This window comes from Ipomoea nil, unplaced genomic scaffold (genome assembly GCF_001879475.1).
Source record: "Ipomoea nil cultivar Tokyo-kokei standard unplaced genomic scaffold, Asagao_1.1 scaffold2159, whole genome shotgun sequence".
NCBI lineage: Eukaryota > Viridiplantae > Streptophyta > Magnoliopsida > Solanales > Convolvulaceae > Ipomoea > Ipomoea nil.
This window is the reverse complement of record NW_017618587.1, coordinates 3,805,936-3,877,084: the sequence shown is the minus strand read 5'-3', so window position 1 is coordinate 3,877,084 and position 71,149 is coordinate 3,805,936. Positions and strand designations below refer to the sequence as shown.

The following is a 71,149-nucleotide window of genomic DNA, read 5'->3' as shown; positions in this document are numbered from 1 at the left end:
AAAGCCTTCGACGATAGTATTAAGGATGGCGTGGACGTCTTGTCGGTGTCGTTGGGCGGACCTGAAGGAGAAAAACCCGATTTCTCTACCGACGTTATCGCCATCGGCGCCTTCCACGCCGTCGAGAGAGGCATTGTCGTTGTCTGCGCCGCCGGAAACGGCGGACCACGCCGCAGTACTGTCATCAACGAAGCTCCCTGGATTTTCACCGTCGCCGCCTCCACCATCGACCGCGAGTTCCAGTCACAAATCGTCTTGGGCGACAACACAGTCATCAAGGTACTCATACTCAACACAACAACCTTAAACCAAATCATACACATCAACACATGTCGTATCATAATTGCCTAGCTTTTCTGTGTGGAGTACAGGGCATGGGAATTTATATCGGAAAACTGAAGAAAAGGCCAGTGCATCCACTGGCGACCGGGGCATTGGTTAAATCGGAGAGTGCTACTGAAAGCGATGCCAGGTAATATATACTTCAATTGAAATTGGTAGTACTATATATATTACTGACAGATGAAGGTTGGTTTTAGGGATTGTTTACCTCAATCATTAGATCATGAGAAGGTGAAGGGGAAGATTATTCTGTGTGAAACCGGCAACCCGACTTCTTACATTGACGATAAGATAAATGAGGTGAAAGATGCCGGCGGGGTTGCAGTAATACTTGTCAGCAGCCCTGAGGACATGATCATGGCGGTAAAATTTGGTGGTTTTCCGGGATCCATAATTCTAGAAAAGGAAGCCAACCAGGTTTTCAGCTACATCAGCTCAACCAAGTAAAACATGCTATCATTTAACACATAACATTAATTTTTTTGTATTTTCGATCAATATTTAATTTAATTTTTGTGAATTAAGGAATCCATTGGCAACCATCCTCCCAACCGTGACAGTGACAGAAAGTAAACCAGCACCTGCAGTAGCATTTTTCTCATCAAGAGGACCATCGCTTGCAAGCGTCAATCTCCTCAAGGTATGTTACTTAGTTTCCTTTGGTACGGTGCCAACAGGCAAATTAAACAACCAACATATAATGCATATATGATGTTTTTTTGTTGAGTTGCAGCCGGATATTTGTGCCCCTGGGGTTGACATTCTGGCAACTTGGCCCGACAATCTTGATGGGGGAGAGATAATCCCTATCAAGAGTCATCTAGGTTACAACCTAATCTCCGGAACTTCCATGGCCACACCACATACCTCAGGGATTGTTGCTACAGTGAAGGCACAAAACCCAAATTTCAGTGTTTCTGCAATCAGATCAGCAGTTATGACCACAGGTAACAATTAACCACAATGTACTATATTTGCCTTTTCTTTTAATTTGTCTGTATATATATAACACCCTGTATGTGTCTCCACTTCCAGCCATGCAGACAAACAACTTGAATGCGCCAATAACAACAACAGATGGAGCAATTGCCACACCGTATGACATTGGCGCCGGAGAATTAAACCCCACAGCAGCATTAAATCCAGGGCTGGTTTACGAAACTGAGATTGCAGATTACCTGCACTTCCTCTGTGCAACAGGCTACAACACATCTCAAATTCGGCTCATCTCCTCAACTGTCCCCAAGGGCTTCAAGTGCCCCAAGAAGTTGACACAAGACGTGATCTCCGGCATCAACTACCCATCCATTGCAGTCTCCAATCTAAAGGAAGGTGAGCCTAAGGCAATCACAAGAACGGTAAGCAATGTTGGCTCCGAGGAATCAGTGTACACTGCAACAATTGAAGCATTGGCAGACATTGAGGTCAGTTTAACACCAAATAAGTTGGTGTTTACAAATCAAGTGAAGAAGCTAAGCTATACTGTGACCTTTACGGCTTCATCATCCCTTGAGACAAACATATTTGGGTCAATTACATGGACTAGCGGAAAATATAAAGTTAGAAGTCCAATCGTTGTAAATGTTGAGTAAGGGAGTCAATCAGTTAAAGCGACAAATTGTTAGACATGTGACTAACTTGAGGCAGACCAGTATGAAAATCAAACATGTTTTGATGTTGAATAAAGTTTTTTTTTATGGTTGCATTTACTTCATTTTTCACTTATTATATTCACAACAATCAATTTAAATAATTAGCTGTCACTTTTTTTTTAGGTATTAAGATGTTTTTATATAAATTTGAAGGAGATCATTTATATGACTTTTATTAAAATTATATTAACGCAACAAAACATACTAATTTTGAATTAAAAATAAATAGTAATTAATAAAGTTACATTGTCAAAGATTTGACATGTAAGAATATAAATGTTACCTTAATTCAATCTAATTGAAGTAAATCGCGCTAGAAATGTCACATACAATACATTCGATCAAAAGAGTGTTGGTAGAATAGAACTCATGATCTTTAAGTACAAGAATCATGTTTTACCTATTTAACTATTTTTTTTTTTTACATTAGATTAGAATGTCAAAAGTTTGACTTATAATTCCCTTAGTTGTATCAAAAAAAAAAAAAAAAGAAAAAAAAAAGTGATCATTGATTTTGGCAGAATAATTGTTCTGAATTTATTATATAGACATAGTGGAATTATTATTAAGACAAACATCTCAGTACCCCCCCCCCCCCCCCCCCCCCCCCAAAAAAAAAACAGCAAAATATCAACAAATTTAGCATCTGGTCAATCAATATTAAATATCAATGCTGAAAATTATGAAATTTCCGACCACCTGAAAATGATCTTAAATTAAGTCGAAAGCCTTGTTCCGACCACTTTTGGTATCCGCAAAAACTTTTGTTGCTATTTCCGACCACTTTTTACTTTCGACTTGATTTAAGATCACTTTCAGGTGGTCGGAAATTCCATAATTTCCAGCAGTGTATCTACAAACTTCATTGTTTTACTAACATTAATTTATTGAAATAAAGTATGAAACCAAAAGGTAAATGACACAAGAATTTTTCTTAGAAATTGGCTTGAAAGGGAAATACACCAAAATTTCAATTATTTGTGCAAGGTAGGAATTGAAGCCAAAATCTTCATATGTTAAGGGTTCGCTTAGAAAGCAAGAAAAAGACTTTTAGAAAATGTTTTTTAAAAAATGACTCATTTTCCAGAAAATATTTTCTTTTCCGGTGTTTGACTGCACAACAGAAAACTGTATTTGTATGTTTGGTTCATTTTCTAAAAAATGAGCAAAATTGTATATTTCACCATTTTAATTGTTATAATGCCAATGCGAAGAGAAATTTAGCTTGTCCTATAATCTTCAAATCTATTTAAAGAACCCAAAAAATAAATTTTTAATTTTTTTTAAAAGGAACTCTGGTTTGGTTTCCGGCAAGGAAATCAATCGCCGAAAACCAAACCAGAGCACTGGTTTTTTCCAAGGAAACCAATTTGGGTTTCTTTAAAACCAATCTGGTTTCTTTCTTAGAAAACTAGAGATTCTGGTTTTCCAAGTCGGAAAACCAAACTGGTTTTCGACTTGGAAAACCAGATCTGTGGGTTTCCAAGTTAGAAACCAATATGATTCCGGCTGTGGGTTTTCGTACCCATAGCCGGAAACCGTTTCCGGGTCAAGAAGGAAGCGGCGCGAAGAAGGTCTCCGTGGTCGTACGAAGAAGAAGACGGAAGCGGCGCCTTTGTGGTCGTGCGAAGAAGGAGGAAGGCGGAAAATGACTTCCCCTTTTATTTAGGGGAAGTCATTTTCCAAAAAAGTGCATCAATTTTCCATTGACCAAACTTCATTTTTCTTTTACTTTAGTATTTTCCTCCATACCAAACACTGGAAACCCGAAAAATGATTATCAGGATTTCCAAACACACCCTAAGAATCCATATATCCAAACACACCCTAAGAATCCATATAATCGTATCACTTGATTGAACCCTTTCCCTCTTCTTCTCCCAATGGTTGAATCCCCAACTCCAAAGGCCCCATACACTTTGAATCAATAGACGATGATCCTATTGCTGTAATTGTTGATAGCACATTCCCTTTGTTTCGGCGCTGTATATGTGATATGTCCTATCTTAAGAATAGTGCTATTTTGGTTCCAACATTGGATGTGGTAGATAGCATTAATCAATACATGAATGATCATAATCAGGGTGAAGGAAGGACTTATTTGAGTTGTGATCCTGTTTGTAAGTCCGATTCAAATATAGGTATGTTAGCGGATTTGCACACCCCAGAATTCTAGAATGGTTTGCGATGCTCTAGAGTACCGAATGATGCTTTGACTTTGAAGTGGGTTCACATGTTATGCTTTTGAGAAATATTGATCACACTCTAGGACTGTGTAATGGTACGACGTTGATTGTTACAAGTTGGCTGATCACATGTTGAAGTCCAGATCATGTGTGGTACAAATGCAGGAACTAAGGTATTAATTCCCAGAATGTCACTAACACTGTCAAATCCAATACTGCTTTTCAAATTTCAACGGAAGCAATTTCCTTTGATGCTATATTATGTCATGACAATAAACAAAAGCCAAGGACAAACACTCTCAAAAGTGGGATTGATTTTGAAAAGGTCTATCTTTAATCATGGCCAAATGTACGTAGCTGTTTCAAGACTTAGTAATCTAAGGGGTTTAAAAATTTTAATTTGTGGCGAAAATGTACCATGTCTAAATGCGATTAAAAATGTTTTGTACAAAGAAGTCTTCAACAATATATAATATAATAAAATTATAAAGTTTGTCATTTCAAATTTATTAGGTTTTCAAACAGTATATTTTTCATCTGATTATACTATACTGTATATTCTGTTGGAAAAAATAGATTAAAATGACATAAAATGGCATTATAAATGGCTATTTTGTGGTACAATTATTAGTGGGATCCACTTTGAATTTGGGTCGAGGCAAGGTGGATTCGAATGCTTCGTAGTGAGACGAAAAGATTGATATATTGTACGCTCAAAACGGGTAATGGGCGAATGAGATATTGATTCTCAAAGTAAACCCATTTGAGTTGAAAAAATAAAGGGAAAAAAGGTAACTTTTGTTTCACATTGGTTTGAGAAACAGATTTGCACCACTACTTTATACAAGAGTTCTTCTAAGATTTATTGAATTGTATAGCATAGAGGCTTTCTCCTGCAAGGGATGCAAATCAAATCCCAAAATGAGACTGAAAAGGCGGGGGTGCATCTCAAATATAAAATGAGACAAATATCTTTGTTGAAAGAAGTATGGATCATAATATGCCAAAATACATGAATAAACAATAAGAAAACATATCGCACTTAACCACGTTTCTTTATTTTGTAACCTTGAGTATTAAAAGGAAAGGAAGCACACATGAAACAATTGAGCCACGTTTCTTTATTTTGTAACCTTGAGTATTAAAAGGAAAGGAAGCACACATGAAACAATTGAGCACGGGACACTTATATATATACTATAAAATGGAATAGCACATAAGTGAATTAATGAATTACATACAAATCACGCAGATAGAGATGGCAATATTGGGTAGACCCATGTGTCATCGTTCGTGCATCTCAAATATAAAATGAGACAAATATCTTTGTTGAAAGAAGTATGGATCATAATATGCCAAAATACATGAATAAACAATAAGAAAACATATCGCACTTAACCACGTTTCGTTATTTTGTAACCTTGAGTATTAAAAGGAAAGGAAGCACACATGAAACAATTGAGCAAGGGACACTTATATATATACTATAGAATGGAATAGCACATAAGTGAATTAATGAATTACATACAAATCACGCAGATAGAGATGACAATATTGGGTAGACCCATGTGTCATCGTTCGTGCATCTCAAATATAAAATGAGACAAATATCTTTGTTGAAAGAAGTATGGATCATAATATGCCAAAATACATGAATAAACAATAAGAAAACATATCGCACTTAACCACGTTTCTTTATTTTGTAACCTTGAGTATTAAAAGGAAAGGAAGCACACATGAAACAATTGAGCAAGGGACACTTATATATATACTATAGAATGGAATAACACATAAGTGAATTAATGAATTACATACAAATCACGCAGATAGAGATGGCAATATTGGGTAGACCCATGTGTCATCGTTCGTGCATCTCAAATATAAAATGAGACAATATTGGGTAGACCCATGTGTCATCGTTCGTGCATCTCAAATATAAAATGAGACAAATATCTTTGTTGAAAGAAGTATGGATCATAATATGCCAAAATACATGAATAAACAATAAGAAAACATATCGCACTTAACCACGTTTCTTTATTTTGTAACCTTGAGTATTAAAAGGAAAGGAAGCACACATGAAACAATTGAGCAAGGGACACTTATATATATACTATAAAATGGAATAGCACATAAGTGAATTAATGAATTACATACAAATCACGCAGATAGAGATGGCAATATTGGGTAGACCCATGTGTCATCGTTCGTGCTTTAGCTGACATGCACAATCTTATTTAAGGAAAGAAGGATAAGCCCTTTCCCATTTTGGGTATTGATTATTGAATAAAAATTATATGCAGAGAGCACTTGCCAGAATGCACCAAAACAGTATCTTGAATTCACTATATATAGAAAGGGTGGTTTGGTCTTAGCCTCTCAGTAACATCAAGAGCATTAATCATTCTTCTGGATTATCGGTCTTTGGGTGTTAAGCATGAAGAGATTCTTGGTGTTTTTCTGTTAAGATGTCTTCTCTGTCTCCCTTCTCAGTATGTAAGGGCGTAAGGCTGCAGGCTGCTCCTTAAAAAACAAAAATGGAGAGTCTATATGGTCTCATCAAATGATGGTGCCATGAGAAAGTTCAATCATTATATATACATACAGGAAAATTCATTTGGTTGAAAACTCCGGTATAGCCATTGGCAACAGCGGCCTCAGTTAAATCGGAAAATGAAACTGTATTCACTGCAAGGTACTTCAATGGTTGAAAAGTTGTGTATTTTGCTATTGTTCTGATTCTGACAGATGGAGGTGGTGTTTCAGGAATTGCCTCACACAATCACCGGATGCTGCCAAGGTGAAAGGGGAGATTATTCTGTGTACACACACTAACAAATAATATGGAATACAAGACAGGATGGCTGAGGTGAAAAGACAGGGAGGGGTTGAAATAATAATAGTCACCGATGGCAATAGGTTCAAAGAGCCAAAGTTAGAATTCAAGTAGGTGATTAATCACTTTGACAAAAGACAGACATTAAGGCTATGGTTACTTATGTAGGAACCCAGTGGCAACAATCTTTCCAACTGTGACAATAATAGGAAAAAAACCAGCTCCTGTACTAATAATAGGATTAGGACTGCTACCACAGATCTTGTCAAGGTATGTTACCACTGCTTTAACTATAAAATGCAACAAAATATAGGATAACAGATTTTGTTTTGAGAATAACAGTCAGACATTAGTGCACCTGGGGTTCATTGTAGCAGCATGGCCTGAGAAGGATATTGAAGCGGCTATCCCAGGCAGCCTCCCAGTTACAACTTACAACATAATGTTAGGGAGACTTCTATGTCCTGCCCACATGCATCAGTCATTGTTGCTGCAGTCAAGGCACAAAACCCTGCATTCAGTGAATCAAACCCTGCATCAGTGAATCAGCAATCAGATTAGCTATAATGACCACCGGTAATGACAGCTATGAAACTATGGGGCAGGAGAAGCAAGTCCCACAGTGTTGTTGGTAACAGGTTTAGTTTACGAGACTAAGACTTCAGAGTATGTGCTATTCTCATCTGTGCTCTTGGCTATAACACATCCAAATTAGAGTCATCTCATCAACAATTCCCAAGAACTTTGAATGCCCCCACAATCTGACCCAAGATTCAGTATCTAATATCAGCTACCCATCAATAGCCATCTCCACACCAATAATAGATAAATCCAATACAGTTACCAGAACTGCAAATTGATGATGAAGAATCAGTACATACTGCAAGTATAGAAGCACCACAGGTGTAGAGATCGCTGTGACCTCAAATAAATTACCGGAGTAGTATTTACCAAAGAAATTAAGAAGGTGGCCTCCAAAATGACTTTCACAGCCACTCCATCAATCTCACAGATAGACCTTTTTGGCTCAATTATATGGACAAGTGGTAAATACATTGTTCAAAGTCCAATTGTTGTAAGCACCTAGTAAGTAGTAACAGTGTAACACACAGGGGAGTGAATCAAGGGGCAAATTTCTAGACATGTAAACTGATCCCTAAAGTCCAGAAGACATATAAATACATCAATAAGCAAATCTTTGTTCCAACTTCCAAGATGTACAGATCATTGTAAGTATGTGAACAGTTAATGGGAAGAGATCCTGCAACCCACTTTTTGTTTTGTAACCTTTTAAGTATCAAAAAGAAGCAAAGAACACATATATAGTTATATACTGGTTGGCAATAGTATAAAATAGAAGAGAACTACTTGCTAAGTTTTTCTAGTTCCCAATTCACCAAAAAGGAAATTGAAACAGTAGGCAAAAAAAGATAAGCCACTAAACCAGTACCATATTTCATTGAAATAGAGTAAAAGCATGTAAAATGACATAACACTTTGGGTGAATCAGTAATTAAAAAGCTATCCAGCTTTAACATTGAATGGAAATTATCCTATTAGAATAAACAGTTCATCTAGACAAGACATCTCATTCGAAAGCCCACTGGTTCTCTCTGCGGATCTCTTCTTCCTCTTCAGGTGTGAAGTCGTTCTTAATGTTGAAGGTCTTGCGAATCTCCTCTGGAGTTTTTCCTTTAATCATATCAGCCACAGTCTGGCAAGTCAGATCCAGAAGGCCCTTGATATTCAGGTAGTTTGCGGCCTGAAATATTAAACACCAGCACATAGGTCACAGTGTCCTAGTAAAAAGATAAGAAAACAGAACTAGGGCAGGATGGAAGCCATTAAAGCTAAAGATTCTATATGTGGCTCATAATTGCAGAAGCAGTAAAGGCAGAACTGCTCAAACTCATAGAGTCATAGCTATTCTAATCTGTGAAAACCAAAACATCTAAAACCAATTCCAGCATCAAGATTAACAACAGTTAGATCATATAGTCAAGCTAGCATACATTTTATCATATTAGCTATAGAAAAGGAACACAGCACTAACTAGTCCAATGATAGCATATTAGCATTCAGCATAAAATAAATCCATAGTTGCCGACAGGAGCCATAGCATATGCAAGACAGACAGCATAAAATTTCCAGCACATATACATAATAGTCACCCCTTAATTGATCATTAAAGCGATATACATAGAAAATAAATGACCTATTACACAATAGCATGCGTATATTGATGAGAGAAAACCCTAGAATTAAAACTTTACCAAAATGAGATCGAAGAGAGTTGCTTGATCGACTTTGACGAAGTCGATATCGAACGCCTTGAGGTCATCTTCGGTTGAAGAGGAAGCCTCGACGTGCTTCCTGCAGTATTCGATCACCTTCGATAGGATCCTTCCGGTGACGTTGGGCAAGGGAATGCAGTTGTCAGCGCAATCATCCTCGATCATGTGTTTTATCGTCTGCGACTCACGCGCCACCGTCTCCGTCACCTCGAAGACCTCTCCGTCGGAGCTTTTCAGAGTTATCTTCTTAGTTTCCCCTGCCTCGGAGGACGACATCGTTTCACACGCCGGACCGAGCTGAAAATCAGGAATTTTGGGGGAAAAGAGATTCTAATGCGAAATGAAAACGGAAGGGTACTTTATACTCATCCATATCTATCCTAATCGGATGCGACTGCTGAAATTACCGTTTCTACTTGATTTTTTGTCAAAATTGCCCTTTTGCCCTTAATTTTATTTTGCTTTCTTTATTTATTATTTTATTCATACTATTTCTCTTTTTGTCTTATACAAATTAATACTCAATTCCTAATTTAAACATTATACATTTACACCAAGAACCTTGTGGTCCACGGGTACCAAGTGTTACTCCCCTATATGTGAGAGGTGCCCCATCTCTTATAATACCAAAAAAAAAAAAAAAAAAAAAAAAAAAAAAAAACATTATACGTTTGTTTAACTTTTCAACTTGTTTTAATTATTTTAACATTTTTTATGTTGGTCTCAATTTATTGTTATTTACTTATTTAACATAAAAATGTCTCATATTTGAATCTTATCCTAATCAAGGTTGACAATTTCTTAAACATACAGTATGTTTAAATGCAACTATTTTACAAAATAAGGAAGGAAGTATTCATCTTGATATCCATTTTAACCATTGTGTTATCTTCTAAACATGTCATTTAAGCTTTATCTTTAACGTTTATAATCTTAATTTTGAAGTTTATTGAAATAGATGAAAATATAATTTAGGATATTAAAGTAAAATAACTACTATAACATAAAAAATAATTCCTCAACCAAACAAATTTATATTACATGTTTAAAATTTAACCAAACACATTAATCTAATATTTTCCTCAATTTAAATTTTCCTAAGTAATATGACATTTCGTTAACCAAATGCTCTCTACTAAGGGTGTGTTTGGTTGGTGGGTTTTGCCCATAGGAATAGGTATGAAAGTGATTGTTGTTGTTTGGTTAATAGGTTCTTAGAACACTACTATGGGTTTCGAATACCCCATCAATTGAAAAATCCATACCCAAATACAATAAGGGTTTCATTCCCTTATTCATTCTTAACCACTACTATTAGTAATCATTCCCATTCCACCCTACTACCAAACATGTTAAATACTTTCACCAAAACCCATTACCCATTACCAAGTATTTGATACCTATTCCAATTCTGATTCCTATGTACGAACCAAACACACCCTAAGTATTTATAAATATCAATAGAATGGTGTGCTACCAAGCCCATTAAGGTGGGCCCAATTAGATTAACCAATAGTGCCAAAAATAACAAATTATTCTGTGGACTCGGGTCCAAATACACCCAACTTATATATTGTATTATGTTTACAATTTACATATTGAATGTTCACAATTTTTATATACTAAATGTTCACAAATTACATACTGAATATTCACAATTTTATATGCTAAATGTTCACAATTACCATACTGAATGTTCATAATTTGAATTGTGAACATTTAGTATATAAACAAAAAATACTTGATGTACTCCCAAAAACACACTCCCAACTTGTACTCCCACTTGTGTTCAAATTTGATTGGATGAAGAAAAAAAGAAATGGATAAACATCATGACCCCTTATAAAGTTAAGCAATCAAAGCATGTCAAATCATAGGGAATATAAAATGAGAGTAGAAATTGAGAGTACATTGACGTCTAACTTAAAAAAAAAACAAAAAAAAAAAACAAAACAGAATTGCATAACTAAACATCCATAATTTCATAATTATACATTCAGAATTACATAACTACACATCCATAATTTCATAACTATACATCCAGAATTACATAACTACACATCCATAATATCATAACTATAAATCTAGAATTGCATAGTTGCACATCCATAACTTCATAACTATACATCCAGAATTGCATAACTATACATAATACATCCATAACTTCATAACTATAAAATTCAAAATTGCATAACTACACTATGCATAATTACACATCCATAATCCATAATTTCATAACTATAAATCCAGAATTGCATACCTACACATCCATAATTTCATAACTAAAAATTCAGAATGAATAAACTAAAAATGAATAACATAATGTTATTGCTGAGAATCGAAACTGATTTTTTTTAAGTATGACGCATGTTTTGATACAAAACAACATCGTTTTTGCATCCATATGCACCATGCATGGTGCATACGGATGCACAGCATAATTTACCCATGGCATAAATATTGGCCAAAAATATCTCACCATGACTCTATCCAAATTATAGTGTTATTTTGGGCTTTGATTGTTTGTTTACCATTACGGCTCTACGATGCTCATCCACTTTAAAAATAGGTTATATTATTACATGATCATATTTATGATTTACTCAATATTTTTAATATTCATTCTTCCAAAAGGTTGAACCCTAACCCCAAGGGCCCGACAGAGCGGTGGGAGGATGTAAATCACAGAGGCTAGACCGGTGCTCACTGCGCACAAGGAACCCCCTCACTTTGGTGAGACTCGATCCTTGGTCATTCTTCCAAAGTTTCACCTCTATGACCAGTTGAGCTACCCATGCGGACTAATATTTTTAATATTCATACAATTATAGTCAGTTACAAGGTATAATAATAATAATAATAATAATAATAATAAAATCATAAATATGATCATGTAAAAAAATAGCATTTTTTTAATATTACTGACTATGTTACAATGTAGTATCGTTAATAGCTACTTTCTCAGCCTTAAAGATGAATGATAAATTAATTTTGTGCTCCTTACACGCGAGAAAATCTCTAAGTTATAAAATTTAAAATCTCTTAAAATGAATTTATATATATACTAGTGCAAACTCAGTTATCATTTAAACGTGAGAGTGTGAAACGACAAAGACTACTCCTAAATCTTATCAACTCTATTTTCCAAATTGTCTACTTTGAAAATTAATTTATTTGTCTTACTTGGTAGAACTCGAATCAATGTTGACCTGACTAAAATTGACAATAAACACGAAGAATAACACACATATTAGTAAACTTTTACACTATATTTTCATCTGAGGCTTCATAATAACACGAAGAATAATTAATTATTTAATTAATATGCAATGAGGATAAATGAAAATATATATGAAATTTAGAAATATTTCATCAAGTTCATCATCATGATATAGTAGCATACATTCTTGATGAAGCAAGAAGAATCCACAGAATTCGATCTTCTCGACAATGTTTTCTTTCATTACTTAAAGCTTAAAACATACACCATACCAGTACAGTACAGCAATTGAGCTAGGAATCAATACAATTTCCAAACTGTTCAAATTAAATCTGCAGTTGTTTATACGATCTGAACCAGAAACTCATCTTCTTAATGACTCATTGCATCATGCATCATATCATATCATATCCTTCAATAATTGATCAGGTGAAGCTGTTGATATACTTAGTAATGATCCGATTTACAATGATCCTGTAACCTTTCTCGGTGGGATGGTAACTATCCCAGAACAAATACTTGTTGCGATCCGGACAAGTGCCTGATAACTTGTTGCACAACATAGTAACCTCGATTGTCCCCGTCCCACAACACCCTAAATTAACAACTTCAAATCCTGCATGCACCCACCATTTAAATCATCATTTATTCTATCTGCAAAACGATTCGGAGTGATTAAGAATTGATTATAGTGTTTACCGTATTTTGCAGGATTCTTAATCATGTCGAGAAAGTCTTCATAGATGTCTATGAAAATCAGCTTGGAATTCGGCAGTTTCTTGGAGAGAATTTTAATCTCAGCTGAAAACTTGGCATTCGCCAGCTGCGCTGCTTGGTTGTAGTTTTCTACACATTCTCTTTCTGAGCCTCCTGCCAGTGTTCTTTGTGATGGTAAACACCCTACCGGTGGAATCCCAAAAAACCCAATTCTCCTTGCCCCCAGAGAGTACAATTCCTTCAAATTTTCCCAGAAAAGCAACATTAATCTTTCATCAATATATATATATATAACGGCGAAATTGGTTAATTATTTGGTACGAACCTGGAGAAAATTGGAAGCGCCTTCAAGCAGGAGATCAGTATAGGAGTTAATATCGTACTGATAACGGCGGATTCCGATGGTGAAATATGTGTTGGCAAGGTCATCACTGCCGGAAACCACCATGAATAGGGTGTTGTTTATGATAGATTTTGCTTCTTTTTCTCCCACCATGGCATTCAGCTTCCCCAAATACTCTTTAAAATACTTCAGTTGCTCCGAAAGAGGTATAACTGACTGAATTGAATTTTAGTATAGACAACTTGTTAGCTTAGCATTGAACATTATTTTTAATTTGAGTGACAAAGGTATGAGCATATAGCCCCAATCCGACTATCAGCTTAAACTTTTAGTTGAGATGGGACAGGGGCGTGTCCACGTGTTACTGCACAGGGGACGTGTGAGTATATAGTCATTAATGTGCAATCCAACTATTAGCTTAAGCTTTTAGTTAAGATGGAGCACGCTTCAATTAAAGGAAACCCGTAGACTTATAAGAATATATAGTACCATAAGTGCTGCAGTTTGAGGATCATATCCGCTGGCCCCGGACGCAAAGCTCACTCCCGTTTTGATATCCTCCGGCTGCAAATGCGGGTCCAAATAAGCCGGCACCAGTTCTTTGATTCCCAGTTCCTCCGCTGAAATTCGCCGGCCGGAAAAATGACATTTCGATTAAGAACCAAAAGAATGAAATTAAGTTTAATAATACAATGATGTTTTATGTTTTTTGGGGACGACTAGGTTACCTACTAAGTCGGGAGGAGTCTTGCCATTGCTGTACCTCCCGGTGTGCTTTCCACCCATGAAATCCTGCCCATATGGAGGGAAGTTGGTCTTGATCATGGTGGAGAGGTTGTTATTCATGCCTTGATCAACTATGGAATCTCCGAACGCAATAACCGCCTTTACAACCAAACCGTTTGGTAGCTTTATCTTGGCTTCACTGCATCCCGCCAATACCAGAAACGCAATAATACATAATAGGGAGGACGACAATAGCGGATAAGAATAAGAATAAGAAGAAGAAGACAACATTCTTGGATATCCGCTAAGGTTACAGGTAGCTCTTTTTAGTTTGATTATAGTCTAGCAATATTTATAGTAGAGGTTTAAGAGATCAATCTAGATAATTAATTAATTTAGTGTCAATAATGACTTTATGGTCTAGTAGTATGAAGTGATTTTTTTAAATGAGAGGTCATGGGTTCGAGCGTATTAAACCAATAATGACATGACAGGTTAATGAAGTTATCTGTCTGTCTCTTGCATGCACTAGATGTTTTGCCCCAAATAACAGAAGAATAGCAATGAAGTTGGCAGGACTTGAATGATAAGCAGTAGCATTTTGGCACTTCTCCCAGGTTGGTGGGCTACCCCATATTTGATAAACAATTGCATGCATGTAATTAATTAGCATAATCATCCAAAACTTGTTTGGTGAACAACCATAACACATGCATGCTTAATCGTGTTTACAAGTCACACATTGATCAAATCATTGGAAAAAATTTAGTTTCCACAAAAGAACGATGCACATAAACCAAGGTCTGTGTCACACACAATTTCTTTAAAATATATTGATTATTTCAAAATTCTTAGAGCGATATATAAAGTATATATTTTTTAAAAAATAACTGTTTATAATTTGCGTATATAATATACTCAGGATTATATACTTACAAACTTAATTGAATCTGTTAGTCACACCATCTGTTGTTAAACTGGAGGCTTGCTATTCTTCTATGTTTCACCTGCTTCTGAAATCTATTACTCCATACATTAATTTTAGTTTACACTTTACAATAAGATGCTTTTGAGGTTTATTTATTCACCCGGTCCAACATACCATTTTTGCTTAATTTAAGGAGTTGGTAATCAAGGTTTAGACTGCCTAAATGGACTAAGCAAGAGATAAATGGAGAAATATGTAACAAAGCACCAATCAAAGCCCTTTTCTTTCATTAAACGGAAGAGATTTTGTACAGAAATGGCCAAAGATAGTATTTTTCCCTGACTTCTCTGCTATTGCTGAAGAAGAGAGAAAAGTGGTTGAAAACGTGAGAAAGGTCCTCAATTTTTTATTTGAAGAGAGAAAGGTCCTTTATAAAGGCCCTATTTGGTAAAAAATTGGCCTATAGGCCAATTTTAGCTTATTTGACCACTATTAATTGTTTGATTTAGTTAAAATATCAATATAAATGTTTGGTTAATTAGCTTTTTGCAACTCCAAAAGACTAAAATTCAAAAAAGCTACCCCAAGCAACTTTTTCAATTAGCTTTTTATACTAAACAGCTATCAGCTAACAACTAATTTACCAAACACTTTTCTACAATTAGCTAATGTTATCAACTATTTATACCCTCTAATTAACACAATCAGCTAACAGCAAACAGCTATCAGCTAACAGCCATTTTACCAAACAGGGCCAAAGTACCAAAAGCCGACTTTTATGTATACTACGGAAAGCATACACTGATACACATATATAACATGACACATAAAAATGATGGCGGTGTTTAGTAACATAGTTTATCAGTTAATTTTGGCTTATTTAATCATTATTAGTTGTTTGGCTTGATTAAATAACCAATATAAGTGTTTGATTAGTTAGCTTTTTGTAACAATTTGTTGCTTCAAAACGCTAAAATTAAAAAAGTTGTTCATAGTAGCTTTTTCGATAAGCTTTTTGAAAAAAAGTCATTTTGCATGTAATTGACTCTCGACTAATAGTCAATTTATCAAACATTTTTATACAATTAGCTAATACTATCAACTAGTCAAACTCACTAACACAATCAACTAATAATTATTTACCAAACATCTCGATGACTTTTGGTGACTGTCATACCTTTTCACTGCTTTTCAATGAGTAGTGAACTACTGCAGTCAAGAGCCAACATGACAGCAAATAATTGTGTGGACCATGAATGCAATATACATTTTTAATATACTAAAAATATATTATTTTCGTATTGAATGTACATTATTTTATAATATTAAAAAAATCATGTGATTTCAAATAATATACTTTATGTATACAAATAATGTACTTTTTATTTATGGTTCACACAAATGTGTGGACCATGATCCGCGAAATAATGATTGCAAACATGACCGATTAGTCAAATTGTCCGGGCTAGTCACCCAACCTATAGTTTCGAGCTATTATATTCGGCAAATTATATCGTGCACCGCGGTGCATAATCGATTATGCACCGCGCATCAAAACGACGTCGTTTTATTTACTGAAAAGAAAGGGAATCTGTTTCACGTCGTTCCGCAAAAAAGAACTCTGCTCTTCAGTTTCATTTTGTATACACTGCAGTTTCAGTTCAACACAACTACAGTTTCATTTCGATATAGCTACAGTTTCATTCAATATTTATACACTCAAATATATGAAAATGTTATTTAATTTTATTTTATATACACTATAGTTTCATTAAAATACAACTACATGATCATTTCGATATAATTATAACTTCATTGTGCAATATACACTCAAATATGTGAAATGTTATTCAGTATCATTTTATATATACTGCAGCTTCATTTCACCACAACTATAGTATCATTTTGATATAACTGTAGTTTCATTTGATAATATAAAAATAATACGTGAGGCAGTGTCGGTTTTGATAAACTGTAGTGTCACTCCATTAACACTAACAGCGCACCGTTTCTTTACTTAAAGAAACGGCACCGTTTTGATGCGCGGTGCGTAATCGATTATGCACCGCGGTCCAGGATATAACGACTGATTATATTCCTTAACTTTGCCTGGCCTTATCATGCTTGTTGGATCACTCTTAGCAGGCCAACATTGGGCCAGGGTATAGCCCAAAAGATGTAAACTTCACAGTATTATCACTGAAGTTGTAATCAGATCAACGAGAAAACAGCATTCTCATTATCAATATCAAGCAAGTGAGAAACCCATCAAACCACAAAACATTCTTTTTCCAGAAAAAGCCATAGCCCACAGGGCATACCACATTACCATATGTCTAAGCAATCTTACATTGAGTAGTAATGAAGTGAAATGATTCTAAAGCTTCTGAATTACTATAATATTTAATGGGTAATAAGTATATATGTCCATCAAATGATGACCCATCCACCCACCAATATTTGTGAACCTTTTTCTTCAACTTACCAGATCAGGATACAGAAGGAGACTACTTGAAATCTTGAGACTAATAAAATTCAGAAATCTTCCCTGTAGGCACATGATTGGCCAGCTTGGAGTAATTATATTTATTCCATTACAGTTTCACAAAGTAATAGAGAAAATTTCAATTTTGGTCATATGACTATAGGGGTTTTGTTAATTTCAGCATCTGACTTTTAAAAGTGTCAATTTAGTACCTTGACTATGCAATTTTTATCAATTTTGGTCACTCTGGTCAAATTGCCGGTCAAATTTCGCCGGAAAATTTTAACAGTTAAAATAATGAGGGCATTTTTTCCGGTGAATTCATCTTTTCCGGCGAATTCATCTTTTAACTATTAAAATTTTCCAGCGAAATTTGGCCGGCAATTTGACCAGAATGACTAAAATTGATAAAAATTGTATAGTCAAGGTACTAAATTGATACTTTTGAAAGTCAAGTGCTGAAATTAACAAAGCCCCTATAGTCAAATGACCAAAATTGAAATTTTCTCCAAAGTAATATTAATAAGAGTATTTGATAGTTCCCTCATCACCCATTTTTTTTTTTAAATTTTATTTATAGAATATGCTGAAATGTAATACTAATCAGGAATAAAGTTTTTGTTACTTATAATGAAATATGTAACACTTTTGATGAAAAATATAATATTTTTATATTTTGATGTAAAAGTATTATATTTTGATTATTTTCCCTAATAGGTAATATTGTGAAGTGTTTGTTAATTAAAAGGGAATAAATATATAATACTTTTGAAAAAAAAAATTAAATCAAAATGTAAAAACAGTACATTTCTCAAATAAGTAATAAACACTTTATTAACCAACATGGTTGGTGTGGTGGTTTAGCACTTCACTCCTTAAGCATGAGTTGAGGAGTTCCATTCTCACTCTATGAATGGAGTAAACCATTTGGTCAGATCCCTATTGCTTAGTGCAAAAAAGAAATAAACATTTTATTTACTCTTACATTTTTATATTGTACCGACCCAAATATTATATCAGTATCCATTTTATTTTGTTTAAAGTCATTATTTATTTACAAAAATTAAGTACTAATCCTACCTTGAATATATTATTTACCAATATGATTTACCTAATTAAATATTATATTAAACCAAATATATTTTACTATTATATGTATCATTTATATATTTACCAAGCTGTCCCGCCTCCTTGTATTGAAAGGTTGATCTAATTTATTCTGTTTTATGCTTCAAAAAAAAAAAAAAACTATTAGAACATATAATTAATCACCATATAAACTCGAACAATAATTACCAAATTTATCATAAATAAATATGTTATTTGCATATCGATCATTTAAAAACTGTTTTATTATAATATATTTGAACGCATTACACTTTATATAAATTTCAAATTAATTTGTTCAATTAACTGAATTAAATACAACAATTTTATTAATTTAGTTTTAATCAATTCGATTTAAAATTAATTAAATTTACTGAATAAACACACTTAGCTTATACGGAGTAATTAGAACATATCGCGAATATTTAAAAGGTGAAGAAATGTATTGAAATTGAAACTTTAAAGATGTGGAGTTATGAAGAAATAAAAGATATTTTGGATAAATCGCACAAAAGAATAATATTGGGATTCAATTGAACGGAATCGGAAAATATGAGGATTAAATTGTTAATTCACCCATGATTATGACTAATGAATTTATGGCAATTGGCCATAGACTAGTCAACTTAGAAGCGTAGTAGGAAAAGGACGACCAGGGACAAGGATTAGAAATTATAATAAAGTTTTAGGGGCATTATGGGTAATACACAGTTCACCCTACGCGGCAAGACCGCCTCACGTTCCTTCTATATATACCCTCTCACCCTTCCTTTAGCAATTTTGCATACGATTCTGAGACTCTTCTCTCTCGCGACGCCGAAACCCTAGCCTGTGGTTTCATCGAAAGATTTTGCTTGAAAAATCTCCCGCGGTTCCTTCAAAGATTTTTCTAAACTTTTTCTGAATCTCGAAACCCTTTTTGCGAAATCGATTTTGCGATATTTTTTAGAACTTTTTTTTTTTTTTTTTGTTTTTTTAAACGCGTTAAGTTTTCGATTCGATCTGATCTGAGGATGTCAAGGTGTTTTCCTTACCCTCCACCCGGCTATACGGTTAGAAGGAGCAATGAAGAAGCAGCCTTGATCGAATCGATTAAGGTTTGTTGAAAGAGCACCTAGATTTATATGTATTTACGCTCTTTGAATCGGCTGATTTATTCATGTTAATAGGATTGGGGGTTTGGGGGGTTGTACTTGACATATACTGTACGAATAAGGTTTATGTACTGTGGTTTTAAATCCATGTGACCATGTATGTGCTGAGCAGAAAGATGATAAGATTTAGGGTTTTGTTAGAATGTTTTGTCGTGGATGTCTTGTGTACTGGAATGTATGGCACTGGACCTAGAAAGATCCGTATAAACTTAAGTATTTCATTGTCTCTGGACTGATTTCTACCTGATGTGCTTCCAAGGAGATTCGTGTCTTTGATTACTTAGAACCTGTTACAGTAAAATTTTCTGAACTGAGCTGTTTGGAACTTCAAATATGACGGGCTGATTTTGATATGACTCCTTCCCAATTGATGTTGTTTGGTGATTAATCTTGCCATGATGAAGTTCTTGTGTCTACATTTTAGTATGCCCTCTCTTCTGTACGAATTGTGATAGGTGGTGGTGCATTGAGGAGTACTTGTTTGATAGGCTTTAGGCTATGACTATAGAGCTTGGATGTGGAGTGGTAAACATAGTAGGGTTCCAAGTGATTTTAGTGTACTCTCTCTTCCTGGGTGAATTGTGATTGGTGGTGTACTGAGGAGGGCTTGTTTGATAGGATTTAGGCTATGATTATGGAGCTGGATGGGGATTGATGAACATAACAGGGTTCCGATTTCTTGTTAATGTATTGGGGAAAATGTAGTTTCTAATGTAGGTAGATTACATTTTTTTTTGGTTTTACATTTTAGGTTAGCTCCAGCATTTGGGACTTTAAGCTATTTTTGGTGGTTTTCTTATCATCTATACCATGCAGTATAGGGCACTAATAATTTATTTGATTATGCACTTAATCTTCCATGCACAATAAGAAATCCAATTGGAAGAGAAAGGTTGCCTGATTTTTTTCACACTGGTTACCAATTTCCTTGGGAACTGTTTTTGTGAAAGTGAAGTATTAAGTGCATTTGAATATATGACTATTAATGCCATATCATCTTTCTCCCTGGATCCATGGTTAATACAATGTAATCATTATTTTAAAGTCATCATACAGTGAGTCTGTTGGTTTGGGATGCAATTTTGTCTAAGGTTATAATTGTTAATTAATTCTAACACATTGATCTAGGCTAGAATAGAAGCTTTCATGAAGTTCATGAGCTGTATTCCTAACTGATTTGTTTGTGAAAGCTCCATTGGCTCCAATAGAGCTGACCAGTGTTTCATTTTTTAAAAAAAATTGGGTAGCGTACTTTGTTTCCTTTTCTTGGAATTTGCATTTTGGTATATAATCATTATTGCAGATGAATGCATCTTTTTCTCCAGCCTCATAATACTCTTTGTTTCCATTTGCCTTTCTGATTTGCTTGGGTTAATGGGCTAGGATTGAGGTGGAAACTTGAAAATGAAAATGTGTTTTTGACCCTAGCTGTGACTATGTGACTTGTGATTGTATCAAGTAATGTGGAGCTTTTAGCTCCTCCTATTAGACAACACAATAATGTTATTTGAGGATCTTTATGTGTCTCCTTGTTATGCTGGATTTGATCCTCTTGCTCTCAATTCTAAATCTCTTGTCCTGGTGCCCTAAAGCTCCAAAAGGAGAGGGAGAAAGCCAAAGCTGAAAGGAAGGAAGAGAAGAAGAGGGAGAAGAGGGAGAAGAGGGAGAAGAAAGAGAGGAAGAAAGAAAGGAAAGAGAAGGAACAGCAGAACTTAAGTGATTCTGCTCAAAGAGACAAGTCCCACAAAAAGGGCGATTCTGCTCAGAGAGACAAGTCCCACAAAAAGGGTGATTCTGCACAGAGATACAAGTCCCACAAAAAGGACAATTCTGAGTTTAAAGATGGATGCATAGATAAAAAGAGACCTTCCGAGTCTGAACAATTAGAAAGGAGCAATCTCACTGTGGAATATGGACAAGCTGTATGTTCACAAAATCCCAACACCTCATCTGATAGCACTCAGAACAGCAACAAAAGGAAAAGGCATTTGTCACCACCAAATGTCACCCGCTCTCATGGTGTGTTTTTGTGACACAAAGCAGAAAAATGTTTAGTTTCATAAATCTAATGCTTCACTCTTGTGCTGATTATAGCTTTATCTTTGTGTTCAGGGAATGTTATCAGGATTCGTTTGCCCTCACAGAAGCAAATGGACTATGATTCTTCAGCTCAAAATCAACAGATTTGTTCAACTTCTGGCAGGTTGGATTTGCCAGTCCAGCGCAAATGTGAAACTGCTTCAAGTGCTGGTGCAGATAACATTTGTAGTACTTCACAGCAAGCTCAAAATGCTGTTGAGACGCATGTGTCTGCTGCTTCGCGGCCTAAAAGAGTGGAGAAGCCTATGCATAAAGATGAATTGCAGTTTAGAAATTTGATAGAGAACTGGGTTCCCTCAAGTTTAAATGATCTTGGTGATGATGATCAAGATTGGTTATTCAAGAGAAGAAAGCATGATGATACTAATGCAAAGAAGGCTATAGCCAGCACCGCTATGTTGTGTGGTAGCGCTGCATTATGGCCCCGCGCTCAGTATTTGCAGGATGCAGACATCTTTGCTTTACCCTACACCATTCCTTTTTGAATATGCATGCTGTATACTGATGTTAGGTGTTGATGCTGGCATGCTGCTTCAGATTTTGTAGCCCATTGCCTGTGGCAGCTCGAATTCATGTTTAGAGGTGGTAGCATTTAACCATCCCACAGATAGAAAGAGGGTGCATTCTTTACATTTTATCGAGTATGGGGTGATTGCCAGAATGCCAGGGGAAGAACAAGAGATGTTCTCATGAACTGGTCATTATGATGTGTAAAAGATGTGTACTCTTTTAACAATAGTGAATTTCATCTGAAACTTTGGTTTCTTCTTTTCCAGTTAATATTATTGTACAGAATGGTATATGGTATGTACCAATATACGGGAATTATTGACAAAAGCTGAGCATGATCAACCACAGCCAAAACTCCTAGGAGCCACCTTAAATGCCCACAACTTTAGCCATATGTCAAAAAGAGTTCTACTATGTATATCTCCAAAAGAGTAATGATACACGTACTTTTATTTTTTATCCATTTCTTACTCGCAACTTAAGTGCCATATTCTATTTTTACTCCATTTCTTACTCGCAACTTAAGTGCCATATTCTATTTTTACTCTATTTCTTACTCGCAACTTAAGTGCCATATTCTATTTTTACTCCATTTCTTACTCGCAACTTAAGTGCCATATTCTATTTTTACTCCATTTCTTACTCGCAACTTAAGTGCCATATTTTGATTCATCTAGAAAAATTGGTGGGTCACAATTTGTATTATTTTTCTTTCGCTTCTATAAATCAAATTATGACATATGAAAGGAGTTTTACTTCATAGAAGTACATATATCATTTTTCAATATCATTTTTTATTTCAAAATTCTATTTCTTTTAACCCCCTAATGTAATAAGTTATATTTTCATTACGTAGGTCTCCCGAAAAGTGTTTACATCAAGTGAAAATAAAAATTGAATGCAAAACAATGAGAATTACATGATATTTTCTTGTGGAAAATTGCCCAACATACACACCACATGCTAGAAACCGTTTGGTCAAGGTTTTGGTTAGCCTTGCCTTAGTTTGGCCACAAAAACTTCCCAACCAAATTACCATCACAAGCATAATTTAGTCCAACTTAGCAAACCCAAACGACTTAGTCACAAGTCATGAGCAAAACCACCGGTCAAGACTTAGTCGTTCATGACTGCCACCTAACTAAGTTGTGCACCATTAACAATCTCCTTAATTCAATCACCCTTGACTTAGCCATCAAACGAGTCACTCCTTAATTTGTAAAGTTCTACTACATGTATTCTCAAATATTACTCTCCGATAGCGTTGATAGGTTATTTTCTTCATGTGAGCTTATAGTATTTACATTAAAATTTTAAGCGTGGGAGTAAAAGTTTGGAGTAGATAAGAGAAGTACATATAGGTCATGTTTGGTAAAATAGTTAGTCTATCAATCAATTTTGGCTTATTTGGCCATTATTAGTTGTTTGATTTGGTTAAATAATCAAAATGAGTGTTTGATTAATTAACCTTTTCGAACTACTTATTAATTCAAAATACTAAAATTAAAAAAGTTACTCAAAGTCATTTTGTATGTAATCAGCTAACAAGCTAATTTACCCACTAACTCAATCACTTAACATCTATTTACTAAACACCTCCATAGTATTTTCCAAGCCGTGCCACCCTACATACCCTCATGGTCACTCTCTCTGTAAATTTCATCATAGGCATGCTTTTGTTTGTCCAATTCAGTGAATTAATGTTTAAGAAGAAGGATTAAAATGGGAAACAATTGCAGTCCAAGATATGAGAATTTGAATTCCATTTTCAAGATAACCGAAAACACGGTAATAAAATTACAAGAGAGTAAACCTTAAACATGTCTGTCTGTCTGTCCACCCCCCAGTTAGAAAAACAAGCACTGGTGGTGACTTTTACTAAACTAAAATTATCCAACACGAAATTAAAAAGTTATAATAATATCACCCTTAACATAATAACACCAATACTTATTAATTCCTTCCTTAGCTTCTTCTTCACATCTATCATTCATCTATTTGTGCTTATTAATTACCGGAGACGAAGAAGTCTGCAGAGATTGTCAGTCGCTCCGGTGTCTATTCCGGCGGCCTCTGCTTTGCAGCTCAGCTTCGGCCTCAATGAAAAAGTGGGCAAAGGCAGGCTGCTAGGCGGAGGTGAAAGTGTGAACACTACAGATCCTGAAAACTTGTCCCCCTCATCATCATCTTTCTCTGTCGATGAAAAAGATAAGACCTTGGGGACAACAACATGTTTAGGAAGATGTTCTGGGTCTGGACCCAAAGGGGCAACAACTTCTTTTGCAGATTTCATCTTCTTCTCAAAGTCTTCTTTCTTGGGAGACTTGGAGATCTTCTGCTTGGATTTCTTGGGCGTCAGAGAGGGATCTCTGCTTCTGTTCTTGCTGTTATTATTGGGTCTCCCATAGTTGGGAGGGCAAGAAAGTGTCCTACTTTGACTGAAATTCATGCTATATCCGCCATTGGAGATGGGGAGAGGAAGAAGAGGCGGCTGTTGCTGGTGAACTGAAAAAACAGGAAAAGATTGAGACAGAAATGGAGGAGGAGGAGGATGAACAGGAGCCTGTAAAAGCCCCGCCTGCAAATATGCCGCAGGAACAAAATCCTCAGAAAACCTAGGAATCAAAGATGCTCGATTCATCATCTTCATCGAGCTTCTAAAGTAGTTTTTGTTAGGTGAGATTTGTTGATCTGAAGATGAACGGTACATAACAGCTTCCATAATCTAACAAAGGCAGTGATCTCAATCAACAAGCTAAGCTGTAAATTTATATATATAAAAAAAATCTATTTTCAGAAATATAAACAAGGATAAAGAGATAGATTTACAAGAATAAAACAATTATCTTTCTGTAAATGGAGAGAAGAAGAGGAGGGAGAAGGAGAAGAAGATGAAGAAAACCCAGATGGGATATTAACTTTCTGGATCGATTTGAGTAGAATGAGGAATCTTTAAATAGAAGAAGGCCGCTAACGGCTATTTTATTTTAATCCAATTTTTAATAAATCCGGAGTAATTAATTGGTAAATTGCGTTAATTAAAGGGGTATGAGAGTGATTAGCGTATTTTTAATGAATAAATCGGTAAATATTTTCATCCTAAATCGCCGACAACAGTAATGGTCGGTTGCCCCTAAAACTGGAGTCCTTTCTCGGACCATTCGATTTCGGACGTAAGACTTGGGATACTGTTGGGCGGCAACCGCCCATTCGATAAGAGCCGTTGGATTCCGTTATTTTTGAAGTAGCCGTTGGGCGATTGCGCCCGTTGATCTTTTTCCTCGGGGTTCTTGAAAGATTAAACTTTTAATCTGAAGGGGACGCATGGAGGCATCGCCTCCATACACGTGTGCTTCCACCCAACCCCATCCCCCAAGCTCTCGATATTTTTCGTAATGATTGTTGATTATTTTATTTTTGATACTCATCAAATCCCGTGATAAATATCAAACATAGTTAATAAACTATACTAATGATTAAATAATCAGAATGGTGCTCTGGTTACGTGAGAATCTATAAAGAAAAAATCATACATATTTTTTAGATTAAATCAAATTAAAAATTTCATTTAGTAATATTTGATCTCTCTTTCACACATATATAGAGGATTAGGTTTTGAATGAAAGTCATTAATGAAGTAGTTATGAAACGTGAAAAAAGAAAAGGGCGGGGCATATGAAGTTAATTTTTTAAAAAGTGGGAGAGGTATATATTATTATTATTATTATTATTATTATTATTATTATTATTATTATTATTATTATTATTATTATTATTATTATTATTATTATGTGCTTAAATCATATTTTGTTTTTTTATGATAGTGCTTATTTTCCCTGTCTCATCTTACTTATCTTATTTATAATTTATTAATTAATTTAACTCTTTTTTAGTTACTTTGTTAATTTTTTAAATTGTTAAATTAATTTTTTTTTTTGTGTTTAATAATATTTTTAATAAATTAAAAATAAAAAAAGTTAAATTATACGGAGTATTAATTTAAAGAAATGTTAACATAGTTTATTATATTTTAATAATAATAATAATAGTAATAATAATAATAATAATAATAATAATAATAATAATAAGAAGTGAAATGTCATTTTTACCCTCATATTTAACAGCCCTAACACTTATTTAACGGAGAGGGGGGAAAATAGCCACTTCAAAAACAATTGAGGGGGATAAAGTGGTTACATAAACAACACAGGGGGAAAAAGTGCCATTTTCCCATATATATATATATATATATATATATATATATATATATATATATATATATATATATATATATATATATATATATATATATATATATATATATTAGACGTAGATGATAATTGTTAAAGATAAATTCTGAATCATTTTGTTATTTTTTTTCATTGACCACGAAGACTAATAAATGGATACAATATGAAAATTATTGTTGAGGACTTCAGAATTCATTGTTGGTATGATCTTGGTCTAATCTTCATAAACTAGTAGTAGATCATTTAAGTATTTGATTTAATCAAATCTTGATTGGTTAAGAATATTAACTTCATCAAAATCGATTACCATTAACATCGTGGATGTATGTGCTGGCAAGCATATTTGTACATAGGACTTCATCAATATTACTTGCATTTCTATCCTTGTGTTACTTAACTAAAAAAATAAAATAGTTTTTTATAATTAATTTAAAGAAAAAATTGTACCTATACTAAGGGAATTGAATGACATGAAGAGATAGAAGTTGGATCCCAGGCCAAACTGAGGTGTTGCCAGCACATGCAAAAGAATTGCGTGTAGATGCAAGCAAAAAGCTAAGCTAGCTAATTAAGGTCCTTTAATTTAATTAATGAGATGATGATTATCCTGCCATAATAGACATATATGCATAAAAGTAAGATTAGATTTGTGTGTTACGTTGCGTTGGTTAGGCAGAGATTTAGGTGTGACCAAAATAAAAGTAACAGTGCCCTACCATATATCATATCATCTTTAATTTAATTTGCTTATTCTTTCTTTATAATCCCATGCATCTATCTATCTATCCAGGCCATAACTCTCCATCAGCGACGACCACTACTGTGTGGTGGAGGTAAAGTACTAAAGTCTATGAAACAACCAAACCACCGAAAGTAGCTTAGCTTAGAGAATACACTGTACTGTTTCCCACTCATCTACGGCATGCAACCAATGTTCCACAAAATTCTAAGTGTCTATTGTCACTGTTTTGATTTATATATATATATATATATATATATATATATATATATATATATATATATATATATATATATATATATATATATATCCAGCACAATAAAAAACATACATAACTCATTATATTATATTGGGTATTATGTAAACATGAGGCAATTAAGTGTCCTCGCATACAACCCTAAGAGCAACCCGGCAAACAAACTTGCACCCAGGCACGCACTGATTCTCTTATTTAATGAGCTGTTTAGTCACTGTAATTTATTTATATATCTACAATAATGTATGCATGCCGGATCACGGTATTGAGGTCCTTTGGGACGAGAAATTTTACATTTTACAAAGTAAATTTATGTGGATAAGAGAAAGTATGTTAAAGAAAAACTCAATATCTTTGCAAATGTGAGTTTTTATTTATAGATTTCGAGATTAAAAAAAAAAAAAAAAGATCTCAGTAAAGTTATTTGCACACTTGCAACCCCGCGGGCGTATTAGGGTGGGTGCCAATTACCTGGCGGCCACCATAACTTTTTTATTTTATTTGTATTTTTTTTGCGTGGCCATTAATTAGAACCAAACAAAAAACTCATATTTAGGTTTTACCACTGGAGTTGCTCTAAGAACTTTTTTAATTGTACATGGTGTAGTTTTCACAGTATGTATTCTGTAATATAACTTTAATTTTTTATTTTTTAATTTTGTACATGGTACAAATTCTCATAGTATTTGGGCATAATTAAAAAAAAAAATAGTTGTATTCTCGTGTAAATTGGCACATTTAGCCTGATTGATTTTTTGCCAAACACCTTGTGCTTAATGGCATGTAGTGACCTCTCCCATGTGGGAGGTCATGAGATCGAGCCTTAGTGGAGGTGTTGTTGACTCTTAGGTTGAGAGTGTATGTTCGAACAGATATTACAATGTAATAGAGTCAGTAGCGTCCTAAAATTTATTTGTTTTGGTTTTTTTTTCCAATTTTATTTTTAAGAATTTCGGACAAAGTTTTGGTTGTCAAGCAAAAGATATGATAGTAGACATCATATATTCATATCAACGTCGTCACGTGAAGCCCGGTCCATACGACGTAGAATCAAGATCTAATGAGTGTGTACTACGTAAGAAAACAATTGATGGCGGTGACAAATTTGCCATGCACATTGAGATTTGAGGAAAAAGAATTGATGTTTGAATTGGAAAAATAATTTGATTCAATAGATATATGCATGAAGAAACTTCCGCCAGAATAAATTGTTGAAAATCAATCCCTCCACTCTTATTGGCTAAGAGCAACGAACATCATTAGCCTCATTTAAAAAATTAAAAATAAAAAAACTCAAATGATCTCAATTTTATCAGGCTAATTTTAAGCCCACAGACTTTCGGCCTTAGAGCTACTGTAGTTGTTTACAACCTTACTTGAACATGATTTGTTCTAGGTTGTAAATCTGTATCCTTGAGTTCGTTTTTTTTTTTTTTTTCCTTTAATTTTTGTCCGGCCATATAGAAAAAAAGAGAATTTTTTTAATGAGTTGGCGATCACATCAATCTTCCCAGTAAGTTAACGCAACAAGAACAATCAGTCAAAGGAGCGGAGGAAATGAGAATAGGTGGGCACACCACCCCACATATATATAGTAGAGAGTAAAATATTTTAATTTATGAAAAAATTTACATCCGTTACCTGAAAGTATACTCTAGGTGAAATTCGTTTTACCTATAGTTGACCAGCTTAAACCAAGAAGCTAGATTAATAAATAATTTTTATGATAAATTAAACTTGGAGCCTTGTAATTATAAAATTAAATTCTCAACTGATTCAATTGAAATTGTCCTAATAGAGAGAACATACTATTAAATTATGCATTATATATGTTATTAGATAACGACTCATCATAAAACTTATAAACCTGGTAAATCATGATCACGAATATAAAATGACTAAGGGTGTGTTTGGTTCGCACATAGGAATCAGAATCAGAATGAGTATCAAATACTTGGTAATGGTAATGGGTTTTGATAAAAGTATTTAACATGTTTGGTAGTAGAGTGGAATGAGAATGGTTACTAATAGTAGTGCTTGAAAATGAATAAGGGAATGAAACCCTTATTGTATTTGGGTATGAGTTTTTCAATTGATGGGGTATCCGAAACCCATAGTAGTGTTCTAAAAACCTATCAACCAAACAACAACAATCACTTTCATACTCATTCCTCTGGGCAAAACCCACCAACCAAACACACTCTAACTTTGACCATTCCAGGCATCTATAATTAAGATAGAGCCAAATAGATGGATTAATGTGAAGCATATATATATATATATATATATATATATATATATATATATATATATATATATATATATATATATTACTATTTTTAAAAAAAATTAAAATCTCAACCTCAAAGATTCTGCTATTCTGGCCTGACATAGCATTTGGGAAAATGCGTCGAGGCATATAGGTAGGTAGCTACTAGCTAGTGGTATAGTGTGTGGTGGATTATGAAGTAGGTATCTTAGCTTATTCATATATATGACGTAAAAGAGTGGTTGTGCCCACTGGAATTGGGCACCGCCCTCTTCTATTGTACTCCACCATACCCTAATCTTTCTTTTCGGTTTTCCTCTTATGTGTGCATATAGGAACTTATATGCATGGTTTTATTTGGTCTTTTTCCTTAATTATATTTTTCCTCAACTTTAATTTAACTCAAATTTTAATTAATTACGTGCCAGAAATACACACAAAATAGACATTTAGTTTAAAGAATGAAATTTGATTATTTAAAATGAGTTTATTTCGCTGCTCTGTTTAGTTTTTTGTTCCAAAAATGTCATTATTTAGAATGATTTATTCGTCTTTTACAATAAGAATAGTTATTTCAAGAGAGTCTGATATGTATACTCTATATTAATATTAATTATAGAAAAAATTGTATTTTTTCCCCTTAAGTTATATGTTTATCAATGTTGAAAAAATCGCTAAGCGCCTGAGGACCACCTAGGTACATTGCATTAACAATTTGCTTATCTTAAATTTAATGCCATTCACCGTTCCTATCTTGAAAAGTCAGAGATAAGGTAAATTCTATGATATATATGCATTAAATGATTTACAGACCCTTAAAATACTTATACATATCATCAGTGTGTATAATAAGACTAAATTCATGCCTCCCTTGAATAAATTAAAACATATAGTTCCTTGGAAGGGTTATAAACTTTGAAATCTTCCCATCACCATTAAAGTAATTGGTCTCACATGGGATATAATTATAATAATGCAATATGCGTGCATTAATATATAACCAATAAAACTGCAAGAATATAATTTTGTGGTCCATGCATATATATATGAATATACAACAAAATAAATGGTCGGTTCCTTAAAGAATTATATTGTGTTCTACATTTTATAATGGTAAGATGGGAGGGGTCCATCACTCAATAGAAATTTCCCTTATTTAGCAACTGGTGAATTTCTTAATTGTCATCATGCATGCACACATGCCGCTTAACCATGAATTATCTCCCACCATTAATAATTAATTCAAAAACTAGTATTTTAATCCCTAGGTTATGTATAAATAATTACTTTCATCGAGATAAATCTAGAAGTTTACCAATTGAGATTGTGACGGGAAATTTCATTTTCACCTATCTTAAGAGTCCTTAAATGGGTGACCTAGTGGGTGGAACATGATTTTCGAACTTAAAAGTCACGAATTTGATTCTTATAACTTCCTTCTCGATCTGGCCCGTCACACAGAATTTTCGAGTGCGATTTACTTGACTTGTGTGATTTGTAAAATATTACGTCAAAACAGGATTTATCAATGCAAGTTATGCAACATAATTTTTTTTAGATTAGAAAGAACAAATTGTACTCCGATCCGTATTAGCTTACAATTTAAACCCTCCAAATTTAGAGTTGTACTTCCTAACATTAATGAGAAAATTTCAATTTTGGTCATATGATTATAGGAGCTTTGTTAATTTCAGTACCTGATTTTTAAAAGTGTCAATTTAGTACCTTGACTATATAATTTTTATCAATTTTGGTCACTCCGGTCAAATTGTCGGCCAAATTTTGTCGGAAAATTTTGACAGTTAAAATAATGGGGAAAATGATTGAAGAGATGTGAAATAACTAAAATACCCTCATTATTTTAACTGTTAATTTTTTCGACGCAATTTGACCGACAATTTGACCAGAATAACCAAAATTGATAAAAATTGTATAGTAAAGGTACTAAATTGATACTTTTAAAAGTCAAGTGTTGAAATTAATAAAACTGCTATAATCATATGACCAAAATTGAACTTTTCCCTACCATTAATTCTTAACGACTTTTTTAAGACTGGGGACAAAATTGCCCACTTCAGATGAAACTCGAGATCTAAAATTGTTGAAACAATTAAAAATAACCATTCTCACGTAATTGAAGAAGCAAAATTAATATTCATTAAAAAAAGATGGTGCCAATTTATATATATATATATATATATATATATATATATATATATATATATATATATATTAAAAAGTGTCATTTTCTCGCCCATTTTAGACACACAAAAAATTAGTTTGAAATTTGAAATCAATCAAGGTAAGATTACAATACTTAACAAAATTAAATCATATTTAAGTGAATACCTTAAATTAGGTACATGTATATATATAAAAAGCTTATCAAATAAAGTCATTGATTCAACCTCCAATCTTAATTGCACGAAAAATAATGTGTTAAATTTGTATACATAGCTTATAACTGATTATATGTAAATAAATTTGGTATATAGAATCATTAAATATAATTTGCATACATAACTCATAACCTTAATAAATTTGTATACAATCATTTGCACGGAAAGTCATTGCATATAATTTACATTATATGTGGTTCATTCAACCTTAAACAATATATGTAAAAATTGCATACAATGGTTCTTTTTAATGAGCCACATTTTTAAATATTGCATACAATGGTTCAACCTTACGTCAATTTATGTCTCCTTTCACATTTGCCGTGGATGAACAGTGATGTTACTATTCATCAACGCCAAAATATTTGGCGTTTGTCGTAAAGAAGTGCCGGTTGGAGCTCTAAAAAATGATGGGATGGTGTTGATTTTTGCCGATTTAGTGCCCCTTGGAGATGCTCTAACAAGTAGAATCATATATATACTATTTTGTATTGCATTTACTACTATCAACATTTGTATTGATAGTACTCAATATAATTATATAGACACAAGGGTCAAATAGGCCAATGTACTAACATCATGAATTAAAATATTGTCCATCTGACTATTATACTTTCAATTATTTTCCATCTAGCATTTTTAGCCTGTTTCCAATAACTAATAATCAATGTTAGTACATGGGCCTATTTGACCATTTTTTTCAATTATATATGTTACTAGTTTTTTCTATGCAGCGATGCGCAAAAACATATGTCCAATATTTATATTTTTTAAAATAGCTAACAAATTCCTACTAATTAAAATCTATATAAAATCAAATTTATTTATTATAATAATCCAATATATCTTCTTAAAAAATCAAGAGAAAATGACACTTTTTTCCCCTGAGTTATATACTTATAACATTTTTTCCCCCTGAATTATTCATGTAAGCACATTAGCCCCTTCAATTATTTTAAAAGTGATATTTTTTCCCTTGATATATTAAATTGACATTTCTACTCTTAAAATAAACATTTTATTTATTTTTCTTCTCCAACAAATTATTGCTTATACATAGGGATGACCACGGTTCGATTCGAATTGAACCAGACACTATAGCAATAGAATTAAAATTTTCCGGTTATGATTCATATACAGCATCCAATATTTGGATTTCAGTTTATTAAAATTATGAATCTAAAAAACTGGATCCTGAATCGTGAACCGGCGATTCCGGATCCGGTTCGCGATTTTGAACCGTCTTTATTTTAAAATTTTATTTTTTATTTTAAAATAGTCCAAATTCAATAATAAATGTATTTTATTTTTTTCAGTTCCGACCATGAACCAGCCGTCCCGGTTCGCGATTTTAATAAACTCTAAATATCGGGTTTCGATTCTAAATTGTAATTAGAATATTTCGGTTTGGTTGCTATAGTGTCTGTTTGGTTTGAACCAAATTGTGTTCATAATTTGTTGGAGAAGAAAAATAAATGAAATATTTATTTTAAGGGTAAATATGTCTATTTAACATTTTAGGGGAAAAAATAGCCACTTGAATAATTTAAGGGGAAAATATGCTATAAACATATAATTCAGGGGGGAAAAGTGCCATTTTCCCAAAAATCAATATATAATGTCTACAAATATTATTATCATTAAAGAATATAAGAAAATATGTGGTGGATGCATGTGAATGGTAATAATAATGGAAAAGATAACGGGAGTTATAACGGTAGGTGTATTTTGTCCAAAAAAAATTATATAGTACAACTCTAAAAGCGCAATGTACACAATGATTAGCATTAAAAACATGGACATAAATGAAGGATATAACTTTGATTGAGACTTATTATGTTTTTATTTTAGATACATAATTGTACCTAATTCTTTGGTAAATCAACTTAGGTTATCTATAGCTAATCGGCTTAAATCAAGAAGGTCAATACATAACTTCAACTCTCCATTTGTTTGATCCACTTGGTTGCGTCCCTAATTGTACCTGATTCTATCAGTATTGATGCACGGTATAATCCTATGATGAGATTAATTAAATCATGTTTGCACGAGTTTAGTTCACTGGTCTAGTAGACAATATTTGAAAAAAAAATACCAAAATTTAAATTTTGACAACTGAGCCACTGAATTACCATAATTTATATTTGAGCCACTGAGTTGTTGTAATTTATATCTTCTTACATGTTCTTTCAAGTCGGGATGTAAAAGGTTCTTGAGATTCAACTTTTTGGAATAAGATTAATTAAATCATGAATAATAAATAATTATAAGAAGTTAATAAATGCAAATTTCTTTTGGGTAACTAAAAAACGATCATTTTAGTTAGTCTGTTTCCTTGGCGGTACCCTTGTAATTTTAGCGCGGAAAAAGGCAGACAGAACCGTTAGCGACGGGTATGAGACTGGGTGAATCCCCTCTGGCTTTAGTGCACTACAATCGCTTGAACGCTTCTTTCCTAAGCCGTTACATGTGGGTTTCAGATTTTGTGCAATGAATCGTCGCCGAGCATTAAATTTCTTCTTCTTTTCGCCGTCTTGCAATGCTGCTGAAATCGGCATTGTAACATCTTGAATCCAGCTATCGCGGTTGCCTCTGCCTGGTATTCTCCCTTTCTGTTGCTCTTTTCATGATTATTGAGAGCTAGTAATTAACGTTTGATATGTTTTCTTCAGTGCTATTTGTTTGAATTTTTGGTGCTTAAAGGTTTTGTTTTTTGAAAGTTTTCCTGAGAATTGTAGTGGAGATCCGGTTTGATTTGGAGGAAGGTCTGAGATGGGTATCATAAGCACTATAATGGGTTTTTTTGGTTTTGGGTTTGGGATCACAATTGGGATTCTGGCTGGCTACTTCATGTTCATCTACGTCCAATCTTCCGATGTCAAGGTTAGATTTTTTTTTTTTTTTTTTTTTTTAATAAAAAAAAATCGTATTCTCCCCATTTTGCATGCTTGTTTACTTTTGTTTTTATAGTAGATAAGGATAAGGATTTCTTGTTATACCAAAATGCCTATGTTTTTGTTATAATTATAATTCGTTCATTCCTGGACAAAAACAAAGCATGGAAGCAATTTTAGTTCTATTTTTATAATTACATTTTTTGCTTGCTGAGAATGTAAATGAAATCTAGAGGATATTCTTGTTAAATCTTATCCACTTTTAACATATTCTTATGTTGATAGTACATGGCATACTTGTGCTAGGTGGAGAACGCCATACTGGGCAAGTATCTGTGAATTTTGCCTTGTAAAGCTAATTTTCCTTCTATATCCATGCCTACATCACCAGCAAAAAATCAAAGTTCCTGGGATTTTCCTTGGACTTTAGTATATTTTTCGTTTCATTTCCTGTTTAAAAATGATGTTACCTCTTGAAATAAGATAGCTATGCAGTTTGACATGTAAAGTGTCTTGTTGAAGTGATTCAAGTTAAGTCACCTTATGTTAACTCTCTACCAGTTATGAGTTAGTTATGGCATTGGATGTTTGTAAAACTAGTCTTAAATGTATAGCCTATTCGCATGAATTTTACGTCTGGTTTGGATGTCACTGTCTTCAGGACCCTGATATACGTCCCATGGCAGAACAAGAGTATGAGGGTCTTCAAAGACTGCTCCCAGAGATACCGCTTTGGGTGAAAAATCCAGATTTTGATCGTGTATGACACAAATCAACCCCACTCATACTTTGCTCATGATAAAATAATTTAGTGTAGATTCACTTCTCCTGTAACATATTTTAATGGCTTTGTTCTTCTAACTGGAATAATGCAGCTCGATTGGCTTAACAGATTTATTGAAACCATGTGGCCTTACTTGGACAAGGTATGTTTTACCTGTGAACTCCCACCAAACTTGCTTCTTTAATCAGATTGAGTGTTGATGGGTAAAGTCACCAGGCAATATGCAAGACAGTAAAGCAAATAGCAGATCCTATAATAGCCGAGCAAATTCCGAAGTTCAAAATTGATGCAATTGAATTTGAAGAACTTACACTGGGCAGCCTGCCACCTACTTTTCAAGGTTGAGCTGCTTCTTTTAGTTTTAAATCACAGAATACACAAATTGGACTTGCACTAGGCACCTTAACGAATTATTTGCTTGTCAACTTGTGTATTCTTCTACCAACTAAATCTTGAGAGATTGTTTTGGTAAGCTGCGTGTTCTACTTTTGAGTCATCATATAATTAAACCTAGATGATTGATATTTGTGAATAATTCCTATAATGGAAACTGAGAGCATGATCTCTGTATACATATGCCACCATCAATTTGCAATTCTACACCCATCATTTTGGCATTTCTTAAGTTCATATGTTTTTAAAGTTGTGTTCTTCACATTGTAATCATCTATGCTATTCTCAAAGAGCCTAAATTGAGCATTACAACATTTCTTCATTTTCCACTTCAGATGTATCCAGCTCCTATATATCTAGTTTAATATGTGTGACGTAATAAGCAAAAAGGTATAATGCATGAAAATCAAGTGAAACATCATGGTGGCCATTTAATATAAACTTTGTTAATATAATCTTCTTCCTTATTATTATTATTTTTTTAAAAAAATCAAGTTCATATATCATACTTTGCCTAGTCTTAATTTATATACTCCTTATCTCGCAAAATGAACCATAGAAAAGGTCACAAACCATTGCACAGTTTTAATGTCTCCTGTTTCTTTTGTGGTTCTTTGTATTTCTACACTTGCATTTAAAAAATAAAAATAAAAAATCTGTTACTGTCAATATTTCTCTTTGCATCAGGCCTCCACTTTTCTCTCCACATCCTTCTCAAAAGAAAATTTTAAGTTCTATTTGTTGTCTATCAAAAAGAAATTTAAGTTTTCAGATTAACCTTTCTGAACAACAATACATAATTTTTTCTTGTACAGGAATGAAGGTCTATTCTACTGATGATAAGGAATTGATAATGGAACTATCCTTAAAGTGGGCAGCTAATCCCAACATCCTTGTTGCGGTCAAAGCATTTGGGCTGAAAGCCACTGCTCAGGTATTTGGCCAGTTATAAGGAACTTGTGGAATATGGTCAAGATTCATATTTACCGTTATGAAATCCAGATTTTTCCAGATCCCTTAGTTCCAAACCCAAATAAATCCTTACTGGCCAATTATTGACAAAACCAGCAACTTTATTCATTCATGTATGTGTGCTGATTATATGTTTATTTAAGTTAGGATGACTGGAACTTGACAGATTATGTTTATAAATATTTGAAACTTTTGGAATATTTCAGGTGCTTGATCTGCAAGTGTTTGCTTTGCCACGTATTACACTGAAGCCACTGGTTCCAAGCTTTCCCTGTTTTGCAAAAATACTCGTATCTCTCATGGAGAAGGTGAGCGTTGATACATAAATATCATTATCAGTAATATATTTTATAAGGAAGTCAAACAGTTCTATAATAGTTTGGAGGTTCAATGTGTTATTCACATATGCACCTCTTTTAATGAATGGCCTCGATGAGAGAAGAAAATTTTATACTCTTATATGAACTACTCCAAAAACTAGCCAAAAGATCAACTTTAGAGCTTTGTGAAGTTTGATAGCAACTCCTTTTATCTCCATGGTAAAATATTTTTCATCTCTCAAGCAACATCTGCCCGATTCTACTTTCAGCCTCACGTTGACTTTGGGCTAAAATTGCTAGGAGCTGATCTTATGTCTATTCCCGGCCTTTACTTATTTGTTCAGGTATGCTTCTGGATACTTGCTTTGCCTAATTGCCTTCATCTCTTTATATAATTTTTATCCTTTCTACTGGATTACAAGAAGTGACACATTTAAAATTTGAAATTGCAAAATTGTCTCATACTGCATTGATCCAACCAAAATGCATTTTCTTGTAAAAGGAATTCTTACATGTAACTTGGTTTCTGTGGGAAGTAGTTTGTGTTTTTCTTTTCCTTATGGCTTGTAAACTTCATTTCGTTGGTGAGAATAGATATGTGTTGTTTTATTTAACTAAATCTTCCTTTTCTTTATAAATTATTTTAAACAGGAAAGAATTGGCCTATAAATTATTTTTCTGCTTATCGGATCTTTTATTCCAGGATATTATTAAAGAACAGGTTGCTAACATGTATCTGTGGCCAAAAACACTCGAGGTCCAAATAATGGATCCTGCACAGTGAGTTCATGTTTTGTTGTGAACAATATCTTTACTCGGATCTGTTTTTCCCACTTCAAGTGAAGTAATCTTCCTCTGCTGTTTGATAGAGCAATGCAGAGGCCTATTGGAATTCTTCACGTGAAAGTCGTGAAGGCAATGAAACTTAAGAAGAAAGATCTTTTGGGGGCTTCAGACCCTTATGTCAAACTAAAACTTACGGGGGACAAACTCCCATCAAAGAAAACAACTGTAAAGCACAAAAACTTGAACCCCGAGTGGAATGAGGAATTCACTCTTGTTGTTAAGGACCCGCAATCTCAATCTTTAGATATTTCTGTCTTTGACTGGGAGCAGGTATGGTCTTTTAATTAGCGATCTAGTTTACAGTTTACCAAGCGGATATGGAGTAGGAGTACATGAATAACATGACATATTGCCTACCCTCCATGTGATGAAAAGCCAATTCTTAGTATATCTCGAACATGTGGGCATTTTACAGGTTGGTTCACATGACAAGATGGGCATAAATATAGTCCATTTGAAAGACCTTACTCCTGAAGAACCTAAGCTTTTGATGCTTGATCTTCTGAAAAACCTTGATCCAGATGACCGTCAAAATGAAAAATCACGCGGGCAGCTAGTTCTTGAAGTGATGTACAAAGCTTTTTCAGATGACCAAATGCCATCCTATGTTGAGGAGTCATCAAAAGAAGTACAGACAGCTCCTGAAGGAACGCCCGAAGGTGGTGGCTTATTTGTAGTCGTTGTCCACGAAGCACAGGACCTGGAAGGGAAGCACCATACAAATCCATCGGTGCGCTTGATCTTCAGAGGAGAAGAGAAAAGAACCAAGGTATATTCTGCCTGGTTTAATTGCGAAATCTAGCTTATGTAAACCACAATGGGTCTAAGGGATGCAACTTTAACCGACTCAACCAAAACCTCCAGGCAGCTGAAATTGGCTAATAGCTTATATTTTGGTGTTCCAGGTTATTAAGAAAAACAGAGATCCTAGATGGGATGAGGAGTTCCAGTTCATGTTGGACAGGCCACCTACGAATGATAAGATGCATGTCGAAGTTGTGAGTACCTCATCGAGAATGGGTCTGAGGCATCCAAAGGTATTTGTTTCTCCCGCCCCTCCTAGTCGTGCCCAAAACATTCATTTGGTTTTGTTTTCTTCACCCGACTTCAGTAATACACATAAATCGATTCTTGTGTCCCGATTTCATGCCTTGAGTTTGTTTCATTGCTCAAGAATGGTTCTATCATTTCCTTTCTTGTCTATTTCACTCACATTTAGTTATTTATGTTTTTTTTAGGAATCTCTGGGATATGTGGACATACCTTTAGTGGATGTGGTGAACAACAAGAGAACTAATGAGAGATACCACCTTATTGACTCCAAGAATGGGAGGCTTCAGGTTGAGCTACAATGGAGAACTTCATCTTGATGAGGGTAGTGCAAGATTGATTACCAGTCAAGTTTTGTGCATGAATTTTCTTGATACAAAAATGTCTATTCAACTTGTATGTTTCTGCTGTCAAAGGAACATGTTCCTAGGTTTCTATTAACCTCTTTTTGTGAGTATACACACACAGCTTCTCTTTGTCTCCCATAGGAATCACTTTGAATGTATCTTACATTCTTAACTCATACATGACAGGTACAAATGTTTTGCTTCATCAATAGGGAAGTGAATTCTAAGATTATTTGTTAAAGAATTTCTCTTAAAATGTGCAGGCTACACTAAATAACTTTTGGGGGGATTTTCATGGTAAAATTTGCAGATCATAAGTCTATATCCATCCCATTGATCTCTTGGTCTGCCATTTCAGTAGTTGGTTTTGGAGCCCAATACTACTTTCAGCCCATTTTCCTCAACAAGAATAGCCCACACAACCTGACTCCAACCCAAAAATTGAAAATTTGTAACGAGTTTATACCTTAAACAATACTCCGTATTTTATTTATTTTTTGAATCAAAATGCAAAGGGAACGTTTAGACAAACACAATTAGATACGCTACAAACACACCCTCCTCGGGCAACGCTCAAACAAACACAATTAGCTACGCTACAAACACACCCTCCTCAGGCAACGCCCATGTTTGCAACTCGCTCTATTTTGCTTCTGATAAATATGTAAAATATTACAAATAGATTTTTCCCACCCTTTGCAAATTGTAATTTACAATGACAGCAATTTATACTAAAGAACTAATGTAGCATGGAGTTGGGACCAATGGTCCAACCATGGTCAATAAATTGAAAGTAACAAATTTTTATGATGAATATTATCATCCAAAAAAATAAAAAAAATAAAAAAAAATAGCTCCACATAGTTTCAGGTCACGTGCCCGTCACGTGACGGCGGTGGGGCCCCGCCGCAAGCCAGCGACATGGACGAGCTGAGCTGAGCTGAGCTGCTCTCATTTTCAGGGGAAGACTAGGGAGTAGGGACTAACCTCATCACCTTCCCCTTTTCTTTAACTATCAAAAAAGCCCACTCAACATTTGCGGGCCCCACACCCGGACATCTTCAAACCCAAACTCGGATTGTGACACTTTATTTATGCAACTTCTGTCCCCTCACAATTTTAAAATTTAAAAAAAAAAAAAAAAAAATCATTCCCGAAACCACAACACCATTGGTCAAAACCTGTTGGCACCCGGCCCGACCCGGTTGCCCAATTTGCGACCTTGCTCCCGACTCGGACACGTGTGGCACGTGTTACCCACCCGATTTGCTGGCTAAAGCAGACCAGCGAGCTAACTGCGAAGAAACGAAATAAAAGATTTCGTAAAAAATCAAATTGGATAATTAAAAAACTAAAATTGTAAAAAAATTAAAAAAAAAAAAATTAGGGAAAAAAATCGGGGCTGGGAGAAGGAAGAAGGAGGAGGAGAAGAAAAAACGTGGCTCTCTCTCTCTCTGCTCGAACGAGTTTTTTTCTGAAAAGTGAAAACGAAGAACAATATTGGGGAAAAAGGAGCTCAATACGGAAGGTTATTGAATTCGCTGGAAACTGGGCTACAGGAATAGAAAACCGTAATTCCGGGTTATTGAAGTGGAGCTCCGGCTAGGGTTTTCCATATCCGAAAGAGGTAAAGCTTTTGCTGTATTACTTTTGAGCTTTTAATTCTTGCAATTTGTTTGAAAATTTTCGGCTGTTCATACTTGCTTCTATGTATCCGGATTTACGGTTATGAATTGATTATCGTGCTGCATTAATTGCGATTATATGATTACCGCTGTCTGCTCATAGTCGATTGTGTAAAGGTATAGTCTTTACGCTGCTTCGCGCTTTGGGCTAATGAAATTCTCATCTAGGGTTATTATCATTTGAGGTTTGACTGCTCTTCTATACAAAAATTGATTTTTTTTTTTTTCTCTCTTAAGGTTTTTTCTGGGTTTCTTTTATGGTCATTTGTTTAATTATATCTTTTCTTTCCATTTTTATGTATGAAAAATCTGTAGATTGATTTGATTATGTTGAACTTACTAATTTGGATATGCTTGAGAATTGTTATGCTCATGTTTGGAGTCTTGTTTTAAATTTTTACTCCTTTCCACTAGCTGGGAATTAATTATGTACCCTTTTCAATGTAATTGTTCTTCATTTTTCTCAGGGCTGGGCATATCTGCTGATTGGGTAATTGCGGTTTGGCTTATTTTGTACAAGTCTCTTGACTTGATCAAGAGGGCATTTGGAGATGGTATGATATGCAACTTCCCAGCTAGTTACTCCTATGTTGTTGTGTGTTGGGCAGTACAACAGTACTTTTTGTTGAAGAAGATGGTTATTTTGCATGTTTTGGTACTTAAATGCATTAATTGAAGACACTGCACTTGACTACACGATAGGAATTTCCATATAGTATATAAACTATGGGGATAACCTGTGCAACTAGGAGAGTTTCTAGGATTACTTTTATCTTCTCTGACAAGCTACAAAAGAACAAAGTTACAAGACCAAGAAGAGGTTAACACATGCACCTTATTTCTTCCATAGCAACTTAGGCCATCTCCAACCCAAAACACCAAATTCTGCACCAAATTTTACACCAAGAGGAATATTCCCAACATATTCTTACACCAAATTTTATCCATCTCCAACCCATTACACCAAATTCTATTTCTACATTAAAATAATTTGTTTTCTAATAAATTAATAGTTTAATTTTTTTAATATAAAATTTAATTGTAATGCAAATAATATTTTTATTCCACATATAACAACTATTACATTTAATTTTCGAAATTAACATATCATCGTTCCCACAAATGCTCAATCACATTACGAAGCGCATATCTTTTACGAAGTGAAAATTATGTTTTATGTACTTTAGTTTTAATTAATATATATATATATATATATATATATATATATATATATATATATATATATATATATATATATATAATATTAGTCTTGTTTTCATCGTCTTGATGAGATCTTTCAAATGGTATAATTTATTTTTAATTATTCAATTTTTATGTTAAAGTATTTAACAATATATGTAAATACATTAAAATAAAATAGGGATACCAAAGGAATTAACAAAAAAGACCAAGGGCCCAAAAGGAATTAAGTCTTCTACACCAAAATGGCGTAAGATTTGGCGTCTCGTTGGAGAAGATTTTGCGCCAAATCTTCCGCCATTTTGGCGTTTGCCGTCTTCGTTGGAGACGGCCTTAGCAAGTAAGAAGGACATAATCATCCTGGTTAAGCACTGAAAGTTCTGCGGCCTTGTTAAATCAATGGGATTACCCTTAGATTAATATCACACTATCACGCGGCCAAGGTTGAAAAAATCGCTAGGCACCCTCTAGGTGCCTAAGGCGCCTAGAGCGCCTAGGCGGGCTCCTAGAGCGATTAATCGGTGCCTAGAGCGCCTAGGCGGGTGCCTAGGTGGTCGACCGCCTAGGGGCCGATTAATCGGCGCCTAGGCCCGATTTTTGCAACACTACTATCACCCATAGTAAGCTTTATGTTTCTGCATCATCTGATTTTGTTTTTATCATCATGAATAAACTAGATTCTGAATCTATCTGCTGCATGGAATTCCAACCGTTAATGTGATTTTATGTTTGGCTTGAGAAGGACCAAACAAATTCATGAAAGAATCACTTCCCATTGTTGCTGAAATTATTTCATTGGTTTATTTCTTAATCCTATATCTCCTTATAGAGCAAAGCATTCTTTTAGGGTTCGAATGTATTTTTGCAAAGTGAGTTTGGGCAATATCTTTACCTTTTGGCTTTGCAAGTGCAGTGATGTGCATGATATATTAATTGTGCTTTGTTTTATAGAATTTAGTAAATCATTTTTTTATCATGTTGGTCGCAATATGTGATGCAATTATGCTCATGTTTTTTATAAGTTAGGTTTAAAGGGTGGAGAAATTGGATGAAATGAAGAAGAAACAACCTGAACTCTATAACATTGAACTTGCATGTAAAGGAAATTAGGAATAGCACCTTAATTAAGAAATTAGATTGCTTTATGCACGGGTAAACAGTGAATATGGATCCACATCATGTAATACACAATTCCTTGTTTTATGCATGGGTAAACAGCGAACCTTATCATCTTGGCTGATTAATGTTTTAGCAGTGGTTGCTAGCTTGGATGACACAAATGAAATATTTTAGAATGGATCATTTACCTGCATAATTCGTACACTTTTGTACACATAACAATCAAATGACACTTGACATTTGGTAGAAATGAGACTCAAGTTTCTTTTTCCTCATTCTGAGGATACAGCTATTTTTGTTTGTTTTTCTTTTTCCATGTTCACAATGTTTCGCATTGATATTTATATCTTGGCCTTATAGTATAGCAAAAGAATTCCAAAATATTCCTGCTATTCTTTTTCAGGTTAACTTTTGAGGTTTAATTGGTGACAAATTGATACACTATGACGCTTGAGGACTTCTTTACATTGACTGAGATGAATAATGGGCTTGCAACTCCTGTTCGAGTCCAGGAGCTTGTTGCTGTAATGCAAAAGGAAAAAGATGCCAATAGGAGTATTGCTGATGCAACTAGACAGTGGTCTGCTGTCGCAAGTACTATAGCTGCAACTGAAAACAAAGATTGCCTTGAACTTTTTATCAAGTTAGATGGACTGGGATTTATTGATAGTTGGTTGAAGAATGCTCAGAAGCTTGGTAATGACAATAGTGATAATTTCATAGAAGAGTCAATCACTGATTTACTGAGAGCTGTTGAGAAGCTGCATGTAGGCAATGAGAAATCAGTTTCTTCTGGAATCAGGACATCCGTTGAGAAGCTTCTTAGCCACAAGAGTTCAAAGGTGCAAGAGATGGCTAAGGCACTCTTTGATCGATGGGATAAAGGTACAGATGCTGCCCCTGTTTCTATGGATGTTGAAAAGCTACCAGCTTCAGTTGATGGTGAGACTGGAGTCAGTGTGAATCTTAAAGGAGAAAATGCGCAGTTAGAATCTTCATATGGTGGAGATGTTTGTCATTCCAAAGGATGCAATGAACAGGAAAAAGAAAATCTTGTACCATCGTTGAGATCTGATGCTCCTCATCCTGAAATGGTTCATGATAAAACTACGGAGCATGAAATAATGCAAGATGGGCCATCTCCTTCCTCGACAAAGCACATCAGTGACACTAGTGATGAGGTAGAAACCACTAGGTTTCATTCAGATGGTACTTCACTAATTGAAACTTGTAGTTCAACAGGTCCAAAACACAGTACACTTCAAGAACAGAATGAAAATCCTGATGTGGTGCCTGGTGATGGTTTGAATGGTGTGCAGAAAACTAGAAGTTCCGAGAAATTGGATTCAGAACCGTCTAAGCCATTAGATGAGATGATTCTCTCTCCAAGTGCTGAAACCAAGGATGCTGTGTATTCAGTGACACGCCCTGGTTTACAAGGATGCTCTGATGCCAAGGACAATGACTGCATTCAGGAAACATCCTCCTTCAATGAAGCAACAGCAATTGTGTCTGACATGAAGGACGTGATGGATGAAAGTGGATCTGAAAATCATTGCAGAGGTGCAATGGTCCTCGAAGCTAATGAAAACACCAAAGGTCATGGTGAACTATTGCAGGTCTCTTCCAACAAGCATAACATGGAATGCATGAAAGAAGTGGGCACAAGTTCGTTGAAGGTGGAAAATATTGGAGTGAAGGAGGCTGATGAGGATCTTAGTGATCAAAGTGAGGATGATTCAACAACTGATCTTGCCTTTCTATACATGGGTAATAAAGACGCCAATATTGGAAAGAAATCTGATCTTGACTTGGACTGTGGCATCTTTGATCCTTTAGAGGTTGCTCGGCAAGTTGCCATCGAAGTGGAGAGAGAAGTTGAACAGAGTTGCAGTTCTGTGAAAAAAACAGTTAAAGTTCATGAGCCCAATAGCCAAGATTCTGAAAATGCAAAACAATGTGAAACTAATGATGGCTCAAATAAGGAGGTGCAAGAAGGAATTCATCCTTCTGTTGAAGCTTCACAAATTGGGGAAAGAAATCTAAAGAGTGCAGAAAACTCTGATGGTGCAGCAGTAAATGAAACACAAGACATGGATACTTCTCAGGTCACAATGGCAGCTCAAGATCTTGAAGCCAACTCTGAGAAGGGTTTATGCGAATTTGATTTGAATCAAGATGTTTACTCAGAAGATACGGATCAGCCTTCAAGGGCAGTAGTTGCTCCTGACATGCCAATTACTCGTTTGCAGCTTGAGGGGAGTACTGGATGGAAAGGATCTGCTGTCACAAGTGCTTTTCGTCCAGCAGCTTGTAGAATCCCTGGAAGTGACAAAGCCGTTTCCAATGCTGAAAGTGATGGCAGCTCAAAGCAGCAAGCTGGCTTCCTTGGTATTGATCTAAATGTTACTGAAACTGGAGATGAGAGATGTACGGATTTGAATATCAAAGAACAAATAACTTTGTCATCAACTCTTCCTTCTGGGGAATCTTCTGTTGAAGCAAGTTCCAAAAAACTGGAAAGGGTTGAGTTGGATCTTAATCGTGTAAGTGACGAAGGTGAAGCTCCATCAGATTGGAGGGTGGATAGACAGCTGTCCTCACGTCAAAATGGCCCCCTAAGTCAATCTCCATCATCTTCTTCATCATCAAAGCAGCCTTCATTACTGAACATTGATTTAAATGACCAACCCAGTTTTCTTAATGATTCCTCAAGTCTCCCTTATTTCACCAAATCTCCTCAGAATTTGACATCTGTGGTATCCATCATGGGCATGAAGGTAGAGGTAAACCAAAAAGAGCTTCTTCCTCAGTCCATGCCCCTGACCAATGGAAGGATTTCAGAGGCCATTCTTGATGCTAATAGGACTGCTTTGGGAATGGGATCTCTGTTTTCTTACGCTCACTCAGGTGCTTATAATTACAACAATGGCATTACACCAGGACCTGTTGCACCTTTCTCATCTACAATGTATGGACCCGGTGGCCCTATCCCCTGCATGGTCAATTTCAGAGGAGTTCCTGTTATACCTCAAATTGTCGGTCCGCCCTCATCTGTGCCTCCTCCCTTTTCTCAGCAACCATTCATTATTAGCATGACTGGACCGCCTCCAACAAATGGGGTTATGGCATCAAGGAGCAGCTTCGATCTCAACTCTGGCTTGACATCCGAGGCTGGGAACAGAGATTTGGGAGGTTTGAGGCAAATTTTCAACCCACTTCAGCCAATGCCCATGCCTATGCCTATGGCAATGCCAATGCCCATGCCCATGCCAATGCCAATGGACAGTTACCTTAAGCCCAACTCACAACCATCGACAAGTTTGAGTATTGGTGGGAAACGAAAAGAACCAGATGGTGGCTTGGAACCTTACCCTTTTAACCATCATCAACCACCATGGAAATAGACCTTGCTGGTTTCCCTCTCACTGGGATCAGTTTAGGACTATTTATGACAGACAGACAGGCCAATGTTCTTTATAGCCATAGATTATTGAAGATAGGAAAGCCTATATTGATGTAGCGGGGGGAAGAAAGATTATAGAACTGAATAAAGACAGGATTTGTGACTGTAATATGATTCTTGAGATTAATTCCCAGAGAACAAGTATAGATGCCAGGTTAAATTGTTTCAAAATGTTAAACGTGCTTTTTTTTCTTTTTTTCTTTTTTAATTATTCCTTTGGAATCTAGAGAGCTGTTGCAAACACAACTTACATGTAGTTGTAATCACTCATTTACATCAATCAAATTTAGATGTGTATCTTCTGTTACTCTTTCTTTTGTGGTTGAGAATCACATAATGCAAATTTACCTTTCCTTTTTGATAAAACTCATGGATCATCCATCATGGCTTTACTCATTACTAATGTCACTGCTGTTATTTCTTGTGCTATTCTCCACAAAAGACAATCTCTTGCCCCCAAGTTCATCCCAATCCGATTAAATAGATGGTGTGGTGATTCAACACCTTAAGTGAGAGAACCAGAGAGGTGTACCCACAAATAACTCACCATATTGTGCTATTCTTATTCACCGAAGTTTGTCATGATTCCATTAACTAAAGTTACTTGGCAACCTCCACAAAGGATGATGCTTCTAAGGAACACTATGCTTTACAAATTACAACACTAGCATTACTAAGTGACTCACATTCAATGGCAGCAGCAACAAAAACAAAAACTCTGATGGTAGAGATGAGCCCAAAGATAACCAAAATTTGAGGGCTGATACAACCCAATGTGTGTGTAAATGTATAAATGTCATTGGAATTTGCAAGACTTACAACATATCATTGTGTTAATTGACTTAATTCAAGGTCGACCTATTAAAAATAAAAACACACACACATCCTATTGCTCTTGAAATCCAGGAAGCAGACTGGAGAGGCGGTCCAACTTCTATTGCATTTGAAACAGTTACTTTTGAGTATCCACTCTGAGAGTCAGGGTCAGTGAAACTCCGTCTTCTGGTGTCAAATGATCATAATAAATTAAACCTTTCACTAGACAATCCTTTCAACCACGAGGCAAGTCACTGTGTATCTGGCCTATCAAGGTCTTGCTGTAAGCTGTTTACCTTCTCTTGTACCTACAAATAATAACATTTTAGAAAAGACAAGTTTTACAGATCACAGAAGTGGAGGAAGATTTCACACATCCATGCGTATAAATTGTTTTACACAATCTGGATATACAATCAAAACTAGTAACGAGGATTAACAATTTTAAGCCAGGCTCTATGAATGTACAAATAAAATAATGGTGATGTTGGAACAAAATATAATCATATGGAATTTAGGATAGGAGGAATATTCCAATTAGGAATCCAACTATTGTCAACTAAAGTTTATAAATGGTCATATGCTCAATAAATAAATAAATAAATAAAACTTACAATGGTAAAGACATATTGTCATACCTTGACTTGCTTTTGAATGAAGATTTCTTCTTTACCCCACCAGAATGTGGTCTCTTCTTTTTCTCCTCACTCATATCAGATTTGAAAAGTTCTCGCATCTCCTCTGTCCTGGATTGAGTTACTTTGGTAGGTCGTTTTGTTTTTTTCCCTTCCTTTCTTATAATCTTGCCAGCATCAGCCGCCTTCTTTGCAGCCTTGACTGATTTTGCCCGACGATAAGCTAGATCAACAAGGGTAATTCCCGTCTTGTCTTTCTTTGTTTTCTCATTTCTCTGCAAAATTCCGCTTATTATTATAGCTTTGCTATTATGGTGCAGGGTGCTAAGAGTTAGGAAAGCTCAATGTCAAACTTCAACAAGAGTTCTTGTGTGCCGAGGCATTTTTATAAACCGAGCTTAAGGTAGACACAAGTATCCCCTAATTCATTCTCCACAATTTCCTAGCAATTTCCAATTCATATCCCCAAACACTTGCTTCTCTCCTAAATATATATATATATATATATATATATATATATATATATATATATATATATATATTCTTTGGATAAGCTGAAGGCCTGAAGTAATTGACTTTATACTACCACCAAATACCTACTCTGACTAAATTCTAGTATACTACTGCTGAATGCCTACTGTCTAGCAAACATGTTCATTTGATTATCAGTGACTTATTCACAAACAAAATATATGCCATATAACGAGCATTAATACGAGATTAAGTGTCACAATCAACTTATGTGAAACAATAAAAAGGAGTTATATGCATACTTCATCTGAACCATTTTCGTCTTCTAATAGTTCTCGGGAAGCCTCCAACTTCCTCCTTTGCTTTCTAGGCAGATTTTTCTGTCATGCATAATAATCATTAATAATTAGCAGGATGAGCAGACAGTCAATAGTGAAATTACATAAATCCCAGACAATAAAGCACCTCACGCTCTCGCTTCCTCTTTTCCTTCATCTTGAGGTCTTCTGCTTGTTCAGCACTGATTACCTTGTTTACAGAATCCCTTCCTTTCTCCATAGAGCCCTGGTAGAATTTTCAAAATTACACCCATATTTAGTAATATAAATTTAAAATAAGGAATTAAATTAAGTGATAGAACATGAGTCATGAAACTATTCTCATATTGCCATTGGCATTTACTTGGTTGATGATAGGTAATGAGCATGTCTACTGGGAAAGGAAGTGGTTTTCAATAAAGGTAAATAAAATACATAGGCTAATTATGAGGTATTCACAGGGAGTGCATACTCACTTTAGCTGCCTTTGCCACAAGCTTTTTCTCCTTTTCTGTCATAAACCATGTTCTTTTAGGGCGTGAATAAATCTCATCTTTGTGTGCAATCATATTTTCTGCCTGCAAATTCATTAATAAGAAGAAACTATAGTTGGTCACATTGTGCTCAGTGTTAAACATCCTTTCTTTTGTTGCTTTGTTACTATTCAGGTGTAACTATGTCAACCAGAAGCTGGTTAGTTCCCACTGCATTAAAAAGTCAAAAAGTACAAAGACCAAACCTTTGTAACTTCCATTTCAGCTTTCCTCAGAATCATTTCTTCCCTGCAACAATCCAAAAAAAAAAAAAAAAAAAAAAAAAAAACAATTAAACTTGAAATCATACATTCAGTACAAAATTGTTAAGTTTCCAAGATTATATAGCATTTGAACCTCTCTTCTTGAAGGATTTCTGCAACTTGGTCCTCCATTTGCTCAATTAGTTTAGCCCATTTGATTATTGATTGCTCAGCAACAATTCGACTCTTCAGCCTTGAACCAGCTCGTTTAACCTGTCCATTATAGCAATAGTAAGTCTCTGTGTATTTGTAACTATTTCTAAAGGAAAATTATAAGTTTGGGTTCTAAAGACTCTCAACTGCTGACACCCCATGTATCATCAAGAATTAAGGAACTAAGATGTCATCAACAAACATCATGTAATAAATGGCATGATGTGTAAAAGTGTAATTCTGTTAGAAGGGAAGCCAGCTACTCACAATGGCTTTCAGAAGTGAGCGATCATTATCAGTGACAAATGTAACAGCATAGCCTTCTCTACCAGCTCTAGCTGTACGACCCACTTGATGAACGTAACTAGATAAAGAAAAGAATTCAGGGTTACAAGAGTGAAGTGTATGGAAGCCATGGCCATGTGATAATGTGATATAAAAAATAAAAGTAATAATAATAAATAAAAGAATTATGTCAAACATTCTTGGGTTATCTTGTTTTATAAATGAAGTATAAGAAGTGCATATGCATTACTTAATAGAGAGATTAAATAAATAAATAATACCTCCAAAAATAGAAAATAGAATCCTTAAATAGGTTCTAGTAATGTATTAGAAGAAGTACATATGCATTACTTAGAAAGAGATATACACAATGAAGAAATGTGTATTCAAGAAAACAAAAAGAGTCATAAATTGAATCCTTGTATATTAAGCCAAAAGCCATTTTATACCCATCAGTATAGCAAAGCCTAGTTAGAAAACCAATTAAGACCACATGTAGAACAATTTAATAGAAATAAAACTAAATAAACTATATCCATGGGGAAAATAAATTCCAAATACTTGAACTGTTAAGCCAGAACCATATGATGCATCATGATATGCAAGCATAGTTTTTTCTTACCTTGTAAGATCTCGGGGACATGCAAAATTTATAACAGTTTGAACTCCAATAATGTCAAGCCCCTAAAAAGAAAAAGTAAAAAATAAAGGAAACAGATCATCAACATCATGAGCAGAATATATCCACCATTCAGATGCTAGTATCTTTCCCGTATAAAAATACAAGAATCACTGAACAAAAAATTTTGGACAATGAACAAGTAGAAAAGCTTCATAAATTAATAGCCATGTATAGAGAAAAGAGTAGATGGTGGATAAAAGTAATCTTACACGAGCAGCAACATTAGTTGCAATCAGAAAATCCACCTCCTGTTTCCTGAAAATTTCCAGAGCCTGAATAGACATCATAAAGTATGAAAAAACACACCAATAAGTACTGATAGCAAAATGATAACCATAAGTTGAGAAGAATGTTTTCCAGCATGAACATACACCCAGACGTTGAGCCTGCGTAAGGTTTCCATGTAGCTCGGCAGCTTTAAAACCAGCTAAACCAAATAAAATCTTCAATCTATGGGCTGCCTGCTTTGTTCCACTGTGATGGAAAATAAAATTGTTTAAGTATGAAACCAAATGGACTTTGTGTACTTGCATAGTTGCATCCAGATGAAACAATTGAAAGTATACAAACCGTTATACCTAAAAGACATCAACTAAAACTAAATTAATGGAAAAACTCTGAAATTTCAATTAGTCCTATGAGAAATAAAAATATTTAAAATACTTAATGCAAAAGAAATAGCTTATACATAAACTCCTACTAATGTCAAAATCCCTGTGCAAGCAAATCTTTGATTATCTGTTAACTATTCAGATTAATAGGTTTCTCATGTCTCTATTTTTTACAGTTTAGATCAAAGCTCTTGCTTAAAGCACATGTATATACTTGAATGCCCTTGCAGAAACCCAAATAAAAGCTTCTATTTGAAAGTGCATAAGTGAAAACCTGAAAACAATCACTTTAGATGTGAATGTTTTGGAGCACAAGGCAAGAAGCACTGCCTCGTGGTTTCCTTCCCGCATTCGCCGTATCCTAACCACCCTGCACATATGCATTTGTAAGTTGTTAAAAATATTACCAGACATGTTTTATGATTATCAAAGACAATAACCAATTTATGACTCAATTCAATAATATATACAAATCCAACAATTAAGTGCTGAAGCTTTCAGATACTTACTCTTCAGTTAATGTTGATGGTCTTTTTGCAGAAGGATCGGCAGATAGGCGCAAAGGTTTATTCAAAGAGAGTTTGATAAGCTCATCAACTTCTTCAGTCATAGTTGCAGAGAATAACATGGTTTGCCTACGTTTGGGGCAGAGTCTAACCTGAGTACGAAAATAAGGAATGATGCTTAAAATAAACCCTAATTAAAATTATGATCCAACAAACAATTAAGGCTCAAGTGTCAACATATATGCACACAACTCTCTATGCACATGAAGGAGAAGTACAAATTGCCTCTACCTTACCAAGAAAAAAATAACATAAAAGTTCACATTTTCAACAATCTATTATTAGTTATTATAGATTAAAGATAAAGATATTATATCTCCAGGAGAAAACTGATCTCTTTCCAAATACAGAATATATATTACACATGGCATTGCCGTCCAAGAAATCAATAATTAGAAGAGAACTATATATGCAACTTATTTTGCCTTCTCAAGCAATCAACCATCTATTATTAGAGATCAAGATAGCATAAGGTATGTATGATCTTCAGGAGAAAAGTAATCCCTTTCAAATACTAAAGAAGGGATTGTCTGCCAGAAAATCAATCATTAGAAGAGAAGTTTATTAGCTTCTTATACTGCAGTGAGATTTATACAACTCCGCTAACTAATAACACCAAATTTACTAAAAGACACAACAAATTGAGAGAAACTTTAAATTTCCATTGCAATTTTTAAATCTTTAGAGAATGAAACAATAATTTCTGGATATACCAGTTCACGAATTTCAGCACTAAAGCCAAGCTCCAGAAGTCGATCTGCTTCATCAAGAATAAGAACTGCAAGATCATCCAAATCAACGGACATAGAATTGCGTAGATGATCTATCATGCGTCCTGGAGTAGCAACAACAATATCAGGCATTGATCTCAAGGCTGAAACTTGTTCCTGAAACAATAAGGTTCACATTAACTGGTTGCAAACTTGCAAGTAAAATTGGATTGACAAACTCAACTTACAAATTACTCCATAAATGAAAGCAAATGGCATAACCTCTAAGCATACCTTCACTGAAAGCCCACCAACAACCAAACAGCATCTGATATCAGTCATAAATTGCGCAAGTTTTTCTATCATACTATGGACTCTGAGAACAAAATTGAAACACACCATGGTGAATTTATGAACATGATACAAAAGTTACTTGGTGAAACTATGGTTAGCAATTGGCAATTATATTGGAGCCAATAAAAAGGTAGGCGGATTACCAGATATCTAGCAAGCAGAAAATTGCTTAACATTATATCAATATTTTTGGTTTTCTGTGCATCACTAACATATTTATACAGAGGTCATGTTTAATATTTGCAGTAGAAGTAATAAAAACATCTACTTTTATTGAAAACAATAAGTTATAAAAGATCATTCTGAATTTTATGAATTCCAGAAGCACATATAGGATGTATATTTTGGCAGACCAATAGGCATCCAATAACCATAATAATATACACCACACTAATAAAATGACCACTGTGGACTCCACATAACATGACTTGCTAGAACCATGTCTAAGAAAACAAAATACTAAAAAACATAAGATGGAACTTACTGAACAGCCAACTCTCTGGTTGGGGTAAGAATGAGCACCCTAATAGCAGGCCGATTCTTAGGACGGTACAAAAGTCTCTCTAGTGTTGGTAATGAGAAGGCAGCTGTCTGTATGAGGGCATAAAAACAGATGTATTAACTGAACCAACAAAGAAAAACTGTAATGACCAAGCTAACTGACTAGAATAAACAGATTCCTGAAATCTACCTTCCCAGAGCCTGTAATAGCACTCCCACATATATCACGACCAGTTAATGCCAAAGGAATACAAGCAGCCTACATAATAGGTAATCACAACTTCAGATGAAAATATGAAAAAAGAAATTAAATTTACTCTAATTAAGCTACTAATTGAAGAAACCTGAATTGGGGTGGGTTTAGCATAGCCTAATGCTTCACAAGCTCGAAGCAATGGCCTAGACAGATGAAGCTCCATGAACGAGTTAGCATGGAATGAGACTCCCTCAGCTGACGCAAAGAATGATTTTCTATCGACATTACTTGTGTCAACGTCGTCATCGTCATCCTCCGGAACATAGTCCTCCTAAAATAATTCCAAGTAACGAAAACAAAAAGATTTATATCGAAAATCAAGGCTAATTTCTGAAATTCGTACAAATTAGTAATTACCTGGTGGTGCGGCTCGTAATCGCTATCGCCGTCGTCTTCCTCGTCGTCGTCGGCGGCAATTGGAGCCGCGCGTTGTTGGAGAGCCTTGGAGATTTTGTAATCCACTGAAGTGGTGCTCCGGCGAGCATGTTCATCGGCGACGGATTCGGAATAGGTTGAGAAGTCCCACGGCGACTGCGATTTCTTATTTTTAGCTCGGGAGCTAGTTTCGTTTTCCCCTATGCCGTCGTCATCCTCCTCTTCTTCTTCGCTTTGACCGTCGTACGCGTATTCAACTTCTTCATCGCTGGGAGGTTCGAACACGAAATCGGAAGTAACCATTTGAGAGCGAAGTACGGCCAGCTCACAAGCAGCCGGAGTCCGTCAATGGAGGAGGGTTTAGGAGTTTGGACACCAAAATATCACAGGGTTTTACAATTTTGAGAAATTTGAGGAACTACGTCGTTTTCTACTCGTATAAGCCTTTATCCCCAATTGGGCTGTCTACAGGATTTGGGCTGTGTTAGTTATGCCGCCAAAGTGTTCGATAAAAATTTCATTTGACATAATATATCTTGTTATAATTAATTATTTATAAATTTTAAATCAAATTGTCGGTCAATCACAACATGTTTTTGGCATCAGTTGCTAGAGTGTCAAGTAGTGGTTGTCCTACTAATTAGCCACGAACCAAGTATTGACATTAGTCATTTCAAGAAGAGTCTCACGGACTAACTTCAATTACATTAGGACAATTAGTTTGATAATTATGGAGTTATATTTTTGTCTTTTTAGTTTGAATAGTCAATTATAAGCAAATTTCTTTTATAATGCGTTTTTAAAGCTGCACTTTGAAGTTTTAAAAAGTTATGCATTTGTATCGAGAGGGGTAGCAATTTTAATCCGTTCTATCGATATTTATCAGAATTCACCACATATTGATCATTGTAGGTTGAGTTTAATTCGGATTTTATGTACAAACCTCGCCTAGAGTGATGTTCCTATTAGGAACAATCTCTCCATGAGTCAATGAGAACCAATCTGGTACGTTAAAAAAATAGATTTATGGATAAAATTAATTAAAAAAATTTAAAACTCGTATGTGCATATGAAAAATATATAAGTACTAGTATATAATTAATTATTATAAAACTAACTTGTTACTATTTGTAGTTCTAAATTAATAAGATAATTTTTTTAAAAATAAAAAATGTAGTTATTATATATATTTGAATTTTTTATTACTTTATGTTTTTAATATAACTAGTGATTTTTTTTTATTATGTGTGAGTAGTTTAAATATTATTTTAATTTGTTTAATAAGATAATGGGTTGTGGGAATATGTAGTGAACACTCGCAAACTGTGGGACGGAGTCCTGATGCAGGTTGGGGGTGAATGTGGGTGAAGAAAATATAAAGTAAGTCGGGTTATGAATATAGCCCTTTTCGACCCACTTTTAACTCATTGTCATCCTTATTGAGACCCCAATGTTAGTTATTGGTCCAATTTTTTTTTTTAATGTATTGTTAATTAATTACTAAGTCGTTATTACTTAACAATTCAAAGTGTAGACAAAATGATAGAAGATACCCAAAGACAAAGTTGCTAGTTTTATATTGGTATATACCTTTTGTCTAGTTGTAGCGTTAAAGTTTCATAGGCATAGGTCTAGGAATCTCGACCAAAACCATTTATCTCCCTTGCTTTAGACAAAAAGTTTTAGTAGTACTCAACAATTCAACATCAATCTGGGTAAGAACAAAATGTCAGGATCAAGCTAAGGTACACAATTGTCTTTCCTTTTTCCCAATATAATGCCAGTAATTTTAATAGAATGCAATATTTATGTTCTATTTGTATATTCTGCGAACAATAGATAAGTGAGCTGCTAATGTAACTGTATGGTCTGAGAATCAGCTAGTGAGTATATATTCGGGCTCAATTTTGATAACTTTTTTTTATTTAGAAGCCAAAATATGACGTGATGATCAATCCAAAATTGAGAACAAAAAACTTAGTAATTTGTCAAAAACATTTTATGGTTTAATGGCACCAAAGTTGGACTCCCATATAAGAAGTTGTAAGTTCAGGTAAAAAAAGTAGTTATGAACAGATACTACAATGTAATAGAGTCAGTAGCATTAAAAAAAAAAAAAAAAACTTCTAATTTTTTTATTTATGTAATTTGCTTCATAAACACATATAATTGTATCATAATAACTGGGGGGAATTGAAGCAAAATAGAAGCTGGGAATCGTTGGGAAAAGCATCTCAGATGTACAATATGGAGCATATACATACACACACACACACACAATATATTATATATTATGGATTATATATCAGTAGAAAGAAGAAGAAAGTAAGTAGGAAGGGGGGGTTAATTACATAGTTACAGAGACGGGAAAAAAAAAGTGAATGCTACCTTATCTTTATGACCCATACGCATTAAATTCGCTACAAGCGGTTGTGGGGCTGAGGCTGCGGGAGGCGGAAGCGGACCTGGGACGCCGGAGACTTGACGGCGACGCCGTGCCAGCAGATGCCGCCCCTGCACATTTCATGGACGTCGTGGTGGTTCTGTTGGGGCTGATTATGGTGACGGAGGCGGTGACGGCGGGTGAGCGCGTACGTGGCCTTGCGCGACACGTCCCACGTGAGGCTCGCGATCAGCAGGGCGCCGACCGCGGCCGTGGAGGCGATCAACACGAACCCTCCGCCGAAGCTGCGGCCGGTGACGGAGCCGTACACTTTCATCGCCACTATCGCCGCCAGGTAGAGCGTGGTCAAATTCCCCACAACCGCATCGGAAATCGCCATGGATTTCTTTCGCCTCCCTCAATGCATGAAAGGAATCAATATCTGGAAATGGATGATGATAATCTGAAGAGGAGTAGAGTGGGGGGTTTTGGAGATTGTTGGAGTGAGGATTACGAAATTGGGCGAGTTTTGAGCTTATCTATCTATCCATCCTTTATCAGAGTTGGGTGATTTTTAGAAAGCAGAAACGAAGTCATCGTCACTCTGACTACGATCTGCCCCCTGATTCGGCAATTCCTTTTTGGAGGAATGTATGGTGTACGGTAATTAGGTGTTAGGTTTGGAGAAAGTAAAGTACTGTACAAAACTACAAACTAACAAATTTGAGTAAACAATAAAAAAGACAAAATTACAATGTTAGTTCTCGACTAGTCTGACATTATTAGAGCATCCACACTAGTAGTTATTTCTACATGAATTCTCTCCATTCAAAGTTAATAGCTGATGTGGGAAGGAGTTATTTCAAAAATATTTCTCCTACAAAGTATGATATATTTGTGGACCCAGGGTGAGAGAAATAATTAAAATATAGTGGGTTAAATTGTGGATCCATAAAAAATTGAAAAATAACTCAAAACTATGTGGAGAAGGTTTTTTTTTGTAATTGAATAAGATGGTGGATGATGAGGTGGATGCTGGGACCCACAAATAACTGAGAAATAACCTCAATTGATAAAGTTCAAGGGAATAAAGTTCAAATTAGTCACTGAACGTAACTTTAAAATGCAATTAGGTCACTAAACGAAAAAAAAAATGTAATTATGCCATTGAACACTCCAAAAAGTGCAATTAAGCCACTAAACACTCCAAATGAATGCAATTTCACCAAATAGCAGGTTACCGTCAATTTTAGCAGGTTACTTGATTACGTGGTAACCTGCTAAAATTGATGGTAACTGCTATACGGTGAAATTGCACGTTTTTTTAATGTTTAATGATCTAATTGTACTTTTTTATTCAATGACCTAATTACATTTTCAAGCTACGTTCAATGGCCAATTTGAATCTTATTCATATTATATTTGCTCAAAGAAAAGACTAAAGAGTATGACATTATTTTTAGGTCCGTTTGGTTCAATTAAGTTACCTAAAATTATCAAGTTGATAAAAATAATAATAATGTGAAATAATATCCATACAGTACTGATTTAAATGACATGAATATCTTTTAGTTTAATGAGAAATTTCAGGTTCAGAAGTACATACAATTGACTTAATAACCACAATGTTTTAAGTTTGATGTCTTGTAAAAGATATTTATTAACTTTGTCGGGTTGAAAATTCAAATAATAAAAATCACACATGTTTCGTTGACACAAACATATGTTAAAATGACTGTCACACGGCAACATATTTTAGAGCTAATTTATTTGTCACAAAGTAACGTACGCATGCAACTAATGTCATAGAAAAATAATATAAAGCAAAAATATTAGACTAAGCAACTAACCATATTATTAAAAAAAACATTGGTACAATGCTAGTTGACATTAAAAAAAATAATTATATCATGTAAATAACTTAAATAAATATGCATAAAAAAACTTAAAAAATATTTTTTAAATAGTTAAATACTTAAATACGAGTAATTTTTAATAAATTAAAAAGAACTTAGTTACCAGCGAACTTGTGGTCCAATGGTATCCGGTTGCTCCCTTAAGTGGGAGGTGATAGGTTTGAGCCTCAGTAGGTGATTAGTAGTTTGGATATCCCCTTTCCTTTAAACAGTACAAGAAAATCATATTAACTTATCCGAATATATAATTTTTTATACCTTGGTTAAGTTGAGTTTTATTTAACTACATTGGAATATAATTTGTATATTTTTCTCACTATACTATTTTTTAATTAATCGCAACAAACATGAATTTTAAATTATATAATTTAATTTTATCATCAAGTATTAATTATAAAAATTCAAAGATAATGTAAAAGCATCATTTTTTATCATTAGTCCACCACAGTCTACATACCAGCATTTCGTGGTACGCGATAGTTCACTCAAAAGTGTACCACAAAGCACTCACAAGTGCAGCACACCACAACACTTAGTGCACCACCAAAATATACACGAGTTATAAAATTGTCAAAATGTCACAACATTTTTCTCATCTTCATTGATTTTCAACTATTGATCGGAGCAAATTCAATGGTTCAGAAGAGTTCGCACATTCGCATGGGAGAGCAGTACCACATTTGAACCAAATTCTAAGGCCTATTTAGGACATAAGGGCAATCATCGCCTTTCAATTAGGCCTAGCATAAATCACGAAAGTGACATGTTAACTCACGAAATGGTGATTGGTAATCTTAAAACCCAATATTGAGTTTTTCTCCCCTTAATCTTTAGTCATGATATTTGAATTATGTGTTACCTGTCCTTTGTTATTTTGCATATTTATTTGTGTTGATTGATATCCCCTATCTCCAAATTATTGCTTAGCTTCCATTGATTTCATAAAACTCGTGTTTTATATACTTTTCAAAATCGGCCATGCCCTAAAAGTCATCCCAATGAACGATAATAAAATATCTTTCTCCTTTAAAATTTTAAAAATACTAGCTTATTAACTATTTATCTATTTTCAGCATTGTAGAATTTGGAGAAATTTGGGAGATCGTCCTACAGGCAACAAGAGATTGATGAAGTTAGAGAGGTATGGTCTAGTATAAGTTGCTTATTGATGAATGAGTTAATAAAATGTTCCTTTAGTACATTAAATAATTGATGTTGACAATTTAAGTTTCAAATTATTATTATTATTATTAGTTACTATCAATTGTAGAATTTATTAGCTTGATTAATTGTGATATTTATTAGTTTGATTAATTAAGAAATTTATTAGCTTGATCAATTGTGAAATTATGAATGTAAAATTGCATATGTTTTGAAAATTGATGTGAATTGTAAAATAGCATAGGTTTTGGTTGGAAATCATAAAATAAATGTAATAATTTTAAAAAATTGTAAATGATGTCGAATTTTTAATAAAACCGATGCCGTATACTAATTTTGAAAAAAATTTAAGTAAACCATTCGACGTTGTATATTTTTAAAAAAATGTTAAAATATAACATACGACGTTGGTTTTTTTTTTTTTTTTAAGGGGACGTCATTTATTTAATTAAAAAAAATTAGGGATGTTTATTTAGTAAAAATTATTAAATAAATATACGATGTCGGTTTTTTAATAAAAAAACAACGTTGTATGTTATATTTTAAAAATTAAAAAAATATGATGTTGATTTTTTTTATCGATGTCGTATAATTCATTTATTACGTCGGCTAGAATGACGTCGAAAAAAACCTGATGTTAAAGGTGTCAAACAATCAACGTTAAAAGTGCTATTTGTAGTAGTAGTGATATATATCTACTATACTAATAAGAGCTCAAGAGAGTTAGGCCTATAATGGGTAGAAAAAATGGCGGTCACAGATTTTAATCAAATGAATGGCTCAGATTTCTACTATACTAATAAGAGGTCAAGAGAGTTAGGCCTATAATGGGTAGAAAAAATGGCGGTCACAGATTTTAATCAAATGAATGGCTCAGATTGATTAAAAATTGATAAGATTTAAATTTTACACTAAAATTTCCTAAAATACCCACACACCGTTACTAATTCCATTAAAATTTTAAGAATTGCCGTTAGTTCACCGTTAACTTACTCATTGATTTCAATAAAAAAAAAAAGGTCTTAGGTTCGAACCTCATCCCAATCAAAGTTGGCATAATTAGTACTCTATTTTACTCTTATTAAATTATATAAATAATAATTTAGTAGCTACAACAAAAAATTATAGATATGCATTTCTTTAATTTAGAATTATGTGTCCACAATGCCTTTATTCAAAAAAAAATTATTCATTATCAATAAATTAAATAAGAGAAATAATTGTATTAGTTATATTGTCTTTATTTTTCTACAATATAAAAATTCTTTATATTCAAATTTATTAATTGATTATATTTGCTACATTGTCCTTACAATGTCTTAATTCAGTGAAAAAAAATTATTCATTATCAATAAATTAATTAAGAGAAATATTTTCATTAGTTATATTGTCTTTATTTTTCTCAAATGTAAATATTTTTACATTCAAATTCATCAATTGATTATATTCACAATATTGTCTATTATCTTTTTTGTGCACTATTTTTCTAATTAAATATCAAAGTTATAATACAAAATAATGCTATATATTTATTTACCAAGTATTTTATTAATACCATGAAAAAATTAAAAAAAATATATAATTAATAAAGCCAACCATATTAACTACTTGAGAGATTTTGTGACAAAGAGAGTATTCAAATCACACAACAAATTGAAGTGAGAACTACCTTGCAATGTCCTTGTTTGACAATCAGCAGTTAGCGGATTTGATCGACGAATTTATTTAATTATTAACATTGGGTAGAAAAAATGACCGCCAAATTATTAAATCAAATGAATGGTTCAAATTGTTCAGGTTTTGATTTTTTTAAAAGTTTTTCTAATTTATCCTTAATTATATGATTATCCATTTAACTTTTCCGTTAGATACCGTTAATTCACCGTTAGTCTAATTCTAATATTAACGTCTAATATAGAATTATAATTACACCATTAATCTAATTCTAATATTAAAGTCTTAATAGAACTTAACCACAAATCCTAATGTCGAAATCTCCTCAAACAATATTAGTATATATTTAATATTTTATGCCCTAATTTTTATTTGTTCTCCCTTATGTCCCGTATTTGGTTTCAACCATACCTATACAATTATAATCAATCTTGACTATATTATCTTGCATTTGTAAACTTAGAATTACCTATTTAACCCGCACGGGCTTAGCTCAATGGTTTAGTGGGCAGTATTTGGGAGAAGAGACCAAGGTTTGAACCTTGGCGGCGGCAGTGCGGGAATTATGTCCAAAGTGGGCAGATTCCTTGTTCGCACCGGCATTTGGTCCTGTCTGCTGAACCATTGAGTCACAGTGATTTACAACTTCCCACAATGCTCTGTCGGGTCGGAGTGTGGGGGGCCCTTGGGGTTGGGGACTCAACCTTTGGGAGAAGAATTACCTATTTAAATACGCAAATTCAACCTTCAATTATCTATGCATGAACAATTTCAATATAATCTTGCCTTAATATACTTTAAAGTACTTATTTAAAAAAAAATATTGGGCATTATCCCAATCGCGCAATGCGCGTAAAAAACTAGTATATATATATATATATATATATATATATATATATATATATATATATATATATATATATATATATATATATATATATATATATATATAGAGAGAGAGAGAGAGAGAGAGAGAGAGAGAGAGATGATCTGGATCAGGTGATGATCTATCCTTAGGTGAGGACGTGATGGCAAATCCAGATCATCTATTTTGAGTGATCTATAAAGGCTATGACAAAATAAAAATGGAATGCATAACAAAGTGGGATAGATGCACAACAATCACACTATGAATGCACAACAACCTGTGACTGGATGCACGACAAAGTGAACAAACTTACGACGAATGCACAACAAACTGAGTACAAAATATTAAACCCATTGCATAGAATTAAATCACAACTATTGGCTTAATTAAATAAAAGGATCATATAAGTCTTCACGTCTTCACCTAAGGATATGTCCTCATTTGATCATAATCAATATCTATATAATTATAAAGGTTTATTTATTTATTCTTAAAGTAAGAGATAACCAATCATAAAGTTAAATTCAGTTAGGCATAGGCATCGATCTGTTTAAGAAGTTATGTGTAGCTTATGATGAGATTCATGCATCATGCATGTTATGAACCGTAATATATATATAGTTGCGTGCATCGTTTGATAAGACTTAAAAGAGGTGTGTGGGTGATCATTCGAAGTAGGGAGGACGATATGTGGAATAATTGAAAGCAATTACATCCAATTAATGATTTTCAAAAAAAAAAAAAAAACATCCAATTAATGTGATCCGACCCGCATTTTGTGCAAGTGAAGCAAAGCATGGCATGTAAATATGTAATTAGTGATGATGAGTGCATTGTGCGAAAAGTAAGGAAAGTGTATGTTTATGAAAAAAGATGAGAAATACCATTTTGGTTGACGTTTTTATTTTTCATTATTTTTTCGGTTAAAGGCATTACACAAAATTGAACAGATATTAATTGCATATTTTTTTCAAGACTTCTATACTTAAACCTATCTCATACCCACTGCATTAATTTCCCTACTAGTTTGTGTTAGGTTTGGTTAATTCAAACCATCGCATTCATACAATTTTTATTTTTATAGTTTCACTACTAGCTACAAAGTACAAACATTTTCATTTATATATACAAAGCATTTCGAGGTTAGCTAGGTATAATGTATTTTAGCTTTCCAGGTTAGGCCAAAATTTTCACGCCTCGGTATCCCCATTCAGAAATGTGTTTTACAGTGGCGTGAAGCTGTCCATTAAATATTAAAGATATTTTGGGGTAATGCTTGGTTATAAATAGGGAAGTTGGGTTAATGGTGGTGTTAGTGCTCCATCATTGGCTATTATATATGCATAAATTTGAGTGGAAATTAAGGCTATTGAGTATTGACAATGATAGATTTCCTATTGCCACTGCTTTTCGATCCTTAAAATTGATAGTGACGGATTCCTATCGTCAATTATGCTTTTGACGGGAGTGAGATGGTCAGATTTCACCTCAGTCAGAGAGTGTTGACAAAAATCGAATTTGTAACTATCTAAATAAATATTATAATTACATTATAGGAGACTCGTGTCGTGTATAATAACAAACAAATATAAAGAAATAATAATTTAAAATATTATATAAATTTAGATAATATCTATATGAGATCTTCCTAGTGCAATTTACTTCTCTATATGGTTTACGAGGTATTACACAAAAATGAAATTTACTTAAATGCACACCATTAAGTAGTGGTCCCTCGTCTCTCTCTCCCCCACACACACAAAGGAAGAAGAATGCCCTGACCTACAAATAATCAAATATTTCATGGAGGCCACAATGCAGGCCCGGTCCTATCATTTTTTAGGCCCGGGGCATAACAACAAAAACGGGCCTTATACGAAATTAATATATATTTTTATAATTAAAATTTAAATTAAATAAGGAAGCAATACTAATATCAAATAACTTAAATAAGATTAACACGTTTTTAACAATTTTACATACACATGAAAACAATTATAAATGCATTCCTAAATCCACAATAATTAATCACTGCATCAGTATTTTCATAAATAAATAATATAGTTTGTAAAAATGAATAAATAATTTAAAACCAAATGAACTTATAGACAATCACATTATTACTATAATAAATAAGAAAGTAATTATTAATAAAAATTTATATAAAAAAAAAACTTACAAATAAGAGCATAGCATAAAATCTTAATTATTGGGAACAATAAATCAAAACACTTAAACGTGATAAAAGATATTCATAATAAAATATGAAACACAATTAATTGGATAAAATAGTTCGAATAAAAAACATGTAATAAATCACACATCTTGTATATTGATATCATATTTATAAATACTCTTTTTTAGTTAGATCACTTTCAAGTTTTTCTAGATTAATTTGAATACGATGACGCACAAAAATTAAATTATCTTTTAAAATATTTTTTCATAACTAAATCACAAAACATATTACATATACATAACTCATTATAAAGTTCACAAAACAAAAAATATTCTAAATATAAGTAGTAAATTACTCGAATATAAATAGATTCAAAATTTGATATGTATTATAAATTAATCTATATTATAAATCTCACTATAATTATAGAAAGGTAACAAAATCACAAAGTTACAAATTAAATTTAGAAAAATACAAATTAGAAGTAGAAATAAATAAATTGTAGGAAAATGTTATGTAAAATGATATACATGGGGATTTGATCCCATGACCATGACCATAGAAACTACAAGTGCTACCAACTCAAATCTTAGTGTACTAAAATTCTTAAGTTCATATACTACATAGTAAATGAGGAAATTTTTATGTAAAATTACATATGGGGATTCAATCCCTAGACCAGGTGGATTAAGATGCGAAGCTCAGCCAACTCAGCCAACTCAGAAACCTACATTGTAAACGTATACTAAATCATTATATGGCATTTCTACAGTATATATAAGAGTTATGGTATAGGGTAGGGGCCCCTTCCAAGCATGGGGCCCTGGGCAAGGGCCCAGCCTGCCCTTGCCCAGGGCTGGGCCTGCCACAGTGGTCCATTCTACAAATAGTTTGCATACCAAAGAGTGTTTCTAAATAGTTACGCAGTTACTACAAACAAGAAATGATAATTCAATGAGAATCATTGATGGATATAAACTTAGCCATACTGTTTCTACAAATTACAAAGGTAATAATAATAATCAGGCAAAATCTTCAAGAAAGCTTTCAAAAGTTCACAGTCCTGGACTTCTGATCCACATAATCTGACCTATCTAGTTTGCACCCAAAAAAAAAAAACGAAAGAAAATGAAACTAGAAACCCACAACTTCATTTTATCTCAAAATTGAATGGAAATTAGAAGGTGCAACTAACCATGCAGTGAATAGAAATTGAAGGCATATACATCATTATTCATCTGATTCTTCAGCCTTAAAACAAAAAGATTCAATTAATATCCATATATTATTGTTAAAATGATTAAAGAAGTGTGTGTGTATAAATTTCACTATATTTAATACTCAGTATATACCTCTATTCGTTTCAACTCTTCTTCACTGTCAAAGAATTCATCATCAACAGTAAAATTTTGTTCTTCTTCCTTGCGACGTCCATCTACAAAACAATATAATATATCATTTTGAGTAAAATAAAGAAAAGTGATCAGTTCTTTTCAACAAAATTCCATTACCTATGACATCTTTCCATAACCAATTTTTAGCACACATTAATGCTTCCAAAGTACTTGGATCAAGCACACTTCGATAAGGACTCACCACTTGACCACATGTGTTGAAAGCAGATTTTGAAGTCACAGTAGAAATTTGAATGGTCAAGATATCCTTAGCAATCTTTTGCAATATTGGATAATTTTGTCCAACAACTTTCCACCAAGTTAAAACATCAAAATTATCAGTTCTTGACCAAACATTGTCCTCTAAATAACAGTCCAACTCCGATTTCGATCCCATCCTTCCAGAACTATTCAAATAAGAACCAAATCCATCATGGAAGCGATATTCACCAACCTCATTTACCTTTGAAATCTCAAATGACAAGCTTTCATATTCATGAAACAAGTCGTAACAGCACTTCTTAACCGTTTGGATTTTATCATCAGCTAACTCTCCATAGAATTTAGAAAATGAATATTCTACAAACTTTAACTTATATCTTGGGTCAAAAACAGTAGCAACTGCCATAACTTCATGAACTGCTTCCCAATATTTATCAAATTTTGCTAACATACTTTCTGCTACAGTTTTAATAACCAAACTAGAAGATGTGATCCAAGTACCCAAAGCATATTTGATCTCACACATCAATGGGAAAAGAACATTAGATGCTGGACATTTCCCCCCTACAAATGCATTTAAGCCAGAATAAAAGATATGCAATATTTTGCAAATATCCTCAACTAATACCCAATCATCTTCATGTGGTAAACAAGTAGAAAGACACTCTTGTTCTTGCTGGAGTTGCTGCTGCAAATGATTAAAAACATCCTTGTATCCCAAAGCAATACTGAGCATCAGATATGTGGAATTCCATTGGGTCATATAATCAAGCTCTAGCTGTTTGGAATATTCTATTCCCAAGAGTTCTGTAGTTTTTCTAAAAGTTTGTAGTCTTGTTGGAGTGGATGTCCAAAAACCAACACTATCTCTAATCCTTTCTAGTCCATCACCTATAGCATTTAACCCATCTTGAACAATCAAATTCAAAATATGCGCACAACAATGCATTTTAGTCAACTTGCCTTGTAATAAGAGATTACTAGGATTTAGTTTGGATACAACGGTGTCAACTATACCATCATTTATAGAATCATTATCAACCGTAAAAGCATACAGTTTTCCTTCAATGTTCCAATCAAATATGCATTTCAACAACGCTTTGGAGAGAAATTTCGATGTATGTGGATATGGCACATAAACAAACCTAACAATTCAGGGGGAAAAAAAATTACACAAGTGGTAAAGAAATAAATTATAAAAAATAATTTATGTGACCAAGAATAATAATAGCATACCTCATAATAAAATTTTGTGGGTTCCAATTATTGTCAATAAAATGTGCCGTGATAGCCATGTATTTTTTATATTGATCCGGAGCTGTCCACATATCCAAAGTTATTGCAACCCTACTTGAACTTTTCCTCAGAATATTCATACTTTTGGACTTTTCAGCAGCATAAGTCTCCATGATATCACTCCTAATTTCTTTTCGAGAAGGAACCCTGAACAATGGTTGAACGTTCCGTGATAACTCTAAGAAACCATCATGTTCAACTATTGAAATTGGATATTCATGCATAATTATCATATTAACAAGTTGCTTCCTTGTAGCATCTGGATCAAATAAGTAACTCCCTACACACATTCCTCCATCCTCATTCCTAGTAGCATTTTCATATTCGTCATCACTTTCATAAGTAGAGTCCATAGGTGAATTCACAGGTGATTCAGGAGGAGCATTTCCAACTGATTGACTACCGGCAGCCGGTGTAGGAGCATGATCACATTCCATCCCTTGAGTGCCATCCATTTCTCTAAAATAAATACTTCATGTTGTAAGTCCAACAACAAATAAATACCTCATGCTTTAAGTTTGACACATAAACATTACTGCAGTGCTCCCTTATTAGCGTGCAAGTACATAAACTAGAAATTTTCAAAGCAACTTACATGGATCAACTAGGATAGCAATGATTGCATTGTACAATTAATCAAACATAGCCAATTAAGGTGAAAATAGAGCAAGACCCAACAGTAACAGAGAAATATGCCACTTGTAATGGTTAAAGCTACAACTGCCTAAATTTAAGCTAATGGAGAGCGCCAATAGTAGAAGCTCCTGCAAGAGTAATAGATATCAACATGAAACATAAATACTTTCAGTTATTCAGTATCAACAAGGCAACAAGAAATGTTCGGCATCAGAGTACAGTTCAGCAAAACCTCAATTGTTAGGATATAGTTAAATGGCTGTACAGAGAGCTGCCAAGCAAGAAATTAGTCATAATTGAACTTGAAAGATTCCAAAACAAATATGGTAGTATTTAGAGCAATTTTCCAAGGCCTTAGTTACACAAACAATATCTAACAGGTATACTCTGACTAAGATTCAATTCATTCAGTAGCATAATCACCCTCATTTCGTGTGGCAATACAAGTGATAATGATAGATTCATATCTTCAAATGTTGCTCAATATATTGAGAAGCGAGCTGTTTACTAGGTGGTCAAATAGAGAGTATAAACAACAAAATTCATGGCTACATATGGATCAAGCAGAGTGTTAACTGTATATAATAATCGAATAAAGAGAAACAAAACCGATTAACCAACAAAATCACAGCGGAGGTAGGTGGTGAAAGTAATTGCTTATCACCGGAGCTTGGACCTTGATGTCGTTCGGGGAAGAAGAGCAGAATCTGCGGCGGCAAGGATACTGGAAATAGTATCGGAGTAGGGTTTTAATATATATAGACACTCAAAAGTCGGGGACGGGGACGGGGCGGGTACCCGGCGGCCATCCCCGCCCCCATTCCCGTTCCCCGAAAAGCAGTCCCATGCACTCAGATATGATCATGCGAGTTGCCTTTCAGATTTTATCACCGCTTTTTTCTTCAATTTTAGTGAAATGAAACGACAATAGCCTTATTGCTGTTTTCACTTATGCCCACTGTATTAAAACGTGAATTTTTGCTACATATTGCAGATTAAGTTGGATAAAGGAAAGAGTTCTTTGTGAAGAATTCATGACACAGCCATATGAATGAATGACTGACGAAAGAAGATTTAATTAACCAATAACTTGGAAACCATCGCCAATGCGACAGTGCGAAGGAAATTCAGTCGCCATGTTCGATCTTTTCTTCTTCTTCTTCAACCATTCAACCTCACTTCCATTTCTTTAACATATTTATAATTTATTTCAATGGAAATGTAATTAAAATGAGTTATACTATGACTCCCAAATTTTATAAATTATTTTTTTTTTATAAAATAAGTACCTATTTCAAGATTTTGTGTGTTAGTATTTTTCAATTAAAATTTCATATTGCTAAAATTTGAGTATATCATGATGTTGCACAATATTATGGCTATGTTTGACATGTCTAATTGAAAGCTGAAAAGTTGAATTAAAATATTTGATAAAATTAATTGTTAATTAGTTGAGAAGCGTTAAAAGACATAAAATGGTAAACTAAGATATTATAATTTTGATTTTCTTTTTTTTTTAATCAATATTATAATTTTGATTAATATAGGACAGATAGTGTTATTTTTATAAATTAATAAAGATAAAAAATAATAATGAGCTTATTTGAAACGTTATTGTGGTAACATTTCAAAATAAGATATTATTTTAAACTCTTAATGTTTTATCAAACATATAGTTGATTTGTAACAAAAATAAACTATAAGTTTTACCAAACAAAATTAATATATGTTCATATTTAGGTACGTTGCTCTTGGAGATTTTTTAAAAAGATATTTTGAATGTGGGTTAATTTTGCATATTGTTAATGAATTGTAATATTCTTTCAATAGCTTGGACACAAGGCTTTTGTCATGTTATTATGAGACTAATTCTAAACTAGTTATTAAAAATCATATAGTTACAAGATGCAAATGGAAAATAATTAGATAGACGTGGGGACCTTTAGATTATGCACAGTTTTTTCGTGACTTTCAAATTGTGTTCATGAACAATATTCTTTGTATTCCTTGCTTTAAAAAGTGTTAATGTTGACGAATTGATTCTTAGGGTGATACACCATTACCTCCAAAAAAAAAAATGTAATCTTTTTAATTTACCAAAAAACCTACAACCACTCTCCTAAGTCCTAAGGTGCACAAGATATACATTGGGTGAAGCCTGCTTTATACCTTTAGCTAGCACAAGATCATAATAAGGTAAACTAATATAAATTGTCTATAGTTGTCCAACTCAAATTAATATTGTCAATAATGTACTATTTAACCATTTATACAATTTAGTGGTTAGGAAGAATTTTAGATAT

At 34.0% G+C, this 71,149-nt stretch overlaps 8 protein-coding genes across 12 annotated transcripts in view; 4 read left to right on the top strand and 4 right to left on the bottom strand.

The window, feature by feature from the left end:
- LOC109149802 (CO(2)-response secreted protease-like) overlaps positions 1-2,051 on the top strand; it is a 3,209-nt gene extending 1,158 nt beyond the window's left edge. Inside the window, exons 4-9 of the mRNA XM_019297804.1 lie at positions 1-279; positions 372-472; positions 540-785; positions 868-982; positions 1,076-1,289; positions 1,378-2,051. The exon at positions 1-279 is cut by the window's left edge and continues 214 nt beyond it. Of these exons, the coding sequence (XP_019153349.1) occupies positions 1-279; positions 372-472; positions 540-785; positions 868-982; positions 1,076-1,289; positions 1,378-1,934 (1,512 nt within the window). The 3' untranslated portion in view covers positions 1,935-2,051. The remainder of the gene's footprint in view (positions 280-371; positions 473-539; positions 786-867; positions 983-1,075; positions 1,290-1,377) is intronic.
- A 6,396-nt stretch (positions 2,052-8,447) lies between these two features.
- LOC109149803 (SKP1-like protein 1B) lies at positions 8,448-9,676 on the bottom strand. Its single transcript, XM_019297805.1, has 2 exons — positions 9,290-9,676; positions 8,448-8,778 (listed from the first exon to the last, which is right to left on the bottom strand). The coding sequence occupies exons 1-2, from the start codon at positions 9,584-9,586 to the stop codon at positions 8,605-8,607; spliced, it is 471 nt and encodes a 156-aa protein (XP_019153350.1). The 5' UTR covers positions 9,587-9,676; the 3' UTR covers positions 8,448-8,604.
- Positions 9,677-12,677: 3,001 nt separating this feature from the next.
- Positions 12,678-14,624, bottom strand: LOC109149166 (GDSL esterase/lipase EXL3-like). The gene is made up of 5 exons (XM_019296826.1): positions 14,319-14,624; positions 14,080-14,210; positions 13,573-13,806; positions 13,230-13,485; positions 12,678-13,146 (listed from the first exon to the last, which is right to left on the bottom strand). Exons 1-5 carry the CDS (start codon positions 14,605-14,607, stop codon positions 12,956-12,958), a joined length of 1,101 nt encoding a protein of 366 aa, XP_019152371.1. The 5' UTR covers positions 14,608-14,624; the 3' UTR covers positions 12,678-12,955.
- A 4,976-nt stretch (positions 14,625-19,600) lies between these two features.
- Positions 19,601-22,865, top strand: LOC109149462 (DNA ligase 1-like). Of its 3 annotated transcripts, none has more exons than XM_019297242.1 (4): positions 19,601-19,933; positions 21,583-21,717; positions 21,790-22,009; positions 22,103-22,865. In XM_019297242.1, the coding sequence occupies exons 1-4, from the start codon at positions 19,850-19,852 to the stop codon at positions 22,573-22,575; spliced, it is 912 nt and encodes a 303-aa protein (XP_019152787.1). In that variant the 5' UTR covers positions 19,601-19,849; the 3' UTR covers positions 22,576-22,865. The 3 variants fall into 3 exon arrangements, with proteins under 3 accessions (XP_019152787.1, XP_019152786.1, XP_019152785.1); XM_019297241.1 differs by having other exon boundaries at positions 21,583-21,778; positions 21,815-22,009; XM_019297240.1 differs by having other exon boundaries at positions 21,583-22,009.
- Positions 22,866-24,611: 1,746 nt separating this feature from the next.
- Positions 24,612-25,322, bottom strand: LOC109149222. The gene has a single exon (XM_019296881.1). It carries the CDS (start codon positions 25,320-25,322, stop codon positions 24,612-24,614), a length of 711 nt encoding a protein of 236 aa, XP_019152426.1.
- Positions 25,323-34,862: 9,540 nt separating this feature from the next.
- LOC109149461 (synaptotagmin-2-like) lies at positions 34,863-40,254 on the top strand. 2 transcript variants are annotated; one of them, XM_019297239.1, is made up of 14 exons: positions 34,863-34,906; positions 34,994-35,112; positions 35,234-35,396; positions 36,069-36,167; positions 36,283-36,333; positions 36,408-36,531; positions 37,400-37,518; positions 37,763-37,864; positions 38,146-38,220; positions 38,580-38,656; positions 38,746-38,992; positions 39,138-39,491; positions 39,628-39,759; positions 39,961-40,254. In XM_019297239.1, the coding sequence occupies exons 3-14, from the start codon at positions 35,286-35,288 to the stop codon at positions 40,090-40,092; spliced, it is 1,623 nt and encodes a 540-aa protein (XP_019152784.1). In that variant the 5' UTR covers positions 34,863-34,906; positions 34,994-35,112; positions 35,234-35,285; the 3' UTR covers positions 40,093-40,254. The 2 variants fall into 2 exon arrangements, with proteins under 2 accessions (XP_019152784.1, XP_019152783.1); XM_019297238.1 differs by lacking the exon at positions 34,863-34,906 and having other exon boundaries at positions 34,967-35,112.
- Positions 40,255-41,441: 1,187 nt separating this feature from the next.
- On the top strand, positions 41,442-47,896 carry LOC109149460. Of its 2 annotated transcripts, XM_019297236.1 has the most exons (3): positions 41,442-41,746; positions 42,272-42,358; positions 44,527-47,896. In XM_019297236.1, exon 3 carries the CDS (start codon positions 44,567-44,569, stop codon positions 47,528-47,530), a length of 2,964 nt encoding a protein of 987 aa, XP_019152781.1. In that variant the 5' UTR covers positions 41,442-41,746; positions 42,272-42,358; positions 44,527-44,566; the 3' UTR covers positions 47,531-47,896. The 2 variants fall into 2 exon arrangements, with proteins under 2 accessions (XP_019152781.1, XP_019152782.1); XM_019297237.1 differs by lacking the exons at positions 41,442-41,746; positions 42,272-42,358 and adding an exon at positions 42,364-42,441.
- A 398-nt stretch (positions 47,897-48,294) lies between these two features.
- LOC109149580 (DEAD-box ATP-dependent RNA helicase 28) lies at positions 48,295-55,538 on the bottom strand. Its single transcript, XM_019297414.1, has 19 exons — positions 55,100-55,538; positions 54,831-55,013; positions 54,677-54,745; positions 54,470-54,576; positions 53,926-54,007; positions 53,635-53,808; positions 52,865-53,013; positions 52,630-52,725; positions 52,116-52,218; positions 51,954-52,016; positions 51,685-51,746; positions 51,045-51,141; positions 50,719-50,837; positions 50,568-50,610; positions 50,305-50,406; positions 49,977-50,075; positions 49,814-49,891; positions 49,044-49,315; positions 48,295-48,713 (listed from the first exon to the last, which is right to left on the bottom strand). The coding sequence occupies exons 1-19, from the start codon at positions 55,418-55,420 to the stop codon at positions 48,698-48,700; spliced, it is 2,235 nt and encodes a 744-aa protein (XP_019152959.1). The 5' UTR covers positions 55,421-55,538; the 3' UTR covers positions 48,295-48,697.
- Positions 55,539-71,149: the final 15,611 nt, after the last annotated feature.

Excerpts from the sequence above, each read along its gene's own strand:
- LOC109149803 (XM_019297805.1), bottom strand. The coding sequence starts at position 9,586 with ATGTCGTCCTCCGAGGCAGGGGAAACTAAGAAGATAACTCTGAAAAGC. Across the intron at positions 8,779-9,289 it reads CTCTCTTCGATCTCATTTTG|GCCGCAAACTACCTGAATAT; the intron begins GTAAAGTTTTAA and ends TTAATATTTCAG.
- LOC109149166 (XM_019296826.1), bottom strand. The coding sequence starts at position 14,607 with ATGTTGTCTTCTTCTTCTTATTCTTATTCTTATCCGCTATTGTCGTCC. Across the intron at positions 14,211-14,318 it reads GACTCCTCCCGACTTAGTAG|CGGAGGAACTGGGAATCAAA; the intron begins GTAACCTAGTCG and ends GGCGAATTTCAG. Across the intron at positions 13,807-14,079 it reads CTCAAACTGCAGCACTTATG|TCAGTTATACCTCTTTCGGA; the intron begins GTACTATATATT and ends AATTCAATTCAG.
- LOC109149462 (XM_019297240.1), top strand. The coding sequence starts at position 19,850 with ATGTCAAGGTGTTTTCCTTACCCTCCACCCGGCTATACGGTTAGAAGG. Across the intron at positions 19,934-21,582 it reads CCTTGATCGAATCGATTAAG|CTCCAAAAGGAGAGGGAGAA; the intron begins GTTTGTTGAAAG and ends GGTGCCCTAAAG. Across the intron at positions 22,010-22,102 it reads AAATGTCACCCGCTCTCATG|GGAATGTTATCAGGATTCGT; the intron begins GTGTGTTTTTGT and ends CTTTGTGTTCAG.
- LOC109149222 (XM_019296881.1), bottom strand. The coding sequence starts at position 25,322 with ATGGAAGCTGTTATGTACCGTTCATCTTCAGATCAACAAATCTCACCT.
- LOC109149461 (XM_019297239.1), top strand. The coding sequence starts at position 35,286 with ATGGGTATCATAAGCACTATAATGGGTTTTTTTGGTTTTGGGTTTGGG. Across the intron at positions 37,865-38,145 it reads TCGTATCTCTCATGGAGAAG|CCTCACGTTGACTTTGGGCT; the intron begins GTGAGCGTTGAT and ends TTCTACTTTCAG. Across the intron at positions 39,760-39,960 it reads TGGGTCTGAGGCATCCAAAG|GAATCTCTGGGATATGTGGA; the intron begins GTATTTGTTTCT and ends TGTTTTTTTTAG.
- LOC109149460 (XM_019297236.1), top strand. The coding sequence starts at position 44,567 with ATGACGCTTGAGGACTTCTTTACATTGACTGAGATGAATAATGGGCTT.
- LOC109149580 (XM_019297414.1), bottom strand. The coding sequence starts at position 55,420 with ATGGTTACTTCCGATTTCGTGTTCGAACCTCCCAGCGATGAAGAAGTT. Across the intron at positions 53,809-53,925 it reads TTGGTGGGCTTTCAGTGAAG|GAACAAGTTTCAGCCTTGAG; the intron begins GTATGCTTAGAG and ends TTATTGTTTCAG. Across the intron at positions 51,142-51,684 it reads TGTCCCCGAGATCTTACAAG|TTACGTTCATCAAGTGGGTC; the intron begins GTAAGAAAAAAC and ends TTCTTTATCTAG.